The 71,568-nt window shown below is 38.3% G+C and overlaps 7 protein-coding genes across 8 annotated transcripts; all 7 read right to left on the bottom strand.

The window, feature by feature from the left end:
- Nucleotides 1–721: 721 nt before the first annotated feature.
- HOXA3 (homeobox A3) lies at nt 722–3,397 on the bottom strand. 2 transcript variants are annotated; one of them, XM_077809332.1, is made up of 2 exons: nt 2,938–3,397; nt 722–1,491 (listed from the first exon to the last, which is right to left on the bottom strand). In XM_077809332.1, exons 1-2 carry the CDS (start codon nt 3,395–3,397, stop codon nt 722–724), a joined length of 1,230 nt encoding a protein of 409 aa, XP_077665458.1. The 2 variants fall into 2 exon arrangements, with proteins under 2 accessions (XP_077665458.1, XP_077665459.1); XM_077809333.1 differs by having other exon boundaries at nt 2,944–3,397.
- Nucleotides 3,398–20,522: 17,125 nt separating this feature from the next.
- Nucleotides 20,523–22,308, bottom strand: HOXA4 (homeobox A4). The gene is made up of 2 exons (XM_077809331.1): nt 21,741–22,308; nt 20,523–21,339 (listed from the first exon to the last, which is right to left on the bottom strand). Exons 1-2 carry the CDS (start codon nt 22,306–22,308, stop codon nt 21,011–21,013), a joined length of 897 nt encoding a protein of 298 aa, XP_077665457.1. The 3' UTR covers nt 20,523–21,010.
- An 11,688-nt stretch (nt 22,309–33,996) lies between these two features.
- On the bottom strand, nt 33,997–35,709 carry HOXA5 (homeobox A5). The gene is made up of 2 exons (XM_077809330.1): nt 35,148–35,709; nt 33,997–34,375 (listed from the first exon to the last, which is right to left on the bottom strand). Exons 1-2 carry the CDS (start codon nt 35,707–35,709, stop codon nt 34,125–34,127), a joined length of 813 nt encoding a protein of 270 aa, XP_077665456.1. The 3' UTR covers nt 33,997–34,124.
- A 1,935-nt stretch (nt 35,710–37,644) lies between these two features.
- HOXA6 (homeobox A6) lies at nt 37,645–39,449 on the bottom strand. Its single transcript, XM_077809329.1, has 2 exons — nt 39,014–39,449; nt 37,645–37,904 (listed from the first exon to the last, which is right to left on the bottom strand). The coding sequence occupies exons 1-2, from the start codon at nt 39,447–39,449 to the stop codon at nt 37,645–37,647; spliced, it is 696 nt and encodes a 231-aa protein (XP_077665455.1).
- Nucleotides 39,450–46,184: 6,735 nt separating this feature from the next.
- On the bottom strand, nt 46,185–47,986 carry HOXA7 (homeobox A7). Its single transcript, XM_077809328.1, has 2 exons — nt 47,543–47,986; nt 46,185–46,609 (listed from the first exon to the last, which is right to left on the bottom strand). The coding sequence occupies exons 1-2, from the start codon at nt 47,916–47,918 to the stop codon at nt 46,326–46,328; spliced, it is 660 nt and encodes a 219-aa protein (XP_077665454.1). The 5' UTR covers nt 47,919–47,986; the 3' UTR covers nt 46,185–46,325.
- Nucleotides 47,987–54,586: 6,600 nt separating this feature from the next.
- HOXA9 (homeobox A9) lies at nt 54,587–56,823 on the bottom strand. Its single transcript, XM_077809327.1, has 2 exons — nt 56,271–56,823; nt 54,587–55,440 (listed from the first exon to the last, which is right to left on the bottom strand). Exons 1-2 carry the CDS (start codon nt 56,821–56,823, stop codon nt 55,202–55,204), a joined length of 792 nt encoding a protein of 263 aa, XP_077665453.1. The 3' UTR covers nt 54,587–55,201.
- A 6,607-nt stretch (nt 56,824–63,430) lies between these two features.
- On the bottom strand, nt 63,431–65,745 carry HOXA10 (homeobox A10). Its single transcript, XM_077809326.1, has 2 exons — nt 64,920–65,745; nt 63,431–63,760 (listed from the first exon to the last, which is right to left on the bottom strand). The coding sequence occupies exons 1-2, from the start codon at nt 65,743–65,745 to the stop codon at nt 63,486–63,488; spliced, it is 1,101 nt and encodes a 366-aa protein (XP_077665452.1). The 3' UTR covers nt 63,431–63,485.
- Nucleotides 65,746–71,568: the final 5,823 nt, after the last annotated feature.

Raw genomic sequence — 71,568 nt, 5'->3', positions numbered from 1 at the left:
TTATTCAATTTGTGATCAATTTTTTCAGATTTTATTGCATTATTATATTTTTAAATAAAGGAGTAATAGTTTCCTTTCAAATGATATTTCCTACTTATGCCAATATGCCATCTAACATACGGCCAGGTAAATACCTCCTGAATATTCATGGTACAGAATTTTATATATATATATAAATATGAACAGATGGGGATAAATAAAATTTTAAACACTTAGATTATTCAATGTTTTAAAAAAAATATAAATAAATCTGAATGTTCACCAGCATACACACATTGAAAGACTTAACACGTATTAATAATTGTCCAGGGAGCCCCTGTTCAAGCGCCTTTGATTTCTTTCTCGCTATTTAAAAGAAGTGCAATAAAAAATTGCTTCCCCGTGGGATCAATCAATCAATTTGTACGAACAAATTCACATTTCAGAATTATTGTTATAGAAAATTTGTTCATATACCCTGTTTTGATAAAAGTGTAGAAGTAAAGTATAAAGCCTATGTATACTCCCAAAGCGAGACACAAGGCTACAGTTCAAGAAGATAAATATCCACTATTGAAACTATAGAGCAATTCAAGCAACAAATATTGCTACGTCACGTAAACTATAGAACGCTTTACCAAACAAAACAAAACAAAAACAAAAATAGAGGGAGATGGGAGGGAAGGGTGGGAAGTACTTTTAAAAAGTTGGGGACTTCATTCCACTTAGTAACTCATGTCTGTTACAGATGGGTGAGTTTGGGCGCTTCCTGAATTCTTCCCTGAGAAGGATGATGAGAAGTAAGGTCTGTGTATGTTGGGTGTGGATCACAAGGTCCATGGTGGTGATTGTTGCCCATTGGCCCAGTCCCACTGTAGTCCATGTTGGCAGAGGAAGGATGAGGGAGATGAGTTAGACCAAAGATGGAAGGCCCAGAATTGGTCATGGTGTCCACATAGTTGCCCCCCACATAGACGGGGCTTCCCTGTATATGTGGATTTCCATAACTGTTGCCTTGAAGAGGGTGAGTATCATATTCAGGAGTAACCGCTGCTGTCCCCGTGTATCTCTTTTGAGGAGGCGGACAATTATTGAGAGGAGCCGGATATGATGCAGGGATGCCATAGGCATTTTGATGAGGCTTGTTAAATGATGGAGGAGACTGGGGCTCATAGGGAACACTGTTTACTAAAGAATGCATAGAGTTTAAATACCCCCCAGGAGCTGGAGGCACAGGACTTCTGCTTGGGGACTGTCCTCCTGAAGAGGTCATCATGCCCTTTCCCTTTTGATCCTTTTTATATTTCATTCTGCGGTTCTGAAACCATATTTTGATTTGTCTTTCTGTGAGATTGAGCAAATTAGCCATTTCTACCCTTCTTGGCCTGCAGAGGTATCTATTGAAGTGGAACTCCTTTTCCAGTTCTACCAGCTGGGCACTTGTATAAGCTGTACGTGCTCTTTTAGAGGAGGCTTGCCCTGGAGGGCTTTTATCACCAGCACAGCTCTCACCTATGTAAATCACACAAAGAATACAATCAACATGGTGGAACCTGAACACAGTAACCAGAAACAATAGAAGCCATGGCTAGGATTAGTGTCTGTAGATCCCAGCTCTCTGGTATACAAATATCCTAGTGAAACATACATATTTCTTTCTATAACTAAAATATGCCAGGCTAAAAGCATTGAAAGGCTCACCATTATTTTCCTTCACCTTTGAAGTGTCACTATATGACTATAACTGCCTCAATAAACACAGCACCAAATATTGTAGTTTACCTGAAATAATCCTTATACAAGAAGAAAAGATTTTTTAAAAGCGAGTCTTATGAACTCTTTAATGCAAAAGTCTGATTAAATGTTATATATTATTGTTGGTTTCCTCAAAGCAGTCCAGAGGATTTAGATATTTCCATGAATGGAATCCCCCAGAATGGTCTGAAAATCTCATCATACCCACATGAACTCTGTGTGTGTGTTTGTATGCACACTCACACTCATGTGCACATGTCCCATATGTACAAACAAAAATATAATTCTAAACATATACATGCATATATACACATAAATATAAACATATATGTACTATGTATACATATATATATATATAAACACACATTGCTGTTATGAATAAAATAATACATGACATACAACATTCTAAATGGTAACATTATCAAACCATAAGAAATACATGAAAGAAAAAATTTGCTAAAGTTTTGGAATCTATTTCCACAGTACACAGGAAATGTAGGAAGTGGTAAATATAAACAAAATGCCTGGGAACAGAAGTTTGTGTTATCGATTTAGGTGTACTTGTGTAATAATAATTTCCATTTATACTATAATCCCCAGTAATATTTTTATGGACCTAACTTTATTTTACTCATAACTGATCTTTGTTTACCAGACTTGTAACTTTGCCAGTCTGCTAAAATAAGAATAGGTTCTGAGTATAAGTAAAGCATTGATCCTGACTGCAGATGATTATGAGCTATTTTATTCCATTTACAATTCAGCAGAGCTAGGTCACTGTCTTATTATTCTAATAGCACTATGCCAACAAAATATTCAGGATGTGCCTCTGGCTAGAGGTCTAGGCCTCTAGATGTTGACATGATTTAATAGAAGAAAGAACATAACCTGTGGAATGGAATGTTATAGACTAAGAGGCAAATGTTATATCAACCTTAGACACTACAAAATAGAAACACCTGGAAACTAAATAACTTATAAATAATTTGCAAGGCTGAGTTTAGCATTTTACCAAAGTCACTTTAAAGCATTCTGAAATACTTTCTAGAAGATACATGGTTAAAAAGTTATATTTGAAATAAGATTACTCCCACAATATTTTTTTAAAAAGATGACATATCTCGGACAAACTACAAATACTTGATCCCACAATTTGGCCTGCCAGACTAAGTAAGTCACTTATAATGTAAATACATTTCATACCTGAACTGGAACTGCTGTTTTTCTGCTTTGTATTTTGTCGAGACTCTTTCATCCATGGGAATATTTGTTTGGACATGGTGGGTGAGTTAATAACTGGGCTCTTGGTAGTGTTAGCTGGGGCAGAATTGCTGCTGGCATTTTGAGGTGGTGAGACAGAGGGTGGAGGTGGAGGTGGTGCCTGCTGGGCTGGAGGCTGTTGCTGCTCTGAAATAACTGGGGGCTGAATGGGTTGGCTAGTGATGGTCCTCATGCAACTCTCATTGATTTCATTGGTCTTATGGTGGGACACAGAACTGCCAGGTGACTGTAAAGAGCAAGCAGGTCGATGATATTCAGTTTCCACAAGTGATGAAGATGGAGGATATTGCTGCTGACTAGCATTATAAGTGAAACCATTTGCTCCTTGGTAGGGGTAGCCACCATAGATTGCAGAGCTGTCGTAGTAGGTCGCTTTTTGCATTTCGTTGTTTCCCAATATTTATTTCACAAACTGACAGGGTCTTGACACCCTTAAAGAATAACATTGGCACCCCTCTGTCACGTGACGTTCTTCCTCCAATGGCCTCTCCTGGTAGACCTAGGGTGTAGCGAAAGCACACTAGAGTGAAGAAATAGTACAAATCCATCTTACTTTCAATAGCTAAGTGACATGAAAGCCATAAAAGAAAAAGTGGTCAGCAATATTTAGCAGCATGACTTGGCCTTAGGCTAAGAGAATTTCGATATAAAAGCTGCCTGAATTTACTGGCAGCTACAAATATGTGGTTTACTGTACCAGGATAAAGGTTTTCCAGGGTTTATAACACCGTGAATTGTTTTATCATTTATCATACAAGGAACACGAGAGGTTATTTAAATACAATGCTTCCAGATAAGGGTGATCAAGGAAAATGTATGTTACACTAGGGGAGTAGTTCTCTCATTCACTTTCACTGCTGTCGGAGAGTAATAAACCTTTCTCCTATACTTCACCGTAACCACTGCCATCTTATTTTTAATATTTATATTGTGGTTACAGTTTGGATAAGATTTTTAAAATATATATTACGTGGAAAAGAAAAAAACATTCAAAGCCTTTCCATTCAAGAAGATCCACACGCACGCAGTCTAATGCATATTTTGTTTGTCTATAAAATACTTGACAAAAACAATACAAGCTGACACACATTAAATGGAAGAAGCAGTACTTGCAGATTAACTTGGGACTACTTTAGATATTTAATACCCTCCCCCCCCGCCCATTCACATAAATCAGTTTTAATTGCAGTGAATTTAAACTGGGACACAGATTTAGCCACCAGGGCCAAACAGCTTTACAAAGCCATCAAAGTAAATAATTTGGGGACTGCTCTCCAGTTGTCACTTGTGAGTTTTCTCTTAAGTGAGCCTGGTAGAATCAGCCTGTTTGGAATTTCCATCTCTCATGTCTTTCACTTTTAAAAGAATCCCAGAAATGGAATGTTGTTCTCTAGGAATGACGATTATAATCAAAAGTTCGCAAGGAATCAGGACACTTTTTACAGTTATTTTGGAGCTACTTCTTTCCATGGAAACTACCAAATTCTACCTGTTAAAACATGATGGATTGGAAAAAACACCAGGAACCTGAAAAACCAGCGTTCATCTCCATGACCACGGCTTGAACTTTCCTTCCAACTTAACGATAATAGGTTCTGTCTTTGAAACTGCTATGTAATTTGATGTATGAGGGTTATTTGGCTGGAGAGAGGGGATGGACACACAAACCATAAAATGCTCCTATAGCCCGTGTGAATCTTTTCTGTAACTCATGCTGTTTACCTGCCTGAGAATAACCAGTTAAAGATGTGTCCTCAATAATGGGAAAGGAGATCTGAATGTTATCTCCAATCTAGGAACTCTTACACACACATTATTTTCAGAAATTAAAATCCTTTTCTCCACCTCCACCCACCTCCCTGTTGCTGACAAACAGCTACACCGGTCAAAAATAGTGCTCTACAGTCTCCTGTCCTTTGATTTTTTTTCCAAGGCACCTAAAACCACATGAACCTTTGGGGAGAAAGTGTTACACAAAATCCACCAATAATTACAAATATAGGTATTTCAAGTGATACAAGTTACTTAGAAAGAAATGGTCCCTTTGTTTTATTACAGACTAGCTACTTTAATAAACCCCCAAAAGGCCTTGCCATTTGATTTTTTTTTATTAATTGAGACCCATGGATGTTATTGAACTAATAAGTTGGTCAAGATCTGTAACACATATACTGTAAAGCATATACATATAAACATATTAATTTCCAGTTCCTCAATTATAAAGCACAACTCTCTCTCTCTCTCCACCCCAGCCCCCATATACTGTGCCTAATTCTTAGGCCCTAAAGTAGTTTTCATTTAGTTCCCTTGAAACACACAGAGATTTGGGACTCCCAGTCTCAGGAAAACAATACATTAATTAAATAATAGTGATCTTAGCGTCATGGTCACCCATTTAAAATACTTCACTTTATATTTGACATTTTAAAGTTTGTTACATTGACTAACATGTCCAGGGGGATAATGCTGAGTAGAAAGTCTGGTGGAGAATATTTCCAGAGCTCCGCAAGGAGCTAAAACAAAAACAAAAAGCAACTTGATTTTGAGAGAGAAATATTGTAGGTTCTGGTAAATCTACTTGCAGACAGAGCAACTCAGGTTTTGGTGTCCAACTTTGGACACCAGCTTCTGCAAAGTTATAGAAAACTGGGAAGCTGTGAGTACAACGTGGCCGTTTCTCTTTTTTTGTAAGTGCCATAGATACTAAAACCAGGGGAGGACAAAAGTTTGTCACTACAACCGGTGCCTGGGCTGGCAGAAACGTTTCTCTTTTACACGCTGAAGACAAAGGGCCTGACTCTGTCCTCGGTTATGCCCGTGCGACCCCACTGACTTCATTGGGGTCGCATGGGAGTGAAAGCAAAATTGGGCCCCAAAATCTTGGAGTAGCCTTTCCACCGACAAGATCAATATTTGTGCATTAAACAAGTGCCACTTTAACAAGCTCTCTGAAAGATAAAGAAGACACAGAGGAAAGTTGCCTTACTAGGGCAGGTCCCTCACTTGTTCCCCATTTCCCCATTATTTCCCCCTCCCTGATACATCTGACAAAATCCCTTCCTTCCAACCTCCTTCCCTCCCCCCCGCCCCCCAGCCCGAACTCTGATCCAGGAGAGAAAAGCAGACAGCCCCTAAAGATTTCCTGACAGATAAAGAAAAGTTCAGGGAAGAGGGAGAAACTGCCTGCATGCGAAGTGTAAGGGTATCAGTCACTGCCTGGGAGGAAGCTCCCGCTTGTGAACTCTTCTTGAACCGAGATTTAAGTCTATGGTCATAAATCACTGGGACATAAACTCCGCCATTCACAACTGATAGCAGCGTATTTGTGGCCTGCTTACCTTAACTTCTGACGACTGAGGCGGAAGCCAGCATGCTCTTTGGAGGCTCGGCGACACACAACCCAGGGAGCAGAACTTTCCCCCAGCCAAGTCCCTTCGGCTCCGGGATGGGCACCGGCTCAAGTCATCTGCACAAGGAACCCACCAGCCAAGACTGGAGGAGCGCTCACTGCTCAGGACTCGCTGGTTCGGCTCGGACCCCCTCCCTCTCCCTGCTCAGCCCCTAGGGCAGAAAGCGGGGCCCAAAGATAAGAGCTATCAAGTCTCAGGGCTTCCCTCATGTAGTGCCACAGAAAATGGGTATGTTTCTTATGAATATTACACGCAAAGGACGCCTGGTGGGGGGAAAAAACGCAGCCGCCTCGGGAAGTCCGGGGCAGGGTGGGGGTTGCAGAGAAGGAATGAAGGAGTGAGAGGAGAAAGGGGAGTGAAGGAGTGAAGCTCCCCCCGCACCGAGGCGTCACTAAAGTCCAGGAAAATTATGCTAATGAAGACAAACGGCGCTCACAAAGGGTCACTCTGACCAGTTTTTTGTGTGAATCGGTTTTTGGTAGATATGGAATATTCTCTACACGAGCTCCTCGATGCTGAAAGTTATGGGAGACCTAGTCAGTAATATTCGCAATAATAATAATAACAATAACAATTAACAATCTGTAGTTTATGTCTTTCATCCAAGCAACTCCTATCAGATCTGTGATCTGGGCAATGCTTTTAGTGGAACAAATGAACTAATTATAGTTAGTAATTAAACATGCATGCGTGAGTATACACACACGCAAGTAGAGATGTACACATGCGCATACACCCACGCAGATATCCACACATATATGCACATACTGACATATTCACCTATGTGCAGATATGGATCTACGCATACATACACATAGATATACCTATAGAGATATCCACCCATATGTGCGTGTGTATAGTTTCACGTATTCACACACAAACATTTGACACACACACTACGCCTGTGTTGGCACACCTATCTGTACAGATTGCTGAGGTGTATCTGAGGGGCTTATGTTTTGAGCTTCAGTGCTTTTTTTTAAAAAAAAAAATAAAAATAAAATAACCCAAATTTGACAACAGAAATATACAAGCGTCAGCAACAACCATGGAATTCCTTTCGGGGACATTACAGTTAGAATCAAGTTTAAGACTATAATCCCGCATAAAGGAGCCGGTTTGGGTGAAACACATTAAGTGGCGATTTAGAATAATTACAAGGTGTAAATTTGTCGTTTCTTCGTTAATTAAGGTGTTAAAATATAAATAGTATGCTTAAAACCGCAAGGGAGCACAGTGTCACCTTAAAGCAAAAACAAAGCAAACGACAAATAAAAAGCACTATAAGGCCAGGGTGGCCTCTTATGCATACCAATGGTTTTTGTCATTTATGGCTATACAAGATTTATGGCTTCATGCACCAAAGCTGTAAACAGAGCACTAAAACAGAAAACACTTGCTCCTTATGGCATATTGCGATGGCACAACATGAAAGGGGAAGTCGGGCAGCGTAGGAGGGGAGAAGAGGCAAAAATTCACTCGTATGCATTTTGCTTCAAACAGCCCCTTGAATGTTGCATTTGAAGAAAAGCTTCTTTAGTCAATAATCAACCCCACACCTTTTTTCTGAAACTGCTGATTTGTCTTTCTCCCTGTTTCCAGCTAACATAGCAAGATGCAATCAAAGAAACCCCTACAGAATCCCTACAGAACCCTCCTAGAGCAAAGAGGGGAAACCTCCGGACTCAGGAAACGGTGACGATTTGGGGAGCTCTTCAGGATACTCCGGGAATATTTGATGTTTTAATATTAGCGCGTTTAAAGTTTGGACTGAAATATGTATTTTGTTTTGGAAGGGGGAGGAATAAGGGGAAGATTCTTTGTTCTAAATCGTGGGCATTGTCAAGGTATTTTAATTCAAGAAATTAAATGGTTTATTGAGCTTCTGCGATATAGTTTTCCTTGATACATTTTACTGCATAAGAATAGAAAGTTACTTTGCAATAACTCTAGACAGGTCCTGTCTTTCTCGCTACTCAAAGATGTAATTTTAAGGTGAGCAGGTGATTTTTCTTTGTATGACTGGATTTGAATTTGATGTAACATATAATAATGCACATATTTGCACTGCATGTTATACAAAGATGTATCTTTCACTAACAGAGGGCCGAAATTCCGTCTTTCCCTAATACCCCACAGAAGCCAATGGGACTGCAAGGGTTTAATTTGAGGGAAGAATTTCCTCTATATTTTGGTTAAATATTTGAGATTTGAAATGTGGTGTATTTCTGGAGAGTTTACATTGTATCGGAGTTCTCTCCACTCACGGAAATGTTGTCAGTCTCGGTGTAAAATAGCTAATATAAATCTTGATTTGATCCGTTCTGGCAGAAACGCCTAAGATTATAAAGGATTTATAATTTCGGCATATTTTAGGGGAAAAAATATTCTACCTATTCAAATCGGGGAAAGGAGAGAATTGAAGAAGTTACTGATAAAATGTACATCCAAGTAATTACACAGATGAGCAAGGATGTGAGTTGCCTTAGAAAATGAGTGCATTATCAAATATTGGCGAGAAGCCTGTTTAATCTGCATTACCGTTTGTGTTATCGAACACCATAAAATCGCAATTGACACTTCATTTTGTATTTACTCAACACTCTGATTATTTACACAAGCAGAAAGGCTTTCGAAATATCCATCTACACAACTGTTCTTAGTCTTCCACGTTTTATATTGGGACTTTTTTTATTTATGATTGTTTTAACTGGGTCAAAAATGCACCAGAACTGAGTCGTAAATCATCAGAAACGATGACAAGCAATAAGGCTGCAATTAAAGCTTACATTTTATTTTCACGACGCGTTTCGGCCCGTTTAAAATATGGTTTGACCTGCTTTAGCTTTAAACACACTGTTGGGAATGAAATACCCCTCCTTTAATTGCGTAAGAAAAACACTATGTCTAATAAAGAGGAACATGCTTCATTATGTGTGGGGGAATTGGCATTTCTTTGGGTCAGTTCTGCTCAGAGTGTATCTGTTGGCAGCTAAACCCAAATTCTACATTTCCGCTTTCTGGGACCGTGCAGAAATGGCAGGGAGTCGTTCTAAATTAAACTCTGCCTTTGTATTTCAGTAAAGAACGTTTTGTCTCTAATAGTTCGATTTTTTCCATGACCCGCTCATAAATTGAGTAATTACAACTGCCCAGTAATTTGGGACAAAATGACACAGCCGCATCTAGGCGAGCACGCTGCCCCAACTCACTGGAAACATAAATCAAAACTCAGCACTCTGACCTTTCCCAAAGCTGGAACTCACTGGTGGATGTAATTTTATATAACATTTGTCCCCTTGTAGAACACAAAGAATCCCTTCATTTTTTGGGTTATTTGAGGTGCATATCACTCTACAGGATATATGTAGTTATATAGAGCAGGTTATGACATAGTGGTAGAGATAGGAAATTTAGTGATCATGTAAATCCTTACAGAAAGGAGATTGTCCCCTCCCCCCCCCCCCCCCCCGCTTTCCAGATCCCCCATTCAGAGTAAAACAAATTTCCAGAGGCTGATTTATTGTTAGAATCTGTGGATGGACATTTGTTCACAGACAGATAATTCTTAGCTAAATCCAGGTTTGGTTTCACTAAGGAAACAAAGGCAATCCCTTCTCAACTGGAATTGTTAACCTCAATACGGTAGAGAGCTAATCCAGCCCTGCTCGCATGGTAAACAAAGTACCACTAAGCATCATAAATAAAATGGCAGCACAATTGCATACTCATCGATTTTCGGAGCCGGAATCAGCAAAAGAAGCACACAGAAAACAAAACAACAATAACGACAGCCACAAATCGAACCCCGACTCCATTCCAGGGGTGTTTCTCAATCTCCTGAAATACTCTTGTATACACAGATATGTATATATTTCAAGAAAAATAAGATCCTCCCAGTCTCCACTTGATCATAAAAGACAACAGTAATGTAGCTTTAAAAGAGATTTAACGGAGGGAGATCCCTATAAAAGAAAAACAGAATCTCTAGGGGGGAAAATAAGAAACTCTCTGGTTTCTTTGCTGCGAAGAGAGACTTGAATATTTTCGGCAGCAAATTGAAACAAAGGGAGAAACGAAGCTTGATTTGGATCCACGCACACCCTTAAGCCTTTTCTACTGACCTTTGCCTCCACCAGCAATAACTCACCACATAAATGAACAATCAACGGAAATACCTTAAAATAAAATCCATCCTTTTTAACGAAGCATTCCGTCCTATCAGCTCGACAATAACCTTTCCATAAGGAACGAAAGCTGCAACCGAAATGGAAAGCTCTTGCAAGGGAGAGGGAGGGAAAAAATAATAGAAAGCAGTGCTTGCTCTGAACAGAAACTGGAAAAGCGTAATCACAGACGAAGCCAGCCCGGGTCTCCACTCCAAATGCCACAATAATGCGCTGTATTATGTGCTCACGTGGTCATACGTCAACTTAAATCCTTTTATTTGAAATAGGGAATCACTGAAGGAACAAGGTTTCTAAGCGCAGTCCTCTGATTTTTAAAGCCTTAACCAAATACATTAAGAAGAATTTAAAGAAAAAAATCAGGAACCGGAGATTATTTTTTCCCCCACACTTAATATTTCTTTACACAAAATCACATGCAAGGTAAGAGGAATTATTTTCATATTATGTGATTACAATGAACTTTTATACTAAACCTAATTAACTGGCATTTCCCAAACAAAACCGCCACGCTGATCTATGCTTAATGATGGCGTGTTTTGCAATCCAATAATAAAGTCAAACCTTGATACTATTATTTCAATAAGGAACTCCTTAATGACTTGGTTAGTCTCTAAGGTGCCACAAGTACTCCTTTTCTTTTTGCGAATGACTACTCTGATTACCAGTCTTCCCTACAGGCTTCTCTATATTGCTATTGTATAGCGCTTGCTTAACACCCACACTTTACAACAGGGCAGCTGTAGAAACTAAAAAGACCTGCAATTACCTGACAAAGGCAAAAAGAATCTCCTCTAATAATGTGGTTGATTTTTGTCGTTGTAACACCCTATGAAGAATGCGCCTGGCTTCAGAGTGGACGATCTGAATTTTGCAAAATCTTCTGGGACCTTCCTGTTAAACCTGCGCTTACGCATTTCCTATACAACTATTTGAGTGATGCACAAAATTATAGGCTTCTAAAGATGAAAAATTTAGAAACAAAATGATCTAACTGTCCAGAAAAAAAGGAACAGCCCTCATATACGTCCCCTGAGTTAACCTAAGAAATGACCAAGTTTCTAATCTGAATGAAGTCTTCCCTCTAAGACTTAGTTTTTCGTATTTACACAATCCTACCACAGACACAAGAAATCACAAGTTCAAAGAGCTCTTATAAAGATAGTTGGGATAAATAACATATTTCACACTTGTATTGTGCTACTGTGCCACTGTGGTGACTTTTACACTCTGAATTTCTTACCACCATTGTGCATTTTACAATATATCATTTGCCTCAAACCTTTCCCCACTCTAGCATTTTTACAGAAAACTTTTAGCTTACTTTTTATATTCTTTTATCACTTCACCAATACTTTATTGAAGATAATAAGATTGTATAAAAAGATTAATGTTATCTTCTACAGACTTTATGGTCAAACTGTATATAATAATCTCGCTTTGATTGTAAAGCGGAACATAAACGGTTATTGGAATTTAAACCCATCAGTAATAGTATAGACTAGCAGACATTCCAACAAAGTCAGCGTCACATTAAAACAGAAGAAGAATTTGCAATTTTTCTAATGGAAGTGACTTTGATAGCAGTAGAACATTTATATATTATCCTCACTAAGAACCTTGAATTTAAAAAAATCTGGAAAATATAGCATCTTAGACACACATAGCAAATGCAACTCCAGAACTCTAAGGCTATTTTTAGCTGTATAGCAGAGTACTACATTTAAACCAAAAGTGAAATTTACTAGGGATGGATTCATGGCTACTTTAAATAAAGTGATTTTAGATTCCATAAAAGAAACACATAAAAAAGTTCTTCTGCAACAATGCAACTGGAATTAATGGATAATGGAGCAGATGCTGAAAAAGCACAGCAAGTCTTCCTTGGATCTGTTGTAAAAAGTTATCGACTGCTTTGCGTCAAAAGCAGAAAGATAGCTTTAGAACTTGCAGTCCTGAGCAAATAGAAACTACAAAAGCAATAAATCACAATCATAAGTCAGAGGTACAGCTTAAACTTAAATGCCTTAACGCTAGCTATGGCTATAGGCTTAAAAAACCTATTTCTATGAACATCTTTATTAGTATTAATGATCAAGCTAACGTTAAAACTACAGTTTAACAATTAACATATTGTATGTCGTGGATAAACTAATTAATTATTAAGAAAAGTAACTTCTTGATGTATGAATTACTTCTTCAGGATGTGCTTTAGAAGAATGGGGAGACTTTCTAACTTTACCTGGTCCTGGACCGCAGCTGAAAATAATTCCCTCTCACCGGTTCTGGAATTCATTTTCTTTGGTCAAGTATCAAGATTCTGAGTTTTCAAACACAAATTCAAATGGATTTGAAAGTAGCAGAGGTTTGATTTGCCTTGCCATCCAACATATTGCTTTGTTCCTGGAGACTCAACATTGTTTTATTACCTCCATGATGTGGAGCCCTGAAAAGTTTGTTTTAAGAGCTGAAAACCTTACTTTTCTCAGAAGATTTACTATTGATTTTTTTATGCTTTGTGCACATGGCTTTGCGTTGAGATTCCAAGCAGCAATATCAACAAACAGCTGTTTTAAAATGTGTGCTAATAAAGAGAGTCCCTTTGTGACAGATTTGAATGCAAATATTAGTATTAATAGTCCTTTTAAGTGGCTACATAAGTAGATTTTGAAATATTCTTGCTCTCTGTCTACCTTTCATTGTTATGCTTATGTCACTAGTTAAAAGGTAAGACTATCCCCTTATGTGAATGAAGAAATGAAAACACTATTTGATATACCGGTAGACTTTTTATTTCCCTTCTCTCCCAGTTGAAATCGACAGGGCAAAGTTGTTTACCGATACATATGTGTTTGTTACTGATGAAGTTAGTTCAACTGAATTTTGACAATTCCTTTTCAGGTTAAAAGAAAGAATGCATTTAAAAACGATACAACCTATTTAAAGACATTTTTATTGAGATCGAGTGGAACTTGTGAATATATGGTTAATTTACAAATCACAATTATTTCTGGACAAAGGTATATATGTGGGGCATGCGGGAAAAAATTATTATTCTATTAAATAATGCTTTCTTTTCCTTTTCTTAAAATGGGAATGAATGGATATTTGCCGTGTCTCTTTGTAGGAAGGATTTCAACAGGCTATTAAATCAACACAAGCAGCCCTTGTAGCCCTATAATTTATGGCAGCCTTTAAAAGGTAGTAAACTACACTAATTATGTATCAGCATAAAAAATAAGCAGGTAAATCTGGCAAGAATTTGAAACAGTTCTATATAATCCTCTGCTACCATTGCCAAAATAATATTGTCACTATGAAGAGCATTACATGTATTTGTTTAAAAAACAATTGAATCATGAAAGAAACATGCACACAATGCAGAGAAGTCCAAAATATATAAAACACATAAAACCGATGCTCCTCTGGTGTATTTTCTGAAGCAAAAGCCAGAGTTTCTAAAATCAGAACATTTATTTTTATGTTCCTAATTCCAAATCACACAGGAGTCATTGCAAAACTACTCAAGGGAACCAAACAAAAAAACTACGAAAGCCACCCAACACTAAAATTGCTTCAACTACCTGTCTCTTGCTTTGAGACTTCGATTTTGGACGGAACTAAGAATGCCAAAGAAATTACCAACTTCTTTCACTCTTTAAATTACTTTGCATCTTTCCTGTTTCAAATGCCTCTGTGAGGACTGCTATTAATTCTGTTCCATATATTTCTTTGTCTGTCGAGACACTCGCATTCACCAGCCATAGAAGATGAATGGATTCAATCCGGAAAATTCCAACTCGGTTAAATATTTATCACAATAAAAATCTCATTGTAACAGCATTTTCCCCCACATATGCAAGCACTAGGAAATATGAACTCTACACAAAACTATCCCACGACAGATTTTATTTTCCGAAGTCCTTACCTCCTAAAACTTCTAACAGTGGACTGAATTGTTTCCTGCTGTTATCGCTCAGTAAATCGTCTTTTTCGGTGCACTGGAGTTCTGTAAATAAGCAACAAGCAAAGCCTGAATGAGAATCAGAAAGGAAGATATTTATTCATACAAAAATATTGTGTTTGCTTAATTCTTTTAAAAGACTAAAGTCGTGGATGTCTATAAAACTACTGAAGGGAATCCATTGATTGGTGTAATGTGTAAAAGATTATTTTATACAACAATAAAGAACACTGGTATCTGAACACGCCTTTTGTGGTAGACTGCTATGCCTTCTGTCTCCAAGTGTTTGGAAATATTGTCATTCCAAACTCTTGTTACATGAATGTATGCTTTATTTTCCTCTGGGAAACCTTTGCTTAGGATCATTTAATCAACAGCAGACATTAAACACAACTAGCGATGTTCTTCTCTGTTGAATAAATCAAGAAAGTGGTTCCAGTTTAAATGTAGGACATGGTATACTAGGATTTTTATTCAAGTACTTAAGGATTCCAGCCCGAATCTATTCCCATTAAATTCTATGAGAGTTCTGCCGTTGACTTCAATGAGAGCTGGATCGAACCCTTCAACTCTTTACTAAAAGCTGTTGTGGAAAAAGAAGAAGACGAAGCAGAAACATTTAGCACTTAGATATTGTAATTTTTTGTCGGTCTTATAATATTACAGACCCAAGAAGCCAATATTCATACTCTTCAAATATTTTTGGATTACATTTACTAAGGTATTTATCAGATATAATAACGTACCCCATGCATTCATTATTCTTAATAAAATCCTATGCATTGTGTCTTAAGATTGCCAGTAAATGTAAATGCTAATAGTTAACCAGCACGATTTATTAGAAGGGTGTCATCCGAGCCTTGGAAAATATTAAGTCTGTCTTGGGAGAACTTTTGGAGAAGAGATTTTGCTTTGCTAATTTAGTAGTTCCATAATTACTATAATAATTTGAAATTTGGTGTAGAATTACAGTCTATAGAAAATTATGCAATAATAGCTTACTGGGCTGTTTATTTCCCTTTCATAAATTTAGAGCTCTCACTGATAAAATATATAAACAAATTGAAACTTAATTTTTCCAGATAGCTATCTCCAGCTTGAATTCGGTTGCCTGCTGTTTTCTTAGCTCTGATATTCACATCATTCCAAAAAATACAGTGAGGGCATGGAGTGGTTCTATTTGATGTTAAAACTCATTCTTTAACCATTTTGATCCATAATCAATAATCATGTTATCAACTACAATAAAAATTGATCCGAATGTCTTGATTGGATTTACCCCCCTCCTTTAAAATATGGACTGTGCATCTGAAAATGGTGCCAACGACTTTCTGCTATTTATTTTGGAGCTATTAAGTTACACCACGATATTTTATACTGCCACAGTCCTTTAAACTATACTTCTTCTTGAAAGAGTTGCTAAGTAGCAATAAAGCACTTTACAAACGCTATGACTTTTTTTTAAATTTGTTGTTATCCCGAATTCTAATATTCATTGCGGCACTTTAACTTCGTACATAAATCGTTCAGACTAATGAGTCATAGAGAAATTTGCCCATGACTTTTCCTTTACAATGCTTGCTGCCTTTCCATTGCTTTTTGGCCCTGCATTAGAAGCTGGTGATTTATTAATGCCAGGGAAATTGAACAAAGCAGTCTTCCTGCACTGTGGTATCCAGCCTTCCACAGTGTGAATTAGAACATTATCAAATGTGTTTGACTCGGTAACACTTAATCACAAAAAGCCATAATGTGACCACAAAGCAGCTAAAACAAAGATTTAACATTTCTAAATATTAAACTTGCTAAGTAAATACTCAGCAGACTTCAACAAAGTTAGCACAAACAATTATAGTCATCAAGCTATAAATACAGTAAACACTAAATACTTACCAACATAGTCCCTACTGCTTTCTTAAGAAGTTTAGACTCTTTCAAGACAAATCGGGGCTTTTTAAAAAACTCAGATAGGAAGTTGAGTTTCACTTCAGAGAGAATCACTCCTAGTGAGACCTGACGGCCACAGATCCATTCCTGACTATCTGCATTAATTATTTAATGAGTCACGTGACCTTAAAGATTAAAATTTCAATATCTACACAAGAAAAGACGCAACACCTTTATCTACTAGTGCAGGGTTTCTGTTTTGCTTATTTAGGTCCCATTATCTCTGTTGTTTTTGACAGCTTTTCAGTTTCTTGGGAGATCATTTGAACATTAATAACATGTGCTTGTCTGCTATTGTAAGATCAGGCAGTTCCACAGACCTTAAATTAGCCATTTGATTCCGGATTTTTATTGTCTACAGCAGACTGTGTTAACATGCATAATTATAGTCCATCCCTCTTCTAACAGTTATTGCACATGATAATATGATGACAATACTGATACCAAGTATATTTGCCCTTTTGATGCCTTTAAAACTGACAAAGAATTGGTTCATCACAGTTTATCAACATTCATGTGGTATAGGAGGTCTGTGAAGAATTCTTTTGCCCTGCCATTTGCACATCTCGAGGGAAAGTATAATAAAGAGTTAAAAGAGAGGTTTCCTTTCTGTATTTAGGAAATACACAGTTAGTGGGCTAAATGAATGCCTGGCATAATTCCTTTGGCTTCAGAGATATTAACCCAAGCATTCATTTGAACCAGTGGGCCTCATTCAGGTCTTGCTTACATTAGTGACTTTAGTGAACTCAATGGAATTACATTGGTGTAAAGTAGTATACACTACGTTACAATCCGTCCCAGGGTGTCTACAATGGAGTAAATGTAACACCTTCTAGTGCAGTAACTAGGGTTAAAACAAGAATAAGACTCAAGCTCTCAATACTCTGTGTTCTATCAGTGATATACGTATCGGATATCATATTTCTCATACAACAGCAATACATCTAAAAGGATACATATAATTGTAGATGTATTGGAGTACTGTTTTCAACAATCTCACAAAGTCTGCAATAGGGTGGAGAATGAATACAAAAGAGAAATCCGGGTATATCTGCTTCCAAAAATCACAGAATGAACCCCCAATCTTTTTGTTTATTACTCTTCAAGTTGATTCATGTAATGGCTGTCATGGAATAAAATCACGGAGTGTCTTAAAGCAGAGATGCTAACGCAGAGATGCTGCCAAGCTTTCTGGCACCCGTAGTCTGTTGGTTTCAATGGGTCTTCTGGAACGAGTAAGCGCTCTTGGCGTGACTCGTGAGTAAGGGATTTCAGGATCGGGCCCATGATCAGACTTCTGGCTTGGAATGGAGGCTCCGGCTAGGGAGGGGAGAAGAAAGATGGAGTCTCTGACAAGCTTGTCAAGACCTCCACCTTCCTTCCTCCCCCACCCATCCCCCACCCATTTACAAAACCCAAGAAGCAGTCCATAGGGCTCAGAGTATACCAAAAAATGTCAGAGCCCTGGCTAAACGTTCAATGGAGAATGGGTATAGTTATTAAATACTGCGAGCTGCTTGTCACAGATGAGTTCCTTTTGTAATAAAACACCAGGTATATCAGAGATTGAAGTAGAAACTGGAAGGGAGACCTTGAAAAACTACCATTTTTCTTGGTGGGAAGGGGCGGGGGTTAACGGCTTGGCTCTAACTGTGACAATTAAAGTGACTCAGACCTGATTTTGTCTTTATTTGAAATATTGACAAACTTCCACCTTTAGCATTTTGTGCCGCTTTCCTTTGTGGCGAGAGCAGATAAATATGTGTGTGTGAGAGAGAGAGACAGCAAGCCAAAGAGAGACATTTAGGTCCAAGAGCTGGATTTAAAAGGATACTGTCTTTAAAGGTCAAGGGTTTGAAGGGTCAGTCTGCTTCTCTAAAAAAACAATTAATGGGATAGAAAATTTGTCCTTTCAGTGAACTCTTCTGGTTGCCCTAGCAAAGGCTGGACAATGCCAGAGTTTAAACTCTGCGATTTAATTTTCTAAGTGATTGTAACACTGATTATATCACACGAGAAGCATAGTAACACTCACATATCAAACACTATGCAGCTTTAAAAAGGGGGTGGGGTACAAATGAAAATTTACCTTAAATGATGATAATCTGCCATGTGATATTTTGCAGACCGGGGCTGATTCTCCAACAAGGCAGTATACATTTTTTTAGCAGACAGCCAAGATGCTGTGTCTTTACACATGACCACTTTTTTTTTTTCCAGGAAAATCCTTTGCGTCTTCACAGACTTTTTCCAAGAGAATGCCTTTCAGAACGGCTGTTGAATTACAAAGAAGTATTTATTGTAGGAGGTGATTAATGATACTCAGTAAAATTGCTATTTTCAGCGCGTGGTTTCATGTAGTTTTACGAAGGGAAAATAGGTTTATAAGCATAGTCTTCAGTAATAAATTATTCTCAATTAAAATATTTGATTTGGGCTTTTGATAATTTCTGCTCATTTGGTTTTAAAATAAATTGGAGGGAAATGTTCCACACAACAAACAAAACAAAGAGCTGTACGTTGCAGAGAGTGAGAGATACCAGCAGTTACCCCACCTTCAGATATATTCCGTTTCTTTTTTATTGAGGCAGCTAACATGGAAAACGTTTTAGGAATTAGTAAACAGCAGCATGGTAACGGAAACATACTTTTCAGGGTGGTTAGTTGTTCAATGTGAAGACAACCCTGTTTGCTAAATGTATTTACAACTGCCATAGCTTTGATGCTGAATATACTCTTCCAGTGACATGTTAAATTTTTCATTGAAATGGTATGTGTCCCTAGGACAGGCAGTGATGCTCACAATATTGTTGTGCCAACGTGCTTTCTTACTGAGTGAATTGTGATATATGTAAATAAAGGAACTAAATCTTTCTCGCCTTACTCACGTGAGAAGACTCGTCGACTCCAGTTTAGTACCTGGACATACTTTCATGAGTATGGCGAATAAAATGTGGCCCTTAATCTTTTTCTGGCAGAAAAACAGTGATAGAGTTTCCGCTTACAAGTTCTTCTGCTCAGTTAATAGGTTTCAATGTCAATGATAGTCTCGACAAAGTGATATGAAAATCCTTATAAATGGTATACATTTTATTGTAATAATTCCACCTTTGGTATATTTCTCAACATCGTTGACAATGAGAAGGTTAGTATGAGTTTGAAACACCTGAATACTGTTTTCCAGAATCATTCTGAACACATTTACCAGATTAAACCTCTGGGTTGTACCAGATTTCATTTAATTATTAAGGCTTTCTGTTTACACCAAATACTTTTAAAAATAGATGCCTTTGAAATAAAGAAACTTTTGTCACCCATACAGTTCCCCTTAATTCTTCATAGTGAATTGACAAGTCACAATAAATACCAAGTGAACGAATAAATAATGACTGGCCAGATATTTTTAAAGTGTATCATGGTTAGCTGTCTTAGTTCTATTACAGTAAATTAGTTCATTTCAGTTCATTGACTGAGTGTGAAAGCTCTATTTCTCTGTGCATAGGGTGGGAATAACCATATACATATAGATGAATAGACAGACTGAACCTCTGGCAAGGTTGCTACAGGACACAGCTCATCTAGGCAATAAATAATACATATACTTGTTCAAGCAGGTTCTATGTTTTGTGAAGGCAGGCAACTAACAGCATCTCTTTAAATTTGAAGGCAAACAACTGTATTGACAAGATTCATTACAGTTAAAACAATGTGATAAGCTGTTATTTTTAAATAATTGTAGTTATATCAGCAAAGCATAACGTTTAGGAAACAGCATTACATGAACTTGTGTTTGAAGCCTTTAATTTTTTTTGTACAGAGTATTCTTTATTACCAGTATTGGCAATATATACATCACACCAAAATTCACAAATTGTACACAAACCGAAACAGTTAGACGTGCCAGATATGAAGACAGCAACAGCCTTTAATATTTTTAAATAAATGCAATAGGAGACATGGGGGAAACGATTATATCACAACTACCGCAGTGGCTACTCTTAAAAACAATTAAATAACTCTTGTTACATTAAACATTGCCTGTCAGACTGTAATGGGACAGTTTTCATAAACTCTCCATGACATAAAATTTGGTTTCTTCTGTCTGCATATACTGGAGAATCCACGAACATTGCACGAAACAACACAACTCAAGTCAATGTCTTACACAAGTGTCTCACGAGTTATTATTTTAACTGTATTTTATTTTTAAAGTGTTATGTACAAAAGAGTCCTTCTTGGGTACAGAATTCATCCATTACAGCATCCAGCACTCTGTCACACTGAAGGTACAGCATATTTTCATAAATACAAAAGAATGAAGGGAATGGAACCATTATCTCTGTACAATGTTGACAATTTGTCCAGGTTTTGGTTTCAACATGTACCCTGTACAGGGCACGTTTCTTCTGATTCTGTATACAGTTGTTTTGGTCCAAATGGTCAACAACAAAAATAGGCAACTGAAAAAACAAATATAAAAATAATTATAGGGCTGATGAGTTGGGTGTTGACCCATCGAGTTGATGGTGGTGGCCCTGTGTCTGTGCTTTGGCTTGCTGACTAGCAGTAGAGGGGTTTGAGGAGCGCATCTTAGTGTTAGGCAGTTTGTGATCTTTCTTCCATTTCATCCTCCTGTTCTGAAACCAAATCTTGACCTGGCGCTCCGAGAGACAAAGTGTATGTGCTATCTCAATGCGTCGCCTCCTGGTCAGGTAACGGTTAAAGTGGAACTCCTTCTCCAGCTCTAAGACTTGTTGTCTGGTGTAGGCAGTTCGAGACCGCTTGGGTTCGCCTCCAGTGTAATTGGGATTGACTGAACACACACAAAAAAAAGCAATTGAACAGAATCATTATATAATAACTTGACACCAGGTTCAAATCAGAGACATAACTGCAAGACAATGTTTCACAGGCTATTGACAATAGGAAACAATTGAAGCGCAATAAAAAATGGTGATGGGCATTTGGGTGGAAGAAAAGCTTCAAAGGCACATGGCCCAGAGCCACTGGCAGGGCAATTAAATTTATGGGGGCTATAATTACTGCCCTAACGGTTTGGCGTCTCGTAAATCTCTCGATAAAGGACCCCGGATACAAAAGGTTTCTCACTTTTGCATTAGGAAACGCGCACACATAAAAACCCAACCCAACCTGCAGCACCTTCAGCGTCCTCCCCTCCTCCCCCTCGCCCTCCTCCCCGGCAGTCCCACTCACCAGTGCTCACATGGATCTTCTTCATCCAGGGGTACACCACGGGCTCTTTGCCTTTGAGGCCGGGCAGGCTCTTGTCAGGCAGGAGGGGGCACCCTGGGCTGGCCCCGGCCCCTGCGGCGGGGGCGGCTTCGCAGTGGCGCGGGGGCTGCAGGACGTGGCTTTGGAGCAGGGGCTGGGGCTGGACGTGGTGCCCCTTCGGTGGCGGAGGAGGAGAGGCCCCCGGGGGTGGCTGCTCCCGGCCCGGGCTGGCGCGGGCGCTGCTGTAGCTGTAGGGCGCCTCGGGGTAGCCGGGCGGCTGCGCGGGGTAGAGCGCCTCGGGAGGAGGCGGAGGCGGCGGCGGTGGCTGGTATCCAGGGTCTCTGCTGGGCCGCGGGTAGTAGTCGGGGAGAGACTGGCCCGGGTGCGCCGGGTGCTGGGGCAGGTGCGGCGGCGGCGGCGGCGGCGGCTGCTGCTGGTGGTGGTGGTGGTGGTAGGCGCTGCTGGCGCTGCTGTGCTGCGAATACTCCTCGCAGGGCGGGAATTTGGGCTCGATGTAGTTGGAGTTTATCAAAAACGAACTCATGGTCATTAATTTGTTGAAGTGCAAAAATACTAATTTTTCTCGCGTTGTCGTTTTTCTGGGCTCGCCGAGGCCCCGCCCCCTCCCCCCCTCCCCCGCCCTTCCTCCCTCCCCCCCTCCCCCCCCTCCCTCCCCCTCCTCCGCTCGCCGCTGTCAAGTGCCGGCTGCCAAAGTTTGGGCCTCCCCCCCCCCCCCACAACCCGAGCGCAGACAACACACACACAAACACACACACACACACACACACTCATCACCACCTGACCGGCAGGGCCAATTGCTGCGCTGTTTGCGGACCCCGGATCAGGAAATGGAAAGATGGTGAGTGCCGGAGGAGCCCAGGGCGGCAGCCGTAGCAGCAGCCCAAAGCGTCTCCTACCCACTTGGGGAGAGAGGTCCCAGCAGTGGTGAAAACTTGCGCAGCCAGAAAGGGGAGCGAAACCCGAGGCGCATCCCAGTATCCATGGCACCAACCACCTCCCCTAAACCCGCAGTTCGACCAGATACCTCTCACCCGGGTGGCCTCGGACTCTTAAAACAGGAGAACAAGATTTTGCTCAAAGCCACGCGAGTTTGAGCTTTGCTACTGTGATTGCTGCTTATTGTGGCCAATTATTTCCCCCTCTTCCCTGTGGAACGGAGAGAGAGACCTAAATTCGGCGTTACCAGTCGCACATTCATCCTGGGCACAAACATTGTCTTTCCTCTAGCTTTTTTTTTTTTTTTTTTTGGGGGGGGGGGGAAGAAGAAGAAGGAGAGGGGAGGAAAGATGGGGGGAGGATCAGAAATCAACTAGAAACTAAAATGTAGTATGCAGGAAAAGAATTGACATTGCACAATACATTAAATACAATGACAATAGTGTACAACTCTCCGTTTCAAAATCACTTGATTTAGGATTGGGCATACATTATATATCAAGGTGGAAATGAGACTGCTAGATCCTGTGAAATAGAGGCCAACTAATTGCAAATCAGTATTTGTTTCTCTATGATCTGTCCCCAGAGCTTTTAAACGTTGTTATTGTATGATAATTTAGTTATTTGAGAATTTTTTATCCCTTTGTAGATTGAGAGCTGTGATAACATATAACTAGATTCGGAAGTTGATATAAAAGGGGAGAAAGGGCCAAATAGATTAGTTAGTGGTGCTATGTGCCATTAACGAGAAAGAAAGAAAGAAAGAAAGAAAGAAAGAAAGAAAGAAAGAAAGAAAGAAAGAAAGAAAGAAAGAAAGAAAGAACAAGAAATTCCAATAAAATGAAAGGACTAACTGGGAATATTTCTTTCCGAGTGAGAGCATTTCCCAAACTACAAATTTACGATTCGGGTTTTTGTTTGTTTTGGGTTTGGTTTGGTTTGATTTGGGTTGGGGTTTTTAATATAGGAGAATTCACTGACATCTTTCACAAAGTAGCCTACAATACTGAAATTAGAATGCAGAAAAAACTCTATGACTTCTAAATTGCTAAAAATTAGTCTGCTAACAATATTTGCAGCTCAGGAAGGAAAAGAGGCAACCGCCTGACCGTAGGTAATTGAAATTTGATAGTTAAACTAATTACACTATTATTTTAAAATAATAAATTACTTATTAATCCCATCTGCTGTTGTGTGTTTGGAGTTAATACTGAACTTTTTAAAATTTATTTTATATTTTTTTTGGTTGGTTGGTTTATAGAAAATCGAATACAAATATTTCCCAGCCTCTTCAGGAGCATTGTTCCTGAATGGATAGTCTGACCTTCGAGAATAGGAAAATGCATCTAACTGAATATATAAAGCTAAAATTTTGGTACAATTTAGATCTTTTTCCTCATAGTAGCTATCATGGCTTGAATTCAGATTGTTGTTTTTTGCAGTTTTATAGATAACAGTATATAAATATAAAATTATAATTTAATATATGTTAGGTCTAACTAGATACTTACACACGTATACTGCATTAATTTATATTATACACATATAAATACACATATATTGCAGATCATCTGGTGTATGTTTGAACATTTCCAACATACTGTGATACTTACATAAACAATTACTCATTTTTGCTAATATCTAATGTCTAATTTGCAGAGTTAAAGCACATTTACTTACTCATTTCCTACTGAACGTCTGTGCAACTTTTTAAGTGATGTGAAAGATACCTTTCTCTATTTACTTTATATGTAGAAGAAAATATGGTTACACAAACCCCATACGCATCTAACATCCACAACTATTCATCACAACAAATTGTTGTATACACAGGAAGGACTAGATTGTTTGGAGACTATTTTTCTGCAAAATCCAAATATCTATTAAAACAATAAAGCTAACCGTACAGTGTGGCAAGAAGATGAGATTGTTAGAGACCAACAGTACGTTGTTTTCGGCGCACAGCTGTACATTCATACACAGATACAAATATACGTAGGCGCGCATAGTTGCTTTAAACTGGGTTACCCTAAATATTATCCTCCTAATATAAGGGAGCTCCTTAATTATCATGTCCAGAATACTGCAGTAACTACCGTACTTCAAAACCTCAAGTAAAATACAAAGAAAGCTGGTACCTTATTCTGTATGCTGAGTGTTGTATTCGGAGAGCTTCCCAGGTTCTGATTAATAATATTTACCGTGATTACACTTCAAAGGATACTTGTTCAACTGTACTTCTTTCTACTGTGTAGCTGTGTTTCTCAGTGAAACAGAAAATAATACAATTTTGCACGCGATTGTAAATCTACAAGGTGACCTCAGCTGCTCAGATGAAGCCTGTTTTTCCTGTGGTTCTAGCAGCCTGTGAAGATGTGCTTATGCAGGATCTCCAAAGGCCTGTTCCTTGTCTTTGTGGTTTTGTTATCATAAACAAGAACCCAGCCAAGACCACCAAGTGTTATCTTACACACGGCCATTTCGACATTTTACTGCAAGATTTATGGATGTAATAAACAATCTCAGAACCATCCTCGGATATTTCCCGTTACCCAACTTGTAGCACCATCCCAGCTTTAAAAACAAACAAACAAACAAACAAACAAATCAAAAACAAAACAAAAAACCTTTATTTTTAATTTAAAAAATCAGACCATATATCACTTGCTTAAACAATTAACATATGACCAGAAGTTTACCAGCTTAACCTTGCGATAGACGCGATTGGGAATTCACTGAAACGAAGTTGATAGTGCGATATCTAATCTTCATGCACCAACAAGCTCCAATCTCATGCCTACCCAAACAGTCTAACAGAGTTCTCGTGAAACATACAAGCATATCTGCTGACTTCCATGCGCGCGGATAAAATAGTTTTACAACAAGACTTAAAAATAATAATTCAAGTACACTTTTTAACGTGTCCATGCACCAGAGAGGGTGGACAGAGAGAAAGACTCTCGAGCAGCCTGGCTTGAATCTGATTTGAACCATTTTGAATACATTTAGCCCCAGCTTTCCCTCTTGAATGCAACCCTGTCCCAAGTTTCAAAGTGACCGAAAAGTGACACCGTGTGCATTTTGTTTCTTATTAATCTTACACATTGACAGTCTTTGTTAAACAACAAGGCGTGCCCTTCACCAGCCGACATTTTCATATTTGTTAGACGCGGTGACCTGAAGTTCACCTCGGCCTTGGACTTAGTTTTTCTAAAAGGTCTATAACAGTGTCTTTTAGATAGCAGGGTGCTTTGCCCAGGTCACTACTTCTAAGGGAAAATTAAAAAAAAAAAAAATAGCGGGAAAATGTAAACGTTATGGAATGTATCAACTGTATCTCTCCTTTCTTCTCTGGGAATCATAAAGCCCACAAGACAGCTACTCAGTTTAACATTTGTTAGCTATGAAACTAACATGCTAAACGGTTGCTTTAAATAGTCAAGATTGGGGCAATGGTTGAATTTTTGCCCCCAAGTTCATTATTTTATAAAGCGATTACTTCACTGGCACTGTATATGTTCTAACAACTGGATGTTTGGAGTGATTTGCTTGCTCTATACCGGCATGGTTAAATAAACACACACAAAATGTGATGTGTGTTAGAATTTTAAATGAATGGTCTTTTGACCAGACATTCTACACCAGAGACCAGTGTGTGCTGCATTCAAAGAATGAACGTACAAAGGCAAGGAATCGTTCATCTCAAATTAATAACTGCTCTGTTTCCCTTTTAAAAAAGGAATCTTTTAAACAATAATTGAGATAAGTCAATATTTATTGAAGTTGCAGTTGAACTCTAAAAATATTCTCGTTGATATTTTTATTTTCAATTATGTTGAATACACGGATTTGCATCAAAATAATTGTTTTGGTAAGTAAGAAACTAGATTTCAGTTCCTTTATTTTGTGTAATTTAGTTATAGTAACAGCTTTTCGGTCAGGGAGTATCAAAGACTTGTTATTATTGGAAACAATCTGCCCACCATTTGTTAACAATATATATATATAAATGGTTATATATTTCAGGTTACTACCAAGACTTTCCTTTTTTCAACAAACAAATGATCTAACAGTACAAGGTAATATATAATATCTCAAGTGGGGGAAACGTTTTTTTAACCCAAAATATGCAATCTGATTATCTTATTACAAGTTGGCAACATCAGTATTTGATGAGCAATGTGTACACAGTGTGTAATGATATTTATATATTTCCACACTGCTGTCATATACAAGCGGTGTAGGCATAATCTCCAATAATATCTCTCAATGATTTGAAATCAAACAGCTCACAATTTATTTACAACTCCTGCTTTCTGCAATGATCCACCAGTATCACTGACAAATAATTCATTTGTATCCAGATAACTAGGAATATCGTACAATCCATGCCTGTTTGTTCTTAATTCAGCTAAACATGGATATAGATGAGGTACTTTTTCCCAACTGACTTCCTCATTATAACCTCTCCCCCATTCCCCAGACCTTTTACATCTGAATATTTTGGATAAACTTTCCCTCCTAAACAAAGCACTGCTTCAATATCATTTCGACCTGTATTTATGTGCTACACTGTGTATTTGGTTTATAATTACCTTCCCAATTTCTTTTTGTAATACTGTGTGTTGCTTTTTATTGACATACTTAACTTCAGAGATAAATCTTCAACACTGTTACAGTCTTAAAGACAAGAAAAATTCTCAACAATTTGGAAAGTGCTCTTTACCCAAAGAAATTCAGCTTAAAAATACTGATACTTGTTTAACTATAAATTTCTGTCTGAGAGTAATTCCAGAAAGCTTTGATAGCCCTGGAAATTATGGAACTGTATAGCGCCGTCAGGTTTTTTTTCAGAATAATCTCTGTTAGTATCACAAATCGCCCCATAATTCTGAATTTTAGATTTTCACCCTCGGACTAAAAATATAACCTACCATATGTCCTGCTTAAGTACAGTTTAGTGCTTACTACAGAAATTATAGTAAAAAGAAGAGGCTGCTAGGATCGCCACGCACGTTAATAGATGGATTACATGTCTTATCTTCCTGACATTTTGAAAAGTGAAAAGTCTTTGCATTAAACCTCTTAAGGAGATTATTATATTAAGGAGTGTGAAACATTTTGTTACTTGACCAGGATATTTAAGAATACAGCTAGGAACGCGTTTTGGTGTTCCAGAGTAACATGCATGTTTACCTGGTGCATCTGAGCCGGAGATATTCAGACTCAAATGTGGCTGACAATTCAAGATGAAATACAACATGTATTACTCCTGAAAAGAGGAATTTTCTATCCTTTCCTTGGTAATTGAGGTCATTCAACCACTAGAGTTCACCTGGAGTCCATACTGTGATACACGCTTAACTCAAAGCTATTTTATCTTTTGTGCTGATAGTCAAGATCTCGACTATAACATTGACATCAAACTCTGTCTGGGCGAATGACTAAGAGTGGTGCAAAACGTAAACTTTTGACCCTCAACTTTTTGACCTGCAGTTGTAACGCCCTAACCACAAAGATATACAAAAGCTATGCAGCTTCTTTTAGGAGCAAGGGACTTGGACTGTTTGTTTCAATGGTTCTGATGTTTTCCCCCTGCTTTTTAAGCGTGGGGTTTTTTTTTGTGTTGTTGTTGTTGTTGTTGGGGTTTTTGTTGTTGTTTGTCTGTTTTGAGAAAACTGGATTTTTTAAAAAAATCTCTCACGATTGTAAAGTGCTGTTAAATCAGTTTGCAAACTCTTTCGCCAGCGTTGGAGGGACTAGATTAACTGAAAGACGCTATATGGTTACAATTGCAGGTGAAAGTCTGGTAAGTTCTGGACATGGAGTCGGAAAGAATGTACTGTATAGCACTGGGGGAAAGATGTAGCTGTATGTTGATAAGCACTTAGTCATTTCGCCTTTATTTAAAAATAAAGAAACTCTAATTGTTTGTGAAGCCTTGTCTAGGCAAACGAGTTGACTGTGAACTTGGTCTAAAGCGAGCTCTGCTGGTGATTCCTAGGGTGTGCAGATTTATCTTTTCTGCATTTACTTAACCTGGCAGTGAACTGCAAGGGCTGCCATTTGTTATCCAGAGACAGACTTCACCTCAAGCAAGGACTGTTTCACAAAATTGCAATAATTACCCAATAACCTTCATAACAAATATTATTATTGAAAAGACATTTTTTTGGCTATAGGACAGATTCCGTATGTGCACTATAAAAGGAAACCTTTGCAAATCTTGCACATTCTGCATGTCATATGTACATATGCAGCTATATATACATATGACTAAGATGGTTCATGAGTGTTTGTTTTCCTCCGAAATATTAGTGAGGATGCTTTCATTTATAAAGGAGAATACTTTCAAATATAAGCAGGCTACTGTAGGAGTCATAGCTTTGTACTGTTCATAAAAACTCTAACACTGAATTGTGTCTATCTGAAGCTTAAAAGAGAGAAAAAGGTAAGGGGAAAAGAGATTTCTTAGCTTGGTCAGAAGGTTTATTTAATTATGTATTTAATTTATTATATCTGTATTAGCTGTGAGGGGAAAATACATTCCTTCAGGACGTACGATTGGAAATCGAAAATTATGATCAGCCCATATGAATCTGTTATAGTCAATTTCCCATAGAGCAGACAGAAAACATTTGTGTTCTCACCCTTCTACAGACACACCCTTACTAAATGTAAGGAAATGGGAGAATAGTAATTTCGCTATGTTTAATAATTACTACTTGTGCAAGGCTCAGACAAATCTACCAACCTAAAATTATTTGACTTTCACAAGACATGTTATACTTATAGTTTAGTGAAAGTTAAGACTTATAAATTACTAGGTATATGCACAAACGGGTTGCCTAAACTTTAATTAGCCTTATGCTTGGACACGACACACTACACTCAAGTATTTCTTTCAAATGAGTTAGTAAATTATATTTTAATACCAAGTAGACCACCACTTACGATGATTTCTGTAAAACAAACTCAGGTGCACTGAGTCCAAAAATACCATAGAAAAATAATATGCACAGAAAAGAACTAAATCTTGATTCCAAATAATCATTCTCCATGAAAGAACCAGCCCCTTCCCCTCTGAAGACAGGTTCTGGGAAAGGTTTTAGAGTTTTGCGTTTTGAAGGTATTGAGTTTTCCGTTCCAGTCTGGATTATAAAATCTTAATGCAATTCTGTTTTAAGAGGATTCAAGCTGTCATAACTTTGAAAGGGTGATTCAAGACTAGAAATACTTTAAAGTTGTAGTAATTTTTCAATCAACTTTATTTTGTGTCTCAAGAGTGTGTCTCGTAGTTCCTTGCACAATGTGCGTGTTTATATATCTGCAAATATTGGGATATTTTCACAATACCCAAACACATCCACACTGTATCTTATATATAGCATGCTTGAGAAACTAAAATTCAAAGGAGTTCATGTTGGTAGCAAATTATTTTACTTCCTTCACTGATAATTCACAAGCTCAGATGACATTAAGGTCCCTTAAAATAGAATTTAAGTATATTTGCCTTGAACTTTGTGCCAATTCTCACAATGGAGCTAAGAAACTAAGATATTCAAACTATTATCTTTAGTTTTAATCTATGAAATAGCAGAAATAAGGGCTTTTTATTCAGAAAACAACCAACATATGAAAGAAGTCAAAACTTTGAAACGAGCGTAAGTTTGATTTTTTTCCCATTAAACACTGCCTGGGTATTATGACATATAATTACATGTATTACTATGAAATATAACTTTGCTGTGTTCCTGATACTGAATCTGTTATATTCGTGTAACATGAAACTGCCAGCTGTTTGTTATGGGAATTATTCTAGTTTGTACTTTGGCTATAAAGTGCAATAAAGAATGCACTTTTAAAGTCTACCTTTTTTCTATTTTATTATAGCAATGATATGCAAATAACTTTATTTAGTGTTCATAGAAAGATACTAAAACACAAAAGTATCTCAAACTTTTTAATCTTATGTTGGGAATTAACTCAAAATATTAAAAGTTTGTAAACCTACCATATCTTTTGGAGTAGCTCGAGGAGTTAACCTTGACTATATGATAGTGTTTTATCAATGTATACGCTTGATTATTTGAAAAAATTTTAAAAAAGCTAGAATGAATTTTCTATTTCATTCTTAGACCTTGCAAAGGTATTATGTTATAAAGGTGCAAATAATAATCTTCATAATTCTCTTGAACTTCTAACACCTTTCTGCCATTTTGATAATAGTTTCAGCTAGCGTATATTAAGAAAATTAACAATACTCAAAGAGAAAGGAATCTAACGAAATAAAGCCAGAAATCATCTAGTGACAAACAACTCAGTTCTTCTTTAATCTCGAATTTATGGCATGTCAGGAAAAACAATATCATTGCACTGCAGTTTTAAAGAACTCTGTTGAGTCTGGTGTACTGGACAATGACCAAACCTTAGTTATGAAATAGATAGATAGATAGATAGATAGATAGATAGATAGATAGATAGATAGATAGATAGATAGATAGTTGTCAAAATTTGTATTTAAATCCTGTGGGCCTAATCCTTCAAACCTTTACTCAACTGAGTAGTCATCACCCCAATAGTCCTAATAGGTTCAGTGAGACTACTCACCTAAGCAATGATCTTATGAGTAAGGATTTTCAGGATCTGGCTCTAGTTCTACAAAGAAGGAGAGAGACAGAGAGAAAGTGAAAGTTCCTTTCGCCCTTTCATTCAGCCCTGAAAATTCAAAGACTAAAGTTAAATCCGGCCATAAAGTTTACTGCTGAGTAATCACACTCTGGTGAGAATAGTCTACTTAAATAAAAAGAATGTTGAAGTAAACACGCAGCTGGGGCCTACCTCACAATTGCCAGCCAGTAATATTTGTAGCTATGAAGAGACGGGTTATTTACAATTGTCTATAACCTGGTCTGTATTTCATAATTTGCAGCATTGTGACTTGCAATAGCTTGTATTAACGTTACAAGTTACAGTCAATGTGTTCCCTTAGAAAAAAACAGCGGAAATACAAAAAATGTATACTGTCTCTGGAAAAAGGTATAACAAAGTTGTAAGTGGTTATGAGTGCCCGCACATACCACGTATACACATATGGATACACAGTCATATAAATATAGCTATCTATACAACACAGAGCAGTAAAGAGGAATCCTAAACAGGAAAATTCAATCTATGCCATTTTAATGCTTGCTTTGGTGTGCAAAGTATTTTCCAATCCAAAGATTACTACCACATCGGCACACCTACAAGTTACCATGCCTCTATAAGGCACTTCTCAAATAATATCAATCCATGTAATTCCCTTTTTAAAAAATCGCTGCAGTATTTACTCTTTGCTAAACAAAACCTTTCTAAACTGGAAAGTCTATGGAGCAAAGGAAGTAATTATCTTTTGCAGTAGTCAAAGTAATTAAAGTTAGGCCTCAGAATCCATCTCTGCCAAAGACGCTTGTTGTGGTTTACTTTGATTTGATTGTTAAAATATCGAGCTAGCTGCTGAACTTTAGAATCAGAGAGGGGAAAACTTTTTAGCGCAACCTGTATCCTTACTAGATTATTCTGCATTTTTGTATTCAATGTGACAGTCCTGAAAGGATCGAGCCAGAGAGAGTCCAGTTCGCCACTGTACAAATAAACTTTAAGGAACTTGTGCATAAAACTTACCTTGACTTGTAAGGAGCCATTTTTCATAGAATACTGAGAACTTGTGATTTGGATACTTCTGTACCTAAAACTGACAATTTGAATGACCAGGAGGCACACGTAGCCTGCAAAAGAGTCAAATGAAGTCCAGCGTCAGCGAGATTATATGTTATGTGGTATATAATGTTGGATGTCAACTCCCCAAAACCATAAAACTTACTTTAATGGCACCACGTGACTTTTTATAGCCAGTGAGCCTATCTGTCTGTGCTATGGATGATTTTACGATCTAATTCATAGACAAAACCCTATTCATTTGGCACCCAAATGTCATATAGCCGGAACTGGGGCTTATAAAGTTTACTGTTTTATAACTTTTAAGGGAAGGCATCAGTGTAACCAGTCAGTAAATGTGCAAATCTCTAGTTGCTCTTAGAAGCTCAGAAGAGTTAACCATTCAAGCTCTGATGGGGTAAGTAACATTACATTTATAGAAAACTAATTGTAGCGAAAAAACAAATATCTTTAAAGGGTGAAAAGCGGGAAGGTGGCTATAGGGTGTTGTTTATAGACGCAAAGATCTCTGATGTGGCTGTCCTGCAAATATGCTTAATTAAACCTCACGAGTAATTATATAGCAAGGTAAACACGCTCTGGGGTTGGGAGTGTATTTTAACAAAGCACATGTTTTTCAACAATCACCAACCAGCTACCAGTTTATTCACCCACAGAGAGTGTTGATTGTGGTTCTGCAATGCAGCTTTCCACCTAACGAGAAACCATTAAGGAGGAACTTATGGTCAAACTTTCAATTAAAAGGATTGGAGTCGGAAAATTGCACTTGTATCATTTGCAAAATATAGCATAAGGTCCTATCCAGGTAAAATATTACAAAAATCTGCACTATTTAAGAAAAAAAAAGCACCAGATCAGGAAGTACAGCTTCAAAATCAGATCACGAAAACTTACAATAGAAAGTTTATTTATTTATTTTGTCTGTTTGTTTCCAGTCAGTTTTTTTAAAAAACAAATACAAAAAAAAGCAAAAAAAAGAAAAAAAAAGAAAAAAAGAAACAAAGAAAGAAAGCTGATCACAGTTTGCTCAAACAGCCAGACTTTGACTATATTTGTAACTTTGTTCACAAAAAACATACATTACTGATGCTGCGCTTAATAAGAGCCACTTCTAGGAGTTCGTGCAAAGAGTCATACAAAGGCACAGCAAGGACATACTGCTTGGAATCACAGTTTTCGTCACAGATTCACTATTCACTACACGTAGGACAAGTTCAGTTGTATTTCATCATTTCACCTCTACAACAGAATTAATTACACAAGAATTATATAGGTAGTTTGAATAAAAATATTTTAACAGCTTGGAGCTATACAGTTATTAACACTTAAACACACATGCACAGTTAAGCAAATTGAGTGCAACACATAACATTTGTACTAAAGGAGGGGAATTCTCTCTCTTTTTTACAGTTACTTCAAGTAACACAGCTCGCTTCATATAAATAAGTTAAAACATCTAAATTTTCAAGACAAAGCCATTCAAGACAAAGAAATGTATGGGAAGCAGATCTACTTATACACGCGATATAATGGTAAGAAACAGGCTCATGATTAAAAGATGAATTAGGGCGACAAGAACAAGGTTTCTTCACAGAAGTAACACAAGGAAGTTTTAGAAAGTCAACTTAGTACTGACATTATGCGCAGGGTCAACTAATACTGCTCAGTACTTTTTAATTGATCAATTTCTTAAGGACGAAAAGCCCCTCCTGCAGCTGCCATGCTCATGCTTTTCAGCTTATTATCCTTTTTCCATTTCATTCTCCTGTTTTGGAACCAGATCTTTATTTGTCTCTCTGAGAGGCAAAGAGCATGTGCTATTTCAATCCTTCTTCTGCGGGTCAGGTATCTATTGAAGTGAAATTCTTTTTCCAGCTCCAGGGTCTGATATCGGGTATAAGCAGTCCGAGCCCTTTTTCCTTCTGGTCCCCCTATGTTGTCTGTAACAGAAAAGTGAATGATTTAGTCTCTCCCAGCGACCTGCTCCTGTATTTTATAAAGCAGCCCAGAGCATCAGTAGTACCGTTATTCTTGGTCCTGTTTTTGTTTTTGATAAATGCTCAACAAGTACCACCTTTTCTGTAGACATTTTTAGAAGAGTAAACCAACAGAAATCCTGAGCTAAGCTGATGAGTGCATTGTGGATCTGAGGCTAGGTGGGATTTCAGAGATAGGCAAGCAAAACAAGGACATTCAGATCTGTCACAAGATTTAGTTTTAGAATGCTTTGTAACTAACAATATCATTCCTGTTTCATAATGAGAAGGGGCATGGCAGGTTTTTTTGTTTGTTGTTTTTAATTATAGAGCAGAAGGCAACCACATAGCCTTCCCATACCCCCCGGTCCTCACCCTTAGTTCTTTATTTTTTTTTTCTGACTTCCTACCAGTGAAATCTCCCATTCTCACTATTTTGCTAAACTCTTTATAAATATATATTAGCTAAGCTGTTCCACTGGACAGTCCTCATAATAAATTACACACCGTAACAAGCACTATTCACATTTTCCCACTTCAGATATAGCTCTGCTCCCCGAGTTGTGTAGACTTTGTTGAGTTAGGATTGCTACATTTACATTTTTAACGTGCCTACGAAACTGTCGTTCCCCACCGTGCAAGCACAGGGGTCTGATCAGGCTACACACTCTCATCCACCCAGCCACTACGCATTTTACATTAAAGCCTCTTTAAAGAAAAGCAGGGTATGCTTTACCATGACTTATGTGCAGTTTTCGCATCCAGGGGTAGATCTGGGGCTGTGAAGGCTGAGCTGTGCTTTGGTCATTCTGGGCACTTGCCTGGTCGCTGCTTGCTGGGGTGTCATCCTCAGTGCCAGACGACGTGCCAACCCCCTCTCTGCTTATGTGAGTGCTGCTGCTGGAATTGGACGAAGTGCTGGTAGAGTTAGCTATGGAGTTTTTCACCCCGTGATGACTCTCGCTGACAGGCGAAGTGGCCACGGCGGTACAGGGCAGAGGGTCAGGTGGAGGCGAATGTGAAGACGTTGCAGGTTGGTTATACCTGGGCTCTGTCGATGCAGAGGTGGTAGTGGCTGGGTAATTGCGAGATCTTTCATTGGCACCAAAGTGGTTGGAAGCTGAGCGCCCAACGCTGAGATCCATGCCATTGTAGCCGTACCCGTACCTGCTGGAATGCATGCTCGCTGAATCCCTGTATTGCTCGCTCACGGAACTATGATCTCCATAATTATGTAACTGGTAGTCCGGGCCATTTGGATAGCGACCGCAAAATGAGTTTACAAAATAAGAGCTCATTTGTTTTTTGATATGTGTGCTTGATTTGTGGCTCTTGGTCGTTTTGTGCGTCTATAGCACCCTTGCACAATTTATGATGAATTATGGAAATGACTGGGACATGTACTTGGTTCCCTCCTACGTAGGCACCCAAATATGGGGTACGACTTCAAATCACGTGCTTTTGTTGTCCAGTCGTAAATCCTGCCTGATGACCTCTAGAGGTAAACTCGTGCACTAATGGGGGAGCTGGGTGGATGCTGGAGGGTTGGCGCGCGCGCCCAAGGCGCGCTCCCGCTTCCAGCTCCTGATTGTCAGTCGGACTCTTGCGCCACCCTCTGGAGACTAGTTAGATCTTCACGCTTCCAGCCAGGGTCTGCAGGGCTGGGGTCGACTCGAGGTTACAGCCCATTATAGCAAAATTATTGCATTTCTCTCACAGTTCCATTAGTATGTACCAATTGTAACGGGCTATCGGCTGCAGACCACAAAACCAGGAATAATGCAGGAGTTTGAGGAAAACATTTGCTTTTATTTTCAATAGCTTTCTTTTATTCTTTAATTCCTTCCTCTTCTGTTCTGCTATAGATTTTTAAATAGAGAAACAACTTCGACCTCTTTTTAGGGTGATGCATATTTAAACCTATTGAAAAATATAAATCCTCACACACTGGCAACAATTACAGTCCTGTGTTGCAGTCGCTTAAGAAAAGCTGTACTGACGATTTTAAATGGCAGGTACCTATTAAAAATAAATATTGTATAGTAGTTTTCCAAGTGGAGTCAAATTCTATATAGTTTTATGGTCGGCGGCTTTTTTTTCAGATAAATACAATGTTGGGGCGGTCATTTGACATTAATATTTTCGCGATTTGGGACTATTCAGACCGGTAACCCAAATAGCTTTTCCTTCCGAATAAAGGGGTCTTTGTGCGTACTGTACACATATTCACACATACGTATACGTATCTATTAGTAAATATTTTTCACTGCAAGTATTTTAGTCAGTGAAAGAGAACTCTACTTGGAATAATTTTAGAAGCTAGTTTCTATTATCTATTTAGTCTTCTGTGCTAGGAATTTCGAAAGCAAATAAAAATAGAAAAAAGAGGCACGATTTAACATGACAGACCATTGATTTTTAATTTTTTGAAACTCCCACAATCTTGCTGCATGATTAAAACCCTCTCGTTGCTCAGCGAAAACCTTCTTTGCTATCAGTGCCACATCATGAGCCGCAGAAATCTGCCCGCCTCAAAACCTTTTATTTCCCCGTTGTAAAGTTTAACTCATAGTTTTTTCTTTAATACCAGCGCAGATTTTGTTCAATTTAGAGGAATCAGCTCTGGGCGTTTTAAAATCTCTCTGCGATTCGTCCTCGATTTTAATGGAAGTTAATAGTCAGGATTTGTAAATCGACTTTTTTTAAAATGCCGTTACCTTCTCTGTGTTAATTAAATCTCGTATACACGTGTAAAACATTTTTTTCTAGAGGCCCTAAAATCCCAAACACAGTAGAACAAGACGCCTGGGTTAGTAAAGACATCAAATCAGGATTTTCTAAATCAGGCGTCATTCCACAATATGAACGTTTCCAATTACAAAAATCTACTCACTTATCTGTTGCCTACAGCCATACGGTGGTATCAGAGACATTCATACAGACATCGATGCTCACTTTAAAACATTTATAATTATAATCTGTTTTTTTTTCTGAATTACTTTAAGCAAGGTTATCTAGGCTTTGAAAAGGTGACCATATACACTACATAGCTCTAAATCAAATACTTCTATTTTAAAATAAATTCACAGTTGATTGCAAATGTATATATTTTAATCAAGCCTTTGGGAGTCAACAGACTGTGAAAAACCTATAGGATTTTAGTAGCAGAAGGAACACAAGAAAAAAAAAACGCTAAAAAGGAAAAGGCCTGGTAACTTTTATTCAGGAGTATTCTACTCCCCTGACTTTTCCTCTGTTTCTTCGCTGCTGGGCTGTGTGGAATGTAGGAGTTTGTTTTCCTTTTTCCATTTCATTCGCCTGTTTTGAAACCATATTTTAATTTGTCGTTCAGTAAGGCAGAGAGCGTTTGCAATCTCAATCCGTCGTCTTCTGGTTAAATATCTGTTAAAATGAAATTCCTTTTCTAACTCTAGAGTTTGGTATCTGGTGTAAGTTTGCCTCCCCCGTCTCCCATGTGTTCCATACACTGTACCTGTAAAAGTAAAGACAAAATTATGGCATTGAACAAGGCCCAATGATCTCAAGTTAAGAAATAATGGTCAGTTGCATTGTGCCTCCTCTTGCAGAGACAATCACATCAGGGGTGTGTGTCTACTCTGATTTTCAGAAGTTTTCCTGATCAAACATTTCTAAATGAAGAAGAGCATCATTATCATATTTGAAAGTATAATTCTGATATACAGATATTTATTGGGACAAGCATTTACCCAATGAACGAGAAATATTTAAAACGTTTATATATACATATATGTGAGAGATATACAAATATGTGTGAGTATGTATACCACTATCATAGTTACTATGACTATAGCAGAACTGTAATTAAGTATGGTCATAGTTAAAGCTCACAGAAGCAACTAAAGTTCCTAGAACAGCCCCTGGCATTTGCTCCTGAATATGGTGCACTCAAATGCAAAAGGGCTCTTCAAAATAAAAAATGTCTTTAAAAGTTAAACTTTTCAAATAAATATAAATTATAATCCCATCTTTCGAGAGATAATTAGGTGGAAGGTGACGGAAGATTTTATTTTTTGAAACAGTTGAAGTAAACAAGGCAATGTGCTTATTCAAAACAAGTGCCATTTGCTCCCATCCCAAACTGTCCTGTTGTGTAAGCTTTACTTTACGTGAGACAAAATTCGAGGTGATTTGTAAATGTGCACACATTGTCCGAAAACGTGCTTTCAATAACCAATATTTGTATACTAATGGGCTTGGGAGGGTCCTACAAATAAATGGGGGTAGGCAGTACAGGGGGCATGTTACTTACATCAGTCTTTGACACTGAAGGAGCGAAGAAGAGGTTTCTTCGGGGAGGGATGGTTATTAGTAATTTGTGAATGCCTATTTTTCAGTTATTACTAAGGAACTGCACCAAGTCAGCCAAGTTTGGAGCAGATTTTTCCTAAACTGCTTTAAGGCTGCCAATATGCCAGGGCTGGAATAACCTGGAAAGGTTTCGTGTTACACATTACCTCGCAGGAGTCATTGCTCTCCGACAGTTTGGACGCCCTTTCTGAAAGTCTTTCTCAAAGAAACTTTTCTCTCACTCTCTCTCTTTATTGCATTCAAACGACTTACCAGCGCAGGAGTTCATCCGCTGCATCCAGGGATAAACAGGGCTCGTGTACTTCCGGTCGCTGCCTTCCTCATTTAAAATTTTGCTTTGCACACTGTCGGATTTGTATGGTTGATCAGGAGAAAAGTGCAGATAGTCACCGTGTCCCCTCTGCTTGCCACTGCCGGAGGGAGAGGCGCTACTTATGTCCTTCTCAGAATAAAAACACGAGGCTCCATACTCATAGGATGCCCGATTGCAAGCAATGACCGTGTTGGACTGTTGGTAAAAACAAGGTGAGGTGTAGGTCTTGTCCTGCAGGCTTGTTGCCCCATAAGAAGCTGGGAAATGCCTCAGAGCATCATAGCCAGCTGGATAAAGGGGGATTTGCCCGAGGAAAGAGTCCTGGCCATTAGGCAGGCTCCCAGGGAAAGTGGGATTCACAAAATAGGAACTCATTTGCTCTCCCCTCTCCAGGACTGTGATTTGTTGTGTATTAGTACATCTGGCTATAACTATTAGTAGTCATCGAACTGGTTTGTTTCTGGATGGCCGAGCGCCAAAAGCGACAGCAGCAAATAGCACCAGCTGACGGCTCGGCGGCCAATGGGAGCGCAACGTGGAGCCCGCTCCCCTGGGACCCGCAGCGACCGAGCCAGCAAAGTTACAAACAACCCCGAGCTCGCACACCCGACAGATGGATGGCAACACGCACACACACACACCACCCTTAACGTGGCTAAGGGAACGTGGGAGGTGGGACATGTTAGGGGGGAGGGGAATGGGTAGGGAGTGGTACTGTAAAAAACAAACAAACTGCAAAGCTTAAAAGAGTGCGGCAAGCGGCGGCCGCGAGCGCCCCAGAGGCAGTGCCCTGTGGCAGCTGGTGAAAAAGGGGCAGCTCTCCAAAGTTAGGATCTTCACTCTGGAAGCTATGCAAATCATCACACGGCGAACCCCCCTCCACCTCGCTCTCTACCCCGGGGGGTTGGACTACCCCCGTCCTTTCTATATTCCTATGGGAAAGGTAGAGGATGATTGACGTTAGAACTGAAAACTTTGGAGCAATTAAAATCCGTGGAAGGGGAATGAATCAGCGATGGCATCTGAGCTGGCCGACTTTGTAAACAAATATCTGTTTTCTTAACACAGTGCAAAGAAAATGATTTTATTAAACTAAATATACTGAAAGCCCCCAAATAATATTTCCCTCCCGAGCTTGAGCACCAAGCATCTTCGCCCCAGTTCAGAATCCAGCCTTTGTGTTCGGATTGAGCCATATTCTCCGTTGTTTATTGAAGGGAATCTCGTGCATTTATTGAGGGGAATCTTCAGATAATGAAAGTGGAGATTATGGATCGGACAGGAAATGGTGGCCTCCTAGGTTTATTTATTTATTTAGATACGTGTTTCAAAAGGAGTCACTGGCAGAGGTTGGAACAGGTTTCCAGAGCTCCCAGACAAGATGTAGTCAGATAAAGTTACCCGTGTTTGTTTTCTTTACATTCGAAAAGGGTATTTTGCTGTATCTGAAACGACGATTTTAACACTGTAGTGGTAGAATTATTCCTATTGAAAATAGCCATTCTAACGTGTATGCAGAGGCAAACCGGTTTCGCTGTTGTTTCTAATAATTTAATTACCCACTGATGTTTTAACAAACATCTTAACGTATACTGTTCAACTTGGCGGACATATAAGTCTTGGCCCAGGGCAGAAGCAGTAGAAGTGCTGGTGAAATGCACAGAAAGGCTTTTAATTCAGCCGACTCCAGCAGTTCCTAAAAATAACAAGGAGATTATTCATTCCAAGCCCTGTTTACTCATAATACGTGACTATGACAACAGACTGAACAGCCGATTTTTAAACCCGCTGGAGTTTGTACTAACTCTGTTTCCTATAGCACCTAAACTAGTTTTGGAAACGTGAGTTTTGTTGTTGTTGGAAGGTTCCGTGTCTCATTTCCGGAGGATGATTACGGTACCTATAAAACAGTAGTGAGTTAAAACATCTCTCCACAATAGTTGGTATTGTTAGCGTTTTCAGTTGGACTTTCACACTGAGATGTTGATTACCTTCCATTTTTATTTTTTCCCCCATTCTCTTCTCCGACTTTAATCTATATACACATCTGCTAGACTAAAACTATATGCATCGAGGGAACAGCTGAACATTATGTGTAGCTACTCAGAAGAATCCCTACCCTGAAGAATTTGCACTATGTGTGTGTGGGGGGGGGGGGGAAGAGAACAGGAGGACTTGTGGCACCGTAGAGACTAACAAATTTATTTGAGCATAAGCTTTCCTGAGCTACAGCTCACTTCATCGGATGTGCTGGGGGAAATTGTGAATACAAATGAGGTTTTTAAATATGTGAAATTTTTCAGCAGAGGCTAGACCGGAAACGTGCCATGAAAATTAAGACTCGGTGAATACAAAAATCCAACGCCCTTACTTCTTTTAAAAAGTTGTGGTCAGAGGTCTTTTTTTTGAAGACGCACTGGATTCATTGCGAAAAATTAGCGGGTTATAAATATTTAAGTTTTATTATGTCGGTCTCAGATTGATATTATCTTTTTTTAAAGGGATGGGAGGAAAATGATTTGCCCAGGGATGTTAATCTGCGGCTCTTGTTCTAGACAAAGTCAAAATCTCTAATGTATCAGCATAACAAATGAAAACATTTCCCAGTTGCTTCCGCCGCACTACACCGCAAAATAAATGAAAATACCCATTTGTTTTGGTTAGGGTATGTTGCAGTAACAGCGAAACAATTTTCATGGCAATCGTGGTTTCAGTTACATTCAAAAACCAAAAATAAAAAAACCCTGCCACCATAAAGCTTTTACCGTGAGCGTTCCCAGCCAGATAGGTTGAATGGCAGCTTTATATGAACATTTATCTTCGAAAAGTGAATATGGAAAAGCTCACCACTGCACTTCTGCAACTGCGACAAAGTAAGCAGTCCTGCACCTCCCATTAATTTCTTAATTATGGAAAAATGTCAGCACACAGTTGAAAAAAATGGGATTCGCGCTTAAACAAGACGCGGGTTGTTCTTTCTTTCTTTCTTTCTTTCTTTCTTTCTTTCTTTCTTTCTTTCTTTCTTTCTTTCTTTCTTTCTTTCTTTCAGTCAACAGACTCCATCACTCGAACAACGCTAGAGTACAGGTGCAGGGCAGTTACCCTCTTGAGTTTAACCCATCCCCCTTTACATACTATCTAAATCCACTCACAAATCCTTCTCATGTGCAGAGGCGCAATAGAAAACAACCTTTAACTAATAGCCTATAGTCCAAACAGTTCTTGCAATCCAAACCATTGTTTAGATTGAACTCCTAATAGTAACCTCACTGGGCAGCCTCAATCTTATCCCATCAAACCAAGTCACACTGGGACATTTTACATTCTACACACATCAAAGTTTTTTTAAAAAACAAAAATCCCACCCCCTCGGCGTAGAAATAGCCCTTGCGTGGTGGAGTTTGAATGGTTTCCCTAAGTAGGCCGAATTTTTAGGATTTCTCCAAGAGGATTGCAGACAATTAGCCTTTTACTTGCTGCTGCCTTTGGATCGCCTTGTTTCCACCACACAGTGGCAGCACTGAGAGTCTCTCGCTCCGCCATAAATAATCCGACACTCACTGCAGTTGCAGTCAAGCAGATACTGCAATGCAATGCAAATGTAATTCTTTATCAGCCCGGAGAACACAAACAACACCGGTGTTAACATCTAAAGCACTCACAGCTCATTCTTAATTACTGTAATGAATATCAAGATATTGCAGGAGCAGAACCCTGAACCAATGCCGCGGTTTCCAGAACACAAATATAGGAAGCAACGCCAGCTTGGTGAAAGACACTTTATGATGTCAATACCTGACTAAAATAGTCCGGGTCCAGATCTGTTTCCTCTCCCCCCCACCCCCCCAACACACACACACACACCGTGTTCCAGTTTTTCAAAATCATAACTAAATTGACAGAGTACCTCTTATTTTCTTCAATTGACATCGAAAAAGCTTCATTTCAGGATCTGATGTAGGATTGATTGCTTAAAGTCGAGCCTTAGATACCATTCATCCATAAACTACGTATTTAGAAAAATGTCTGTAATATTGTTCAAGCTCCGATCAACACATGACGTGACACGGTTAAACTGTATACAATGATTCATTTGATAAAGCAACCTATACACATATTTCCTCTATTCTGCTGTTACAGAAATATCCTTTCTCTCGCCTGGAAATTTTATGGAATGAGAAGATATTATGCCGATTGGTCTCTTTCTGAAATTGTAAGTGTATTTTTTTTTAAAAAAAAATCTAAGTTGCAATTAACACAAATGCATTTGCTAATGCTGGGAAACAAAATGAATACATTTTGTTGGGCAAAGAAACTCGATATGATTTTATAAATCTGAATTACAAAATAATAATAATACAAATCTGAATGTGATAGCAAATCTTTTAAAAAATACCTTTATTAAAATTACACCTCAGCCTTGCTAATAACAAACGCTTGAATTTTTGCATGCACTGGTTAAATATAAATAAGCTAAATATTCTATTGGTAATCCTTCAGTTGGTATCAATTCATGTCTGTATATATATATATATATATATCGGTCCCATATAAGTATATATGGGTATTAAAATAATGTTACCCTGCTTATGGTAGTGTTACATACGTTTCTCACCTTTAGGTTCTGGCTCGCAGGAGCCCCTGCTACTTTGACAGCTGTCGCTTTGGCTGCACAGGAGACGAATCGCCCTCCTTTTGGTGCCAGAAGAAGCAGGAAATTAGCCAGGTTGCAAGTTGAAAATCTGCCACTCCAGTGCTTTGAATCCAATATGCCACACCTTCCAGCGGAGGAATTGGAAATTGCCATCCAGGATCTGTGTTCTAGGCGGCTGCTTATGCTGAACCTCCATACACTTTGTTCACTATTGCCTTACAAAGAACAAATGAAATGGGGGATTGAAAGCCAGAGAGATCCGAAGCAGGACAGAGCTGAGCAAAAGAATGCAGCTCTATTCTCGCAAGGGAAATTATAAAAAAGTTCATGTTCACGGTTACCATCCACATGACCGACAGCGACCAATGGAAAAACCGAGCAACTCATAAAGTTGTATTGCAAAGTTGTAAATTTTCATAAACAACAACGGATTTATGGCCTTTTCCTCATCACTAAGAAGAGGCAGGTCTTAGAGAGGCGCCATCTTACCAGAGAGGCAGCCCTGGAGTTTTAAAAGACCTAGAGTTTGTTCTAATTTTATTAAAATTGCAATTAGTACATTTACCAGCAACTGAACACAGCAGAGCTAGGGAACTACTCTGCAGATGAAAGTATCATTATAGGTATATTTTTCTTGCCCTCTAAAGAGAATTTCATGCATGATCTTTTTAAATTCCATATTAAAATACGGTATCTGCTTTACCAGTTGTAATAATGGGCAGTGAGAATATTTTTAAGTATAGGCGGTTCGGTTCGGTTATTTGTTTTGATTTTACATTTTTTCTATTGCCCTAATAGGACTGACACGCAGACACACACCTGTCTTCAACATTTTGAACTTTTGCAGTGCAGTTTGCGTCTATAATCAAATATCATTCTGCTAACGCGGATTTCCGCCTGCGTATAGTTAGGTTTCATGTCTACTGTGATTTTAAGATTTCACTGAAGCACATAGGAGCGTCTTGTTTAAGGAATGATCTCTGCTTAATTTATCAACTCAGGTGAAAAATCTAGATAGAGAAATTGACTGATTCCTAACAATTCATCGCCTATGAATTTTTGGTTTTGATTGCGGATAAAAATGATATATTTGATCTCATTTCTTTATTTGGCCGTGTAAATTTTTTGCTTCTTTTGAACTGTTCCCTAATAAAGAAACACAATTCATTGTCAACAAGCATATTTATTTCCTGTGTAACATAAAACACATTTATCGTGGGAGATATTTGAACACGGTATCACTTCCAAAGAGAGCTCACATACATTTTTTCTCCACTGCCAATACTTACACGGCATATCCAAATGTTCACAATGAACACATCGAAACACATTGTAACATACAATTTATGAATAAACTTTAGCCAAACTTTCATTAAGGATTTATACAGAGTTCTTAACAATACATCATGCTACAAAGTTACCAATTTAATTACAGACTTCCCAGTTTATGACCTGATCTTACAAATGATTTCAAGACAATATAAATGACAAAAATTTCGTTTAAATATACAGTATTTGCTATTGTAGGAAAATTCACGGTATTACATATTAACACATTCTGAAACCAGGACAAAAAGATTTTTGAGAGGTGCTAACATGGTCGTCTTAATTCACTTTTTAAAGAACATTTTCCGCTATATTAAGTAGGATGAGCCTAGAAAACAAAACGGCCTGTAACAATGTACTTCAAAAGGTAGGAGCTAACAGAAGATATTAAAGCGCTTTGTACAATATTAGTATGTGTTTTCTTCTTCACGCGGAATAGTAAAGGATTGAGAAGAAAGATATATTGCAGCATATGGTTTCATTTATAATTGCTTTGGAATAAATATATTATTTTTCAATTTAAATATATTCAGCGTTTTCGGTACCAAATTATATACCAAAGCCATTGATGCGTGCTTTTCAAAGGACTACACTTAAGTTTCTAAAAGCATTCTGCAATTCACATTAGTATGTTATCTTCTTTTGATTAATAAAATACAGTATAGCTTAGAAGATAGGTAGGCGGAGCAAGAAATAGGTAGTCTGGAAATAGGTAGTACAAATAATTGCTGTAGGATGTAGTGGTTTCTGTTTCATTATTTTTACAGGTTTTTTTTCACTTCCTGTTTAATATTGCCTGTTTGTTGTGATCTTTTTAAATAAAAGGAAACAGGAAGTGCAGAACTATTGATTCTAAATTAGGTAGTTTTTTATGTGACCCTAATGCACTTACCCCTTAACAACTGATTGGGACTAATTGAGTCAGGTAGTTATGCTGGAAGTTAACGTTTTTCTGCATGTGCAAGTAGCAGTTCTCTCACGCAAATATACCCATACAAAACACACCAAGGTTTGGGCAAACGAAAATAAAATTATTCGGATGATCTTATGAGAGATTCCAAATAGGTTGGACAGGACATGTGCGCGGTTTGGGGAGGTGGGGACTGGAAGACAAGTCAGGGGACCTTTTAATGTTTGAAAATGCTCGGTTTCAAGATGTTCATGAAAGGGAACAGAATTTTTAAAATAAAACAGTGAGTCTTTTCAACGAGAGCTTTTACAACTGTCACGTGCATACATAATACTAGAGATTGCTTCATCAAATGGGAGCTTTACTCGTCTTCTTCCTCCTCTTCTTCCACTTTCTCCACAGACGCTGTTGCTGACGTGTTCTCGTTGGTCGCTGGGGTGCTGGAGCTCTCTTCTTTATGTTCTTTCTTCCATTTCATCCTCCTGTTTTGGAACCAGATTTTGATCTGCCTTTCAGTTAGGCACAGAGCATGAGCGATCTCTATTCTCCGCCTGCGAGTCAGATAGCGGTTAAAGTGGAATTCTTTCTCCAGCTCCAGGGTCTGGTAGCGGGTGTACGTCTGCCGACCTCGCTTCCTATCTGGACCTGAAAGCAGGCAAACAGGCACAGAAGTTAGCCAGAAACCTGAAAATAATCAGTTCGATGGAAAGTTGGAATTTACAAACAGCCATCCAAGCAACTGGAGTAAATCCTCTTCCTTTATTCCCTCCGCCCCTAACAAAGGCATTTCTCTCAGACAGCATGCCCAGTTCCAACATGGCAAATTAAAGTTCTCTGAAATATACCAAAGTGGAGAGAAAACATTACAAACAAAAAACATTTTGCTTCCTAAAGGATGAACTTTACACTCGGCTCTGTTTCTCAAGCGTCCTCCAGACTTTAGTGTTTCACAAAGAAAAGAAAAGCAGGGTCTGGAACTTCCATTTATTTATTTATTCATTCATTCCAGGGGCTTTTTAACAGATTATAGACACATACTAGCATTAGACTCAAGAACGGAGCTCCCATTTTCCGGGTCCCTTTCCTTTTTACACATGTGTACAGACCCTGATCCCCAGGAAAGGCAGATGACACATTTCACACTAACAGTGAGCTAGAGCACCCCTGCGCCCTGAAATAGTCTCTCCTCCCTTCTTTAGCGCCCCTCTTTTTCTCTTTCCTCTGCGTTTTCCACCACATATGATTTTTGTACATTTTGTTGGGGTGGGGTGGGGGTGGGGAACACTTACCCGTGTGGGGTCCCAGAGTACATAGCCAGCTCTCCATATTTCTATATCAAACCGCACAAATAAACGCAATACTAAAATTCCATAGCAAATTGACTTAAATAAATTTACGAGGATAGAACCCATTAATTGAGCAATAAAAAGTTTTATGATACTCATTTACATACAATGCCACGGGCTTTCTACGCAATGGCGCCTCTGCTATAATTAAAACCATAAAGGCTGTGCTGACAGTAATTTCGGCTACACATTTGCCTGGCTGCCATAGCTTTGCCCTCTCCATTCCCCATACCTGAAGACCTCATCCAGGGGTATATCCGGAAATTAGCCTCAGCCTGGCTGTGCAGGTTGCTTTCCTCCGCTTTCTCACAGCTGGATTTGGTTAGATCATTGCAGAGAACGGGAATGTTCTGATCAAAAGAGGAACAATGCAGGTTGTAGGCATCTGAGCCCAGGCTGTATCCGGAAGAGAACGGGTTTTGATATATGGTACTGTTCACATTGTACAAGCCAGGCATGGAGGAGGTGAAAGCACTAGCCCCTGGTCCATAGCCGCTTCTCTGAGAGTTGGTTGCAAAGGAGCAAGAAGTAGGCTCTGCATTTTGGAAAAGAGAAGCCCCCGTCGTATATTTGCTAAAAAGAGCGTTCACATAATACGAAGAACTCATAATTTTGACCTGTGATTTGTTGTCCGGTAGGCTTCAGTGTCGGTTTTACGAGGTAGCGTGATATATGATAACATTACACCCCCAGATTTACACCAAACCCCATTTTCTTTTGGACTGAGCTGCCTCCAGCACGTGACCAGTCATATGACCCCATCCTCCAATCTCCTCCTGCATCACAGGTGGTATGGATCAGGGTGTCTCACAGTATCCTATAATGGAAGGGGAAGAGGATCAAATATATGTCTAACAACTTAAAGACAAGGGAGCTTTTGGTTAAGGGTGCCACATGGTAGATGATATTTTGTAAGATCCCTATAAAGTATAGTAAGTAAAATAAACAGAGTTTTATTTGGTTCTATTATGAAACTTAAACCGCACGTTGTGCGATGCAGATCTCTCTATTCTAGAGCTGTGTCGGATTAGGTATGGCTGCGCACGTATTGCTCCCTGCCTCTCAGTTTACTCCTCATTTTCTGTCTTTTTTCTTCTTCTTCCTGTTTTTTTTTTAAATCCAAGTCGAGATCGCATAACATTGGACTATATTATAATATGCGTAGGGGGCTTTTCCATTTAATAAAAGCTACAGTGCTCAGCTGATCAATATTTAGTGTTGGGGGGGAAGCACATCTTGCACATTAAAAAGACTCCGCAGTAAACTGAAACTATGTCTCTCTCTCTCTCTCTCTCTCTCTCTCTTTCTCTCTCTCTCTCACACACACAAGTTTAAATAATTTTGTTACTCACGCATGCATTATTTTTCTGCAGTGAAAATAAGTATATATTGCGTTTCCTGCTTTTCTAACAGATGTGTTGAGATATTGAGATTTTACATTCTGCTAATCGCTTTCGGCAAGATGGATCAGGATGGGGTTGCTCCAGAAATCCGCTTTTAACTCTTTTGCAAACCAGCATGTCTCAAAGGAGGAAGCGAGTGCTGGATAACAATTCTGAAAGAATATTGATACTCCTGGGCTCTTATAATGATGACACGCATACATTACCGAACCTCGTGTGTGAAATTTAGTTCATCTCTTCCGATTTCAAAGGTGAATTAATATATCGATCACGCTTTATATTTATAATACTCCGTTGCTAAATCTGTATTGTTACGACTGTATTCCTGACGGATTCATTACGTCTAATAGCAGAATAATTCCACTTTCCCCCCAAAAGAGGACACCTCTCGTCTGAACACCTTTTAAAAACCGATAAGTCCTGGAGTCACACATGTAGGGCTTCAGATCTTAACTAATTGTTTAATGCCTTCTTTGCCTTTCAATGTACCTACCTTACCATCCGAAGACGGAGACAGCAAAGTTACATTTAGATCACGGGTAACGTTCCTCATTTTCAAAACACTCCGCTTTCCAACAATAAGAATGACTTTCCATTGAGGATGCTGCACCGTACCCTTCCTTTAAACGGATCATAAAATGGGTTTCCTTCTCTCAGACAGGGAGTCCTGGTAAAGACAGCTTTTACTGCCCTGCTATATTGCACATCATAAACTGGAAGAAGCACAATGGAATTGCCCCGGAAATTCTCCTTTAAATTATAGAGTTTAATGCCCTGTGTACAAAGAACTTCTCACCAGTTAAAATTGTTCTTGGCGATATTTCGCACGGACCCTAGAGTTCACGTTTTGAAAACCTAAGGAAAAAAGAACGCTTGAGGACTGTTTACGTGCGAATATTGCAACAATCCCACGTAGGGTAAGGAGAAAAACAAGTGAAATTGACTAAAGTGAAGTCATTTAGATATTTGTTGTTAAGAGTATGCAAACGTTGTGACTACGTCTAGATATTTGTCAACAGCTAAACATGTACAAACCAGGTTACTATTAGCAATCTAAAGCCAGCATCTGAATAAACAGCTTCCTCTTTATTTTGTTTCAGAAATCTTACTCCTCATTACAGCTAGTTACAAAAAACGAAGAATTACAATCCCAACAGACTTTTTGGAAAGAAATAAAGGCCCAAGAAGTTAAACGAATGTGAAGCAACCAAGAAGACTACTAAGAAGATCAAAGAGGCTGAATTAGACGGCATTAGACCAATAAATTGCTCCTCTGGTGACAACATACCAAGATGCAAGAAGAAAGAAACAGCAAACATAACCAATGTCTAGACTTGGGTATTGATAAAGCAAGACAGGATTTTATAGAGGAGCCTTAAAAAGAACATTTAAGTGTGTCTCGCTTCTTAAAACATATTTAAAAGTAATCAGGATATTAAACATAGATACCACCACCTTTGATTATTTTCCTTTCATCTTTCTAATGTCACCTCTTGTAAACAATATTAATATTTCACACGAAGTTCGCACTGAATAAGACACACCGGGAGTCCCAGGAAAGTGCTTTCCCCGCACCTATTCGACAAAAGGCTCCTTAAAATACTATCTCTGGAATAGACTCTAAAACATGGCAATCTTCTGCATTCTACACAGCACTGGATAGTGCTTTAGCATATTTCTGAAACTGCAACTTTCCACTTTAATGAATTATTACATTCAAGAAAAAATCTTGGACAAGTAAATCGCAAGCTTTCAGCTATCAGAATATCATCCTATGTTTTAAAAAGACCTTAGAATTTTTTTCTTTTTTACTAGTAAAGAGCCGGACTATGTCTTATGACATTCTGAGCTTTTCCCAGAATGGAAAAGGTAGTGATAAAATGGTGCGCAGAAGTTATACGCAACCTGGGAGCACGGCACGATTATCGGTTGTGTGTTAAGCAATATTCTGATGCAACGGTGACCCTGGACACTACTCTGTTGTTTCAAAACATGTTACCACTATAATTTATCCAATATGGTAATGGGACATACCGCGCCAAATTATTACTTACTTTTAAATGCATAAGCACATGTTCATTTCAGTATTATTTTACTGCTCAAGACAAATAATCAAATCATTATTTTAAAATACCAATCTATGCAGACATTCGATGTGAATAGGCTTATTAGAAACCTGAGAAAGTGGTTGTTCTATTTCAATCATATTTTACCCTAAAAATACTAATATACTGAAAGTGATGCGGAAAAAATAACATAACCCTCACATCCCTTGCTCATTCTGAGAATTGGTTTCAAGAAATTGCCTTTAATTTAAATAAATATTAATGAAATATATAAAACCAGTTAAGTAAGGTGACTCCTAGGGGGCGGTTCATTTTCTTCGTTTTCCTTAACTTGAAAGATATAAAACTAATATTTTCGATCATGTGTAGAGGGTCCTTTTCTTTATTTTTCTTTCGGTTAGTTTTTCTCTCGTTTCCACGACTGATTTGACAAAAGATAACCTAATTCCACTAAACTGCTCTCTGAAAGCAGTTAGCGAGGAACAACGCAGTCAACAAAACCAAAACGGATAAATACTAAAATTAACCAGGGAAACAAAAAGAAGAGGCATGGAGAATTTAAGAATTAATTTGAAGACACATCTCCTCAGACTGTTAGCGTCAGTATGATATAATTAAACGGGTCCCACAGAGCTGAAATTGCTAGGAACCCAAGCAGTGTTTTATCTGTATCAAAGACAGCTGTTGAAGAATTTCAGTTGCCAGTAAATAATGTTCAAATTAAAGTTTGCAACCTTGCCTCTTCTTTAATGAAGGCGGTTAGGTTGTACGGTCAGCAAGGAGAGTTCCATTGGGGAATTAGTTTGACTCTTTGTTCGTTCCCCGTACAAAGCCCACGTCTTGTGAAATCGCATTATGGACTTGAGTATGAAAAACACCTCCGCCCTTCACAGAAAGCTAAATGACATTCGAATCATTATGTTCGTACTTTTTAAATCCCCGCTTCTCCTAAATATTAAAGTTCTCATGAGCCGTGAATGAAATCGGAATACTTTGCTTGTACATTAATGGGTTAATGATAAAATGTCTAATATTTTTGAAAAAAGGAAAGGTGAAAAGGGAATTGAATAGTGTATAAAGGCGTCAGAGGTTTATGTTAACTAATTAGAAATGTTTTAATGCTTTGATAATTAAAAATAAATAAATCATCTGATAAAATCGGAGACTGAAACTTTACCTTTTCAATTACTGCGGTTAAGATAGGCAACACAGCAAGCCTAATACTAACTATATTATTTTTCAATGATGCATCATTCACAATAAGCCCAGAGTAAGAACTGTTGACCTTGGTTAACATCAGATCAGTTGTTTCCGATCCAGTTATTCTCCTGTAAAGTCGACATTTTAGGAGCTTTCAAGTGATCTCGCAGTATGCTTCATGGCGGGTTTGTAAATGTTTTCATGGAATAATACTGCCATCTGCTGTTCTATTTAGGACATTGCAAATAATAAATGATGCAAGAACATTTCAGTTTGCTAACAGTTTACGTCTCCGACAGCGAATACTTCAATAATCTGCCCTGCAAAAAGTAGCAATTATAGAAAATGTTCCGGTCACAAATACATTACAGATAAACGTTCGCCTTCCAGCTTAGATTTCAGACGAGGAAAGCTAATAAAAGGTAGTTATTTCCGCACCCCCGTTTTATCTAAAACAGCCAGACAAAACAAATGAAAAGGCTTTGGTAGAAAATCTTAATTGTGGCTGGACAGTTGTAAACCCATTAAGAGCCGAATTCCAGACAGTTTGCAGACCCGTCATTTATTACACACTCTTAATGCTGATTCTTTGAAGTTTCCTCTGTCTGCAACAACAGAGGGCGTCCCGAACATCCCAAAACACTGGAACAGGGATCAATTAGGGTCTTTTTTTCTGTGTGAGTGTGCAACAAAACTATTTCCCCTTTACTAATTATAACCCATCAAAACTTATCAGAGATTTCTTTAAAAGAAGAAGAAGAAGAAGAAGAAGAAGAAGTGAGGCTGAAAGATTTTCCTACCACACTTTTGCACTTCTGTAAGCTTCTTGCGAGCGCCCTAAATTTTGTCTTTAACCCTGCAGCGTTTTACACCCCATAAACGGTTACAGCAGTCATTTTCTTTTATTGCACTGTATGGCTCTGAATTTTCCTAGCAACATCTTCTGCCAAGAATTGTGACTATAAATGTTCTGGCTACTTTTGCCTTTAAAATGATACACTCACAAAGCATTTGTTCTACATATTTACAAACATGGTTTGCCTGGTCTTGAGTAGACGTGTATTCTGGATCGTATTTTGGAAGATTCCTTCTCTTGGCGGTAAGATGTCGGCCTACAGCAGGGATAACTTTAGCTAGCTCACTATCTTTGCTATTTGGTTTTGTTGCTCAGCTGGAAAAAAATAACTTTCACCTGAAATAAACTTTCTTTAATAAACCTTCTTTAATGTATTTGGCTTTGCTGAACTAGCCTGTTGCGAGGTACATTTTCTCAGTTGGACTAAAACAACGACCAAAGTAGACTTCATAAATAATACTATAATTTCTTGTCTGTAAACTTTTCCCCTTAGAGATAGTAAAATGCAACGTGCTTATTTTAGGTGTCATAAGCCACTTCAGAGGAAAATTTGCAGATGCAAATAAAGAAGAAGAAAAATAACGGATTGCAAAGCTTTTTAAATGACATATTTTGCACATTACATTACATATGGAAGGAGATTTAAAAATAATATATTGGCAAAGCGAGCGTTTCTCAAACCTTTTGCAGCCAGTTCAGCTATGCCCATTTTATAATGGGGTAATTTACTGTGCCAACTAAAATTAAGATGTGTAATCTATTTACATTGTTGTCCCTCTAAAAAGTCTTGACAATTTCGGTCTCGTTCTTTTAAAAAAAACTTTATTAAAATACGTTAAGTCCAAAGCATGCACCCCATAATATTTCAAGGGTTTCCTGCATATGTTTCTAAGCACTAGATTACATAACTGTATCTGGGTGTTTTTATGCACTCTCTAGGTTAAACAAAGAAAATTAGTACATATTATTATACAGGTTTTGCACTCATATATCTGTGCATTTAACCTGGATCAAATAAATGCCTATTCCCACCACAGTTGTTCTAATCATGCAGTTTCTACTGTTTTTTATGTTGCGTTATACAGATGAGCGCCTTCTTAATAATGTTAAAACATCACAAAGTATAAAAGAATCAATATATTTTATTTGGCAAAAAGTTAAATATCATTTCAACACAACAATTTGGTCAGTAGGCCATGAGGTAACTTGCAAAATATACAGTGTATGTTCTGCATAAACATAACTTCCCAGATTTTATACTCGATACAAATCTACAATAACCAAATGTAGCTTTTTATAGTGTATAATTTATTATCAATAAAATTAAACTTCATTACAATAAGCTTCAAATTATTTGATTAAAATTAAAACGTAAACCATAGGTAGTTACCCTTTTCACATATATGTATAGCTCCGAAATCTGATAACTGCTTACTGGTGCAAAAACAATATTTAAGCTAGTCTGATTATTTACTTTTTCCTTAATATATAGATTATATATACAGCTGACAAAGACAGTACTATATATATCAAATTTTCATACTAAAATGACCTGCTTGATAATAGTTTGAGAACCATAATTCTTAGATATCCCGGAGATTTTATTATTATTATTTTTGTTTGTTGAAATTGGTATATATAGATATATATCTCTATATATAAGCTGGGGATAGATAGATAGATAGATAGATAGATAGATAGATAGATAGATAGATAGATAGATATTACAATCAAAGGTTTACTGTCTAGTTATACAGAAAAGACTTATTACACTACAGAGCTATACTCTATGTAACTTTTATAATAAACAACCTGAGTTCAAATTGAATTCTAGCTTTCACAATCACATCTGGTACAGCACCCAAGCACATAAGTTGAGTCACAAACATAATTACCACAATAAAACACAGTGTTCAAGTATTACAGCAGACCTCTCTCTGCCGCGCAAAGGGCAAATTAAATTAACTACGTCGTCTAAACTCTACAGTCCGTAAATAGTTGTGCATTACGAAAAGGTAGTTTGTTTTGTTTTTTTTGTTTGTTTTTGTTTTGTTTCTTTGTAAGTGAAGAACAGGTAGATTTATACAAGCCCACAAACAGTCTTCCGCGCTAATGCCCCCTTTTTCTTTCCTATTATAAAATTAAAAGTAGTACGGTACCTCCGCAGTAGCACTGGCAAACCGACATCTCAATGCCACTGTTACAAGGTACAGTAACGACTAGAATTTGCCATGACAAAAAAAAAAAAAAAAAAAACCAAAAAAAAAAAAACCCCGAGGCCTGAACACAGTCGCATTGTGTGGTGAGGTTGGAGCGGGGGCAGGGAGGGTTTTCTTTTTTTAAAAAAAGTAACCTGTGTGTCCTCATTATTCATCCTTTGCTCTGTCTTTGTTGATTTTCTTCATTTTCATCCTCCTGTTTTGAAACCAGATTTTCACTTGTCTCTCAGTTAAATTAAGGAGTCTCGCCACTTCGTATCTACGGTCCCTAGTGAGATACATATTGAACAAAAACTCCTTTTCCAGTTCCAGCGTTTGGTGCTTGGTGTACGGGCAGCGCTTTTTCCTGGTGGATCTTGCGTGCAGCCAATTTGCAGCGGGATTATCTGCAATAAAAGAGCAGGAGAAGTTCAGGGGATGGAGGAAGCCACGTCGCGCCACTGTTCGGTGCCCTGACTTTAAAAGCGTAGGTAGCCTGATATTAGGGTTTACGACTTTCCTTTCATTTCAGCAGACATACAGGATGGTTAGGCACAATGGAATCAAAATACAGACACATGGAGAGGTCACACAGAATCGCACGCGGTAAAAGCCCAGCCCCCGCCTACTCTCGCCTGGATATTGTTTATAGAATGTGATTTTAAAATAGACTGTCCCTCCTCCTCACCGCCCGGGGAGGACTAGTGGGCTTAGGATGTCATCGGGAAAACGTTTCAGTTTTTAATTTTGACCTTCTCCCGTGTCACCACTGGAAGGTTTCAAGGAGATAGAGAGACACTATACAGCTGGCTCAATTAAGCCGCGGTCGCTTATTCGCCTTATTTGCATACGCATTATTTTTTGTGCGTTAACATGGAGCCGATTGTTCCGTTAGATTTACGGCAAGAAAATGAAGTAAAGGAAGAGGTTTCTGTTTCCATCCTTACAGTAACCACCCTGGGCTGTTTCTTGCAAGATACTCGTGACAAAAGAAGCCCATGCTTCCCAAGGATTTCCCAGAAGTGCGTACAGGGGGGAAACCACGCCTGGCCGTGTTGTGCCCGGACATTCAGGCATTCTAGTTCACGTTTTAAGAGCTTAGACATGCACAGTTCCCTTTAAGATCTAACTACACCCGAGCAGCGGCAACTGCGAGTCATCTAGTTAGCCCGAGATGCTAACCTCCCTGCAGCCTGCTCAGAGACCTGAAGTCCATTACCCTTGTAGTTGCACTTACTTGGATCAATCTGTGGTTTTTCTCCGTTTGTCTCATTTTCTCCATTGGTTTCAGAGAACGCACCTTCGCTGGGTTGCTTATCTCTATCAGCTGGAGGAGAACCACAAGCATAATCAGACAGAGACAACGTGTGAGTGTCAAACGTGGTACAGTCACCCCTTCTGGCCGAGAGCGGTTCAGGTTTAATGCCGTAATGCCTGCTGGAAGGTAACCCAGGGAAAGACAATGAGCCCGGCATAGGCTCGAGCCACGAACGCATGTACCTGCCGTCCGGCGCTGCCATTGGTGCCTGGTGATGCACATATGGATGGTACACAGTGGGCACATTATTAGCGCTCGGAGGGTGAACGGGGCTCCAGGAAGTGCTAAAGACTGAAGTTTTCGACTGAAAACTGCATGGGGTGAATTCAGGGTGCTCGCTCAGGGCTGGCTGTCTCGTTGGCGGTGCCAGTGGAGCAGAGGCATATCTGGACTGCACCAGGTCTTCACTCTCGTGAATTATGAAAGAGTCCACATAATAATTGCTGAGCGTCCCTGAAGTCGACATTGCCATTCAACAAACACAGAGCAGGACCTGCTGAAATTATGAAACTGCAGATTTCATGTAACTACTTGGTCCTAGCAAGAAGTACAGTCACCTAATAAGTTGAAGGCTGCCTGTCAGCCCATTGGTTGCCGGAGTCACATGGCAGAGTAGCAGAACAATAAAGTATAAATCACTCCGCAGGCTATTAATGGGTCAGTGTTTTCCAGTCATAATTTTTATAGCAAAGCCATATGTTTTTATGCAAAGGGATATTTGAGTTATACGATAAAGTTTGTTTTAATTGTGGCCAACTGAGATTAAAAGATCAGATTTTGTATTATTACCCTTTTTAAACGGACTATTTTATATCATAATTAATCATCCCATCAGTGGTTCGTGTTCCCAGCAAAAACCTTGTGATCGGAGACCTTCACATAAAATTATATAATAATTGAAGTAATAAAAAAGCAAAATAGCAGTTGCGGTATACTGTATTTAAATATATATTTATTATATTTCATAAGGAGTTATTGTTTCAGGAGCCACAGGCATGTTATTAAGTCAGTAACTATGAGCATATTCATTTGCATCGCTGTGTTTCACAGCAGTAAAAATTTACGAGTGCTTGGAAAGGTTAAATTATACTATTGTGTTTAGTTTGGGAACTAACTGTAAATAATACCGTTCCGTTTAGTTCCGAGCTAACTGGAGCTGGCAATGAAAAGTCAAATTCATCTTAGTCTCTTACCGAAACTGATCTGCAGCGTAGCTCCTTACCACACAGACCAGAGGAGGAATATATAAATATTTTAAATCGATATTTAAATTTGCATTTTTATATACTAGTCTTGGATCTTGGACTTTTCTAAATAATTGTTTTTCACATTTCAAGACAACAAACTCCAGTTCGAAATCCCTAATGCACCAGATTCAAAACCACAAGAAGAATCTCAAAAAAAAAATCATATAACCAGATACAGAAGAATTAATCGATGCATTTGCATTATATTGGGAACACTGTGTTCCTGATAAATTTACCGGGTTTCAAAATTATCTTTTAATAGAAGGTGTCAAAGGAAATTTCAACGAATATGCACCCCGGAACCTTGCCAATGACATTATATTAAAACACCTCACACACACACACAAAATTATCATAGGAAAAGTATAATTAAAGCGAGTGAAGTAAAATCGACTTTAATAGAACAGATACAGTGGTTGATTTCTCTACTAAATTGTTTGAATGTATTTAAGCTGTTTGAATCTATTTCCACTTTTACGTCTGTTTGCACGGAAGAGATATTTAGACCTGCCTTCCTGAAATGTAGCTAATACTATATCTAGAACGGATCTAAACCAGAACAAGAGAGGAAGAGAGGGGAGAGGGGAGGAGGGGGAGGAGTGTTTATCAAGACGATTAATTCTTAAATATGCACCAAACCAGCAGGGGAAAAAGCATTCTCTTCCTCATCGCCGAAAGGCACCCTTCTTCTCAGTTGTACTGTAAAAAGGGCACTTACTTTATGTTGTATCACATTCTGATTAATCAAATTTATGTGCAAATCTAGGCTGGCACGTTCTTTGACTTCTGTGCACACAGTACAGCATGAAAACTAAGCGGAGGGTTACAGTCCTATCCCCCCCCACACACACACACAAAAAAGTGATACGGCTCTCAGATCAAGTGCAGTATTATGAATTGAACTAATGGCTGAAATTTTTGAAAGTATGAGAATTGATTTCATTATCTTCTTCTGTTTATGTGTGTGCTGCTTATCTCCTGTTGTTGCAAGGGAAAAGAGACCAATGGGAGAGGGAAAACATCTCTGTCAACTGCATTTGAAAAATCTTATTCAGCATAGAGACCAGCGAACGGCAGAGCAACTGCATAATAATTAAATTCATGTGTGAATATTCTGCATGCAAAAATATGTTTCTCATTAGTTTTACATCACTATGTGGTCTCTCTAGCGCGCTCTATTTTTGTTTCTTTTCAACTTTTCCCAACAACTACATCAGAAAGCTTACTGAGATGTAATTTTTCACAACAGTTTCTATCCTGATTTGAAATCACAAGGTATATATGAAACTATTATTTAATACATTACAGTCAGAAAAACTAAAATAAAAAAAAACCCTAAAGACAGACCAGGCGAATAGCAATCAGTTCTTTTCAAGCCATTTTTTAAAATGCAAATAAAGGTCTATATACTCCTTAGAGCTTCTTTTTTTTCCATGCATGTACTGACATACCGCAATAGAAAAATAAGTCTATGTCTATTACTGAAAGACGGAACTCCACGTCATTTGTATTTATTATTGAGTCAACTGGGGTGAAATGTGATTGCAGAACTTCCTTTTTCCATTAAGAAAAATAATCTCAACTCCAGGAGTCCTGGATGTTTGTGTTAGAATTTGGGTTCTGAAGCTGCAGCGTGTTTCATTTTTGATTACTCACACATACACAGAATGCAAAAGAATATGGGTTAAACACCCTATGTATTCCGAAAATTGCTCGCTGCAGGATTAAAGGAGCATTAGGAAACTTAAAGACACCTGGAGTTACAATAATAATAAATAACGCTATTTTCAGGTAGGTTTCTGACTAAAACACTCAGTATGATCTCCTTTCTCCCCCCCCCCCTTTATGGTGAGTTTTTCTTTAATCAATTTTAAATTCTAATATCTACTGAAATTATTAATTTAATATAGTTTGCATCACAAATAATTTTAAACTATAGGAAACATAATCTCTTAGACAGATAGTCACCACCAGAAAAAGTTAATATAAAATTCGCCTGTGTATATGGTATCTCGGGATATTTAGAAAAGGAACATTTTATCTGTAGAAATTTTAAAAAATGGTTCTGTCCTCCGTATCTGTATAATCACAACAGTAAAGCTGCAATTTAGATGCGATTTTTAAACCCAGTGTAACGGAAAGGATATTGCTATTTTTAACTGAAGGGAAATAGTAAATGCAATTTATCTACTAATGCACTAAAACGCTTGCATATACGCTATCGCATTTGGATAAACAGTCTGTAGGAATTTTCAGTCTTGATTGAATGGAAATTGCTGGATCGCCTCTTAAATAACTTATTTCCATTTAAAACTAACCAGTTCCAGAAATTTTATAATGGAAATTTGTATAGAACTTGGGATAAGTTCTCATGAAATTAGAATTATACATTAAAAATTTTAAATAAAGCAGAGGCAAGCCTATGTACACACACTATAACTTGATAGATCGATCAATAGATAGATAGACTATGCTATATATATATATACATATATACATATACATATATACAAGCATACATACATACGTATACATCGCCATACATACAGCGTGTATACAGACATATACCCTCAGAGTCATATGTCTGCAATTTAAAGGTTTGACGCTTTCTTTGTAAATGCATCCCTTCATATGAGAATCTAATTATAACACATCTACATAATCAGTGAAAATCCAATTTCCAAACTATTTTTATTCACTGTAGCCTATCTGAGCCCTGAATAGTTTAAAAACGAATGATCAAAAAGGATATTCAATTTTCAAATACTTCCCAGGTCCTTGCAGCCAGAAGAAATCTTGATCATGTACGTTAAGGATAAATGTTGTGCCTGTGATCTAAACAAGGGCTGCAGCTCCTATTTCTGTTTGGTCTATGTACACAATAGCCGGCAGCCCTAGATCCCCGGCACAAGGCCCAATGAGGTCGCTGTTGCTCATTCAGCCTCAATGGAATGTCGGCGCCTGGACACACTGTAATAATGATCGTAACCGAGGCCTTGTGAGCTATAGGGAAATGGGTTTGGCTGATTTTAAATCACTTCTAGTTACCAGTTCACCTCCGGTAAGGTACTTTTGTGTAATTTATGATTAATCCCTGGACATATGTAGAAGCAGATTTAGATTTTAGGAACACTCAAGGCAGAGATGGACACGAAATAACACAACAGTGTGCAGGCAAAAAAATAAAAAAAGTGACACAATGACATAAAATATCTTAACAAAAAAAAACCAGACTCTGTCTCTGGTCTGGTTGCAATCGGTCCCTTTGTTTACTTAAATTGACGCTACGTTACAGGGACTCCGGATAACAGAGTGTATGAATATTGCCACGCAATTAAACTGTAACGCAATTTAAAAATCCAGCCCCCCCCCAAAAAAAATAAAATAAAAACAGAACAAATGCTGAGCAGAATGTAAAGCGCACCTGACCTTGACTGGAGTCTACAAGATACATTAAAAAATTCCATAAGCAAGCAGGCTTACTCAAGAACTAGCTAACCTTGAAGAACTCCCCAAGATTTTCCCCTTGGCTGTTTATTGGGAAGTGAATGAAGCCTTCGTTGTAGATAGGAAACAATGGCATTGGGACTTGACGCCTACAGATAGCTTCAGCTGTAAGATTTCTTCGGTAGTAAGCCAACTCGCACTATTATACCTGGTGATGATTTCAACTGAAGTAATTAAGGCAGTTTCGTGCTGCAGAGAGAAAGGTGGAGCCCCAACAACATGAAACTACCTAAATCACAGAACAGTTCTCAGTGCTCTAATTATTACGCTCCCCATAGCCGTGTTCCTTACGCAAGGATCCCGCTATAAAAATAAAACCAGAAATGTGACCAAAACATTCCACCTCCCTTCGTTCCCCCACAGCCTACACCGGTCACCGACTCCAATCTGGATAGGATTCTTTAAAATGTGTGTGTGGGGGGGAGGGAGATAATCTCTTGTGAGTTTTTCTTCTAATTCTCCATGCACATGAAAAAGTGAAGAAAAGCCGTGCGCGGTAATGGTACATCATAAAAAGCTAAAGACTCGCCATAAGCCCGGGATAAGTCTATCTCTCTCTCTCTCCTCCCCCCCCGCCCCCGCCCGAAAGAAAGAATTAGCTGTAGCCCTTATTCAGGCCCCATATTTTGTTTGCCCCTAGTGCAAAACTCTTTAATACTTAAACATGCAGCAAGAAAAGAGAAAGCATTTTAAATAAGCCCGACAACATGCAGCCAGGTAGAAAGGCAGAGGACACTGATGTGTAAATATGGCTAGAACCTGTTTGATAAGAAGAACAAGACCTTAATAATACCCTCATTTACATGTGCTCACCTTTATGATTTTCTTCTGAGCCATCTGCTAAAGCTAGATTTTTCACCGTCCTTTGGAGTCAAAGACGTCAGCATATTTCAAGGTGTTTTATTTTTCCAAAAAAAAAATAAAATAAAAAATCAATACGCTACACTCAAGAAATAGTAATTTGCTTCCTCTGTCTATGCAGCTCCTCACTCAACTGAAACCACTCGTCCAAGACAGCAACAATCCAGATATACTAGCAAGTCATAAAACTGAACAAAAGCCGACAAACCTTACTGCACCATTGCTATATGGCCCAGACAAATTACGACCGTCTAGGTAATATTTAAATAGATTCCTAAAGTAATTGCAGGGTGTTTAGGCAACTATTCCTGTTGTAAAAGTTCTTGAAGACATAAAGTAGAACCTGAGGATAAACAGTCACAAAAAGAGGTAAAATTAAAAGGATTCATTCCACTTCTTTTATTCTTCTATGAGAACATAAACATCGTCTTTTCACGCACAGCAGCATTACAATATTAATTTATTCCGATTTAAGGTAAGTACTAGATAGAGCTAGAACTAACATTTATAATAATGATAGAATGCATTTGCTTAAACCAGTACCGTCATTTTTATAATAATAGACATTTATACATATCTGTATTTATATTCCCCCCCCCTTTTTTTTTGCACCTACACGTTTGACCTTTTTAATGCATGTAACTTCACAGTATAAAGGATAGACGGACACATTCTCCCTCGCTCTTTGGCTCAGCAAGTCCTTCTGATGTTCAATGAACTTAGCTAGCAAAAGGGACTATTTTTTTTCTCAAGACGGGGGGGATTGTTGTGTGCTTGTCATGCGTTACCAGCGGTAACGTTATTTATAGACAAAAATCCACTAATTCCACATATTTAAGCAAAACTACATTATGGTCAATATCTACACCAGAGAGAGTGGGTGAAATTCAGAGGTAAGTGTAATAATTTAGTCCATAAGCAACACGAGATCTTTTATATCCTTAAAGAGAAGAGGTCTCATTTTCCTGGCCAATTTTAAAGCTTCAGATATTGGTTGTTACGTTAAAGGAAAAGAAAAAGAAAACAGAGCCTAACACCAGTTCCCCCGAAGCCCTTCTTTTAAAGTATGCCTGCATTTAATTATTGGAACTCCTGCCATTGAGGGGGGGGGGAGTTTAAGTCCCTTTACATAGAACTATGGTAAGGCTTCAGTTATTCGTTATTAAGCTACACACGGTCCACATATACCCTTTATCGTTTAAAATTGAAACTCGCCTTTAACCGGGTTTGCTTACTTTTTCAAGTGGAAAAAAATATTTGCAGCTCTTCAACTCATATGTCTCTGTTTCATGGTTAAAGAAGCAAATAACATCAAGGCAATTGTAATGGAACAAGGGCGGCACACACACAGAATTTTATTCATCATTATGGCTCCCCCCCGGCCCCAGAAATAGCTATAAAGAAGTTATGGACACACTGAGAATGTATAAAATCCTTAATCCATACAGGTGCAGATTACTAAAGCCTAGGAAAATGATACTGGCTCTTTAAATCATAAAAAAATGTGTTAATAGGTTTATCAAGAAAAATTAAAGTTGGCTGTGAGCTCCCGAATTCTATTCTCTCTGTTCATTTTCTTCAGTTTCATTCTGCGGTTCTGAAACCAGATTTTAACTTGTCTGTCTGTTAGGTGGACTGTGCGGCTGATCTCTAGGCGACGCTCACGAGTCAGGTACATATTGAATAGAAACTCCTTTTCCAGCTCCAGAGTTTGGTGCTTGGTATAGGGGCATCGTTTCTTTCTGCCACTTTTTGCGGTTAGCCAGTTTGCTGCATTTTCTCCTTTTGAATTGCCTAGTTTTAAGAAAGTAAAAAAGGGACATTACCAGATGACACGAGGCAAAGGGGTTCCTCAAGTTGGCCCCCTGGTCATAGTTCTTATTTAGGGAGTCCTTGTGGGCACCTCAGCCTCTTGTTTAGAGTAGCTGGCGTTTCCTTTAAAAATCTAGCCTCCAAAAGCCCGCGGAGATCATTAAAACTGAATGTCTGAGTTTCCATTTTCCTAATGAAACGAACTGTTGGCTCCTACAGTGATAGAGATACGTTAGTGGTCAGTTAATTTAATGGAAGTGGCTTTTTAAATGGCTCCCCCTCCCAACCCTCGTATTGCAGTTTAGTTTATTCTTTCTGTTTTTCAAAACTGCTTCAGCAAAAAACTGCGGAGTTAAACTTTATAAGCGAGCTTTGCAGCTGGAAGACAAGATGAGCTATTTCGCCTTATTTTCCTCTTAACTAGGAAGCTTCTACCCAGTTTTAAAAACAAACTAAGGTACCTTCGTAGGTGTTTGTTGCTATTATTTAGAGATTGATTTGCTAGTGGGGTAGGTGATGGTTTTGTTTTTCCTTTTTTGTTTAATAGAGCAACTGTATTATATCTAAAAAATAATCAACTGTAAAATAATCAGCAACCAAAAAGTCTGACAATATCGCCCACTAAGGTTTTATTTTTGCCAAGGGATCACAATAATAAATAATAACAGCCCTGTTATCTGTTGAAGACACTGAAGGATATTCGTGGAGCATTCATCAGTCTAATTTGATAGCAGTTCATAGAAAGAACATTTCAACGCGCCAGTTATTTTGAAAAGCATTCTGGATCGTAAAATATAACTTACCCCGTTAATAGGTTTATTTATTGGCACTGCCTATTGCTTATTTTGGATGCTTTACAAACATCTATGTTATCTCTTAGGCACCCTCACATCATCTGGGAAGATAGATCTCTGTTTTTCTATATGTTCAAACCGCATGCAAGTTACGGCTTGCCCAGAGCGGAGGCTTTAACATTTAAACTATAGGATGGACGTTAATTTTTACTACATCCCCACGCCCAAATATTAAAAAGTTCAGAAGGTCAGTCTGAGCGGCGCTTCTTGCCAGCTCTGCAGGCTGCTCAATCCTCCTTTCCATTTGTGATGTAACTATCATCCTCACACGGCTTTTATTTGCTTACCTATGGGTTCTTTCTCAGGAGAGTGTTTGCTGCTTTCTGACGGAGCTGGGGAGAGTTCTTCTGCGGTCGAAGGCGAAGCCTGAGCGTCTTCGTCCCTCTGGGAGACGCAAGCCAAGGTGTTGGGGGAAGCCTCCTCGGTCTCTGTCCTCCCCGCTTCTGTTGGGACTGAAGGCAAAGATGGAGCCGCATCAAAACGAACTTGGGGCTGCGGTGTGAACTGGGAAGCAACAATTTGCCCAGCATTGTAGCTCTTGGAAGTGCCATAAGCTTGAGACAAGCGGAAGTAGCCTGGGACAGGAACCCCACTAGCGTTGCTCATGGGACAGACCTCAGCGTTTAGCCTTGGAAAAGTAGATAGATCTGTGGCAGCTGCACCTTTAGGACATTTGTCTGAATCATAGAGGCAGTAAGAGTTCTCCTCTTTAATGTTTTGAGCAAAAGAGCAGGATGTAGCCTGCTGGCTTTCAGGCTCTTCCAGGCGACAGGACCTTGGGGGCTCTAGCCAGACCTCCATCCCTGACATGTAGGGATGAGACGTGGGGACCATGCTTTGAGCAGTACCTTCATTGCGTTTGCTCAAAACTGGGAAAAGTCCGCAGCTTTGCAGCCCATAGGACAAATCGGACGCCTGTGGCAAAAAGACACTACTGTTGGGATAGTAGCCGCCGCCGCCTCCGCCTCCTCCGCCTCCTCCTCCTCCTCCTTCCCCTCTGCCTGAGCTGATCAAGGAGTCTACCAAAAAAGAGTTTGCAGCCGGGCTCTCTGAGCATGACATTGTTGTGGAATAATTTGGCGAAGGGAGCCGATAGCCCTTTCTGGCTGACATTTCTTGTGCAAAACATGCTGAATATGATTAGAGATACCCCCGCACCACGGCAAATGCTTACAGCCAATGGAAACCCAAGCCCTACTAGCAACCCCTCCCAGTTTGGTTTCGTATGCAGAGAGCTGGTCTCAGGTCGACCTCTGTATTTAGAATATATATGTATATTAATGTGTAATATCTATTTCCATATAGACGCACACCTAAATCTACCTATATCTATAGGTAGATATAGGGTATACGTGTATGAGGAGATACAGTTGCACACTGAAAAGTATACAACCATTTCTTACCTTATTTTAGTGTTCGCATACTTTATACTCTTCTATTATCACATTCACTGCTATAAAGTAGCAGAGCAGTCTGATGTTTATTATTACCTAACATGAAACGGTATATAAATGAACCTTTTATTATCACTTCTTTTCCTACAGTTGGGCTTTCCGGAAGTAAGGCGTGCTCGCCTCGTTGCACAGCATGTGTTTGTGATGATATTAATAAAGCCAGGAATCCCCTGTTTTTACTGCTAGTCTATGACATTTTATTTGCTTGTCTACTTTTTAAAAATTGTTCTTATTTATCTCGCACCATTTGACGCTATAAAGGATTCTGGCTCCTGTAGCCTTAAATTATGAAGAAATTAGCAATTTCCAGAATAACATCAACACCAATGTGAATTACTGTAAACTAATCGGAAATGTACTAGAGATAAACATTTGTTGGCTAGAGTACTGAAGAATCAGTTAATAACTAATGCCATTGGGGCAGAACTGGTATTGTGATTGCATCTTCTCATACTATGGTTCACTTTGGATTTTTCCCTAAATCTGGTTTACATTTCAAATGAAAAGATAGACGTCACAGAAAGAATCCAAATCTACACAATGAAAATGGTTTCCCACATGATACCACCCGCCCTACGTGTTTATATGTTGGTAATTATGTTTTAAATTTTCTCATGTGGATGATTCGCTATGAATCTGTGAAAATGTACCGTCCATTTCCTCAGTAAAATACTAAGACAACTAATCCTGGGATATTAGACAATGCTGTACAAGCCAATATGTAATTGTAGCGGAGCCCCTAGGCAGAGCGCAGACAGACAGGCATGCAGACGGAGCGTTAGATAGACTTTCTAATGAAATAGCTGGATGATGGTTCACTTAAAGTTATATCATCTCTCATTTATGCTATTTTAAAATCATACAACTGACTTGGAGAAATTATGGTATTTTGTGCAAGGTCTATGGCTGCGTGGGATTTTTAAATATTTTTTAAAGCATTCGGTGACACATTCCCGCTTAGCATATGGGTCTTCTGTGTAAAACACAAAGCTGATTCTCAGATCCTAGAAGCAAATGATCGGTTGTCTTGGCTTCCCGATGAGTACCAATAACCGTTTGAAAAATAAATATTGCTCGTTAAATCTTAATGCTCGCCTCATTCTGGCACCCAGCTCTGCCATAAAGCCAGCCGTAACCAATAAGAATGCCAAGGAAACAGTTAAAGTGGTCATTTGGCTTCCTTTCTGACCACGCTTGACTGTGTCAGTCAGAACCGGCAGGCGTTCAGCCATACACTCCTGCAGCGCATACCCTTGGCGTTCAAAGCATCTAGGAGAATATTACAAGAATAACAGTGTCAACTGTACTCTGTACATTTCCCCTCGATCTATTGATCTGTCGAGCCTCACGTGGTTTAATATTTCAGTGTTTGCCCACAACGAGGCAATTCCTTTCCACATTTTGACATTCCCCTAGACAAGTAATTTTGAAACGTACAGAAAACAGCGGGACACAAATGTTAGTTTCCATGGGCAAATTAAGCTGAAGGGGCCCTCCTAAGGTTCTTTCCCTGTCAGCTGGAAAAGCTGTGAGCTGGTAGAGGTTGTTACAACTTTGCAGTGCTCATAAAATCTTTATGGAAATGCTGCTTATTTTTCAAATGTTATCTAATGAGCATTATACCGTTGCTTACATACGACTGCCAAGCTGGACGTAATGCAGTGATCTGGGGACATCAAGCAGCCTATCGGAACCCCTCTATTTTTTTCTTTTCCTGCTGTAATATTGTGTGTATTTCCCAAACTCGACTTACCCCACATTGTGTTAATGTGTGATAGACAAACCCTTATCAGATTCCTGTGAGGGCCATATCACTGCTAACAAAATTAATACCATATAAGGAACCAGTTTATTGGCTATTATACAGGAAGGTTATTATCAATAGGCTTAAAGTTATAAATACAGATCTAAATAAAATGAAATGTGACCCTTAGTTCCACGTTCCAAAGGTATTTCTCTTCACAAATCAGGTATAAAATTTACACCGGGGGAGTCTGCTCTTGCGGCATGTTTATTTTGTATTTGCCAAATTAAATAGAAATGGATTGCAAATCTATAAACTATACTAATAGAAGGGTAACGCTTGAAATCCTTCCAAAACTGTGTTTGGTTTTTTTTAAATAACCAGATAGCTTTTAAAATTAAAATTAGCTTTGGAATAAAGTGAAAAAGGATGATAGAAAAAGTATGTAAAATCCTTTTCAGCCTAAATAAAATAATTGCACATTTTATAACAAGAATTGGATTTGCCTTTTTTAAAAAAAGCTAAAGCAAAGAAATCAGGGAGATGAAATACAGGACACAGACTAATCAAAGAAAGAAAACAGGTTTTAACCCAACTCTTTCTTTTATCCTTTGTAGCAAAAGATCTGCCACAGAGGGATTGTTTTTTAGCATTAGTAATGCTGATTACTTCAACCCAAAGGATAGTTATTCACGAATAACTTGCAACAGGAAACAGAAATCTATGCCCTTTATTGTTTTGTTTATAGTAATGAACAGTGTTGCTTTGATGGTCAAAGCACTTAGTCTAGATCATGAACTCAACTCGGCTGTGTATTATCTGTGCTTTCTTTAATCGCTAACAAGGCCAAGGCAAATAGTAACTAACATCATCAAACCCAGTGAAGTAAAACTAATAATGTTCACTTGATTCTTACCTATAAAAGATAATGGCCAATTTTGGATAAACTAAACTAATTTGGCATGCATCGTGTGTAGCTACTACATTTTAAACTCTTAACAATGTGTCTCTTGAAGATTAACCCCGACTTTAAAGAAATTTTGAATAATATTGTGTATTCCAAGGGACGAGAAATAGTTTCTTCTTAATTCTGTTTATATAAACAAAACCATCTGGAGGTAAATACAAACAAGCAAGTACAGTTTAATAAGCATCAAAGCAAGTAAAGTGTTGTTTGGTGGAGAATCTAAATTAATTGCATACACAGACAACGAGATCAAAATAAAACTTTATCGATTTAAGAAAAGTGTAATGGATGTATTAATAGAGTCGTTAAACTCTTTTATTTGTTACACTAAAAATTAAAAACTAAAAGAAATAAATTAAAAAGGACAGCTCACCCACATGCAAACTCTGGTTCGAAATTTTGAAATGTAGCAAGCTAAATAATGATTTATCTCTTTCTTATTTCCTAGACAAAGCAAAAGGTACAACACTGTTAATCGTCTGATGCTATTTTGTATGCTAATTAAAATATGCTTTTGTTTCTGACGTGGGAAAATTGCAATATGCTAAAATGTAAATCTTCCTGAAGTTTGTCATGGGCGTGTGTACGCCGCCTATATGAGTATATGGAGGTAGATTACATTGTATAAATCTCAAAAAACTAATGCAGTCAGTGAATACTTATTTAATATTAGAACTGTCAGTTGTCAGGACCGTGTATGTGTGCCAGATTTACTTTTCTTTCTGGATTTGGTCCAAAGTAGGCGGCTTTCAATCAGGAGGTTTAGAAACCGTGTCTATGCCAAGAAAGGTGATAAATGGCTAGCTCACTAATTTTTATCTTTACTAGAAATTGTTTCACGTTGTAAGGGACAAAATGAACCTTGGGATGTTTTAGCAGGTTATCCTTTTTGAAATTTAGGTTGCAATTTAATTTGTATTACAGCCGTCTGAAGGCCTTCTATCATCTGAATATATTTTATATTTTGTGTGCCATTTTACTAATTTTGATTAGCAATGTATTTTGCACATAACTCTGATGAGTCCTTTCCGAAGTTTAGACCCCTATGATTATTATACAGTATAAAAAATTACACCAGAACCATTTTTAAGGATTTACCTATTCACTAACCTGCGTGAGAACGCTGCCTTCTAGTGCTTTCTAACGTCTATGTAGCCCTTAACAGGGTACAGAAGTAGATATCTGACTTTTAATGTAGATTTAGGACAGACAGTAATATTAAACATTTCAAGTTATATAGCTACTGTCTTTTTTTGTGACTACCTTATCTTTAAATACAGTTTTGATGTAAAGTATAAATATCCCTTTTCGAGGTGGAGGCAGCTTGAGAGCTAGCTAGCTAGACGGTTAGGTGGATATTGGCCTCATATTGCAATTTTAGACCATTAGATGAAAAGGGTGTGACAAAACATTATGAAAAACCTCGCCGTAGTAGAGGAAGTGGTATCACTAGCACGCGAAATAGAAATGTGCCCATGATTAATTAACGCAAAGTAAATATTGAGCTTCTTTTAGACTCTTTCCTCCAAAACACGCTATCCCAAACCATGTGAAATAATAAACAGTTATTGTAAGAAGCAAGCTTGTTTTTTTTTAAATATTGTCCTATGACCAAGACCATCAGTAAACAATTTGTAACCAGAGGGCGCTTTAACTACTGCTGGGGTCTCTTTGATTTATTCATTTGAGTACTGAATGGGGGAAGGGAACAACAAGGAAAATATTTTATCAAATATGCTGAGCCTAATCTGAGTGGTGTAAAATAGAATTTACTAAAAGGGCTTTCGGTATTCCTCCTGCTTTATTTTGAGGTGCCTTTTTAAGCATTGACGCCTATCCGCGGAAGTAAAAAAGAGATCAAAATTCTTGTACTTTTAATGTAATATATTTGCTTAATTAATACATAGATTCTGATAGTGATCTAAATTACACTCTATAATGATTGCATGTGGGTTTTTAACAATTCACTCAACATTTCTCTAACTACTTTTTAAATGATCTTTTCGTGTAATATTGCAGACCAGGTTCATTAGTCTCTTTTTTCGATTGCATAGTATTACAGTATCAGAAAGCAAAGTGTAAGCTAACTGTGTTTGAATCTGATATTTAAAAGCAAAGTACTCAGACTATGGTGCCATGTGTATTGAAATGTGCGGCTAAACTAGTGAATTCACATAGAGCCACACATTTTTCAAATACAGACTTACTAAAGACTCGTGGAACTGTAGAAACAGGAGAAATAACCAGAAGTAGCTGCTAAATTACACGCTGAAGATACTTTAGAGACTACATCCCAACTCATGCCTTAGAAAATGGGGATGTTTGACCTATATCCCTCTGCAACAGTGTTCTATCTGCGATAGCTAGATAGTGAATATTTTAAAGTTACTCTTATTCACACACTGACTTAATACGCAATCAAATATTTTATTCCTTGTGCAAGTGACTTTAACTATATGTTTACCAACATCTATTGCCAGCCGCAACTAAGAAAAGAGTAAAGTTTGCCTCAGAATAGTGACGTTTTTAAACATTGTCCTAGCCATTCCATTAAAATTTCGACCAATAAGCAAACTACGATTCAAGTCCAATAAGAACATCAAAATTACCTGTCATTTTCAATGTATGTTATCATAGCTCTATTTGACTGAAGACCCTTAGTGTTCTACACATAAATGTCAAGTTTCATATTTCCAGTGCACCTATTTGTATAATTGGAAGAAATCTACAGGATTCTTCTGAAAATTTTTCCCCATAAAGTGGATTTTTCA

Source organism: Eretmochelys imbricata, chromosome 2 (genome assembly GCF_965152235.1).
Source record: "Eretmochelys imbricata isolate rEreImb1 chromosome 2, rEreImb1.hap1, whole genome shotgun sequence".
Lineage (NCBI taxonomy): Eukaryota > Metazoa > Chordata > Testudines > Cheloniidae > Eretmochelys > Eretmochelys imbricata.
Note: the sequence above shows the minus strand (reverse complement) of the source record. Positions and strands in the feature narration are given on the sequence as shown.

Coding starts and splice junctions, on each gene's coding strand:
- HOXA9 (XM_077809327.1), bottom strand. CDS start 56,823: ATGGCAATGTCGACTTCAGGGACGCTCAGCAATTATTATGTGGACTCT. Junction 55,441..56,270: donor AAAACCACAGATTGATCCAA/GTAAGTGCAACT, acceptor CTTTTATTGCAG/ATAATCCCGCTGCAAATTGG.
- HOXA7 (XM_077809328.1), bottom strand. CDS start 47,918: ATGAGTTCTTCGTATTATGTGAACGCTCTTTTTAGCAAATATACGACG. Junction 46,610..47,542: donor CCCCTGGATGAGGTCTTCAG/GTATGGGGAATG, acceptor GCCTGCTTTCAG/GTCCAGATAGGAAGCGAGGT.
- HOXA4 (XM_077809331.1), bottom strand. CDS start 22,308: ATGACCATGAGTTCGTTTTTGATAAACTCCAACTACATCGAGCCCAAA. Junction 21,340..21,740: donor GAAGATCCATGTGAGCACTG/GTGAGTGGGACT, acceptor GTGTGTGTTCAG/TCAATCCCAATTACACTGGA.
- HOXA3 (XM_077809332.1), bottom strand. CDS start 3,397: ATGCAAAAAGCGACCTACTACGACAGCTCTGCAATCTATGGTGGCTAC. Junction 1,492..2,937: donor AAACAGCAGTTCCAGTTCAG/GTATGAAATGTA, acceptor TGATTTACATAG/GTGAGAGCTGTGCTGGTGAT.
- HOXA6 (XM_077809329.1), bottom strand. CDS start 39,449: ATGAGTTCCTATTTTGTGAATCCCACTTTCCCTGGGAGCCTGCCTAAT. Junction 37,905..39,013: donor GCGGATGAACTCCTGCGCTG/GTAAGTCGTTTG, acceptor TTACTTTTACAG/GTACAGTGTATGGAACACAT.
- HOXA5 (XM_077809330.1), bottom strand. CDS start 35,709: ATGAGCTCTTATTTTGTAAACTCATTTTGCGGTCGCTATCCAAATGGC. Junction 34,376..35,147: donor AAAACTGCACATAAGTCATG/GTAAAGCATACC, acceptor TTTCTGTTACAG/ACAACATAGGGGGACCAGAA.
- HOXA10 (XM_077809326.1), bottom strand. CDS start 65,745: ATGTCAGCCAGAAAGGGCTATCGGCTCCCTTCGCCAAATTATTCCACA. Junction 63,761..64,919: donor TCCTGAGAAAGAACCCATAG/GTAAGCAAATAA, acceptor TCTTAAAACTAG/GCAATTCAAAAGGAGAAAAT.